This window comes from Eulemur rufifrons, chromosome 4 (genome assembly GCF_041146395.1).
Source record: "Eulemur rufifrons isolate Redbay chromosome 4, OSU_ERuf_1, whole genome shotgun sequence".
Taxonomy (NCBI): domain Eukaryota; kingdom Metazoa; phylum Chordata; class Mammalia; order Primates; family Lemuridae; genus Eulemur; species Eulemur rufifrons.
In genome coordinates, this window is record NC_090986.1 from 63,994,906 (window position 1) to 64,053,665 (window position 58,760).

The 58,760-nt window shown below is 47.9% G+C and overlaps 1 protein-coding gene across 1 annotated transcript; it reads left to right on the forward strand.

The window, feature by feature from the left end:
* Positions 1-14,308: 14,308 nt before the first annotated feature.
* TMEM272 (transmembrane protein 272) lies at positions 14,309-32,008 on the forward strand. The gene is made up of 4 exons (XM_069467254.1): positions 14,309-14,366; positions 22,795-22,854; positions 26,702-26,784; positions 31,646-32,008. The coding sequence occupies exons 1-4, from the start codon at positions 14,309-14,311 to the stop codon at positions 32,006-32,008; spliced, it is 564 nt and encodes a 187-aa protein (XP_069323355.1).
* The last annotated feature ends 26,752 nt before the right edge of the window (positions 32,009-58,760 follow it).

The window sequence follows — 58,760 nt, forward strand, 5'->3', positions numbered from 1 at the left end:
CAGTTTCTTCTTCCAGTGGCAGAAGAACTTTTTTTTTCCTCATCTTGCCTGTTTCTGGGGACGTTCTCTACATCACATTTGCCTGTGCGAATTCCTTTGGACCTTTGTTCTTGGTGGTTGTGGCAGATTGTATTTTCCAAAGATGGCCTTAATATCCCCCATCCATATTCTCTTCTTACACTGTGACTTCGCCAATGCCCCATCAAAAGGCAAAGTCATCCCTTCCCCTTGAACCTAGGTGGACCTTTGGTTGCTTCTGCCAACAGAGGACAGGAAAAGTGGTGGTGTGCTGAATAGCAGGGTGCTGGAGCCCTTTCAGCCAGCCAGAGTGTTTATCTGCTCCCAACTCCATGCTCACAGCCTGAAACAGGCATAGAGGAATTATTTATGTCATGAGATATAAATGCTACAAATATATGGCAAATGCTACAAATCACACACACACACAGAGCACTGGTTGATAAACATTTACCAGCAAACCACTGTTTCTGAGGCTAGATCATAAAAGGTGATAGTTTCCTCTGGTTCTCTCTTAGTACACTTGTTCTTAAATTCTAGCCCACATGCTGTAATAGAAGCCCAGCGTACATGAAAAGGTCCATGCAGTTCTGGCTCATGGTCCCAGCTGAGGTCCTAGCCACAGCTAGCACCAGCTGCCACTGTACATGTGAGTGAGGATACCTTCAGATGACTGAAACCCCAGTCATTGTCTGTCTGCATTCATGTGAGCGACCCAAGTGAAAACCTTCCAGCTGAGCCCTGACAACCCCTAGAACTGAGAGAGAGAGAGGAAATGATCATTGTTGTTTGTATTCCTTAGCTTGGAGACATTACACAGCAATAGATAATCAGAACCGTGGTACTTGCTCTTTTCTTTACTGTGGCATCATAAGTTAAAACAAAGTAAAATACATCTATTTAACATTTTTAAAAATGTTATATCCATTTTACGTGATAAATCTTCATGCTCAGTGTGAGATTCACTGATTTTTGCATTCATTCATTTATTCAACAAATGTTAGTTGAGTGCTAAATAAGCATCAAACCCTGTGCTCGCTGTTAAGGATAGAGGAGCTCACAGTCCACAAATAGAGAAAAAATGGAAACAACAAAATACAAACGTAGTGTGAAAAACACCATAGACGTGTGTCCAGGATACACTGGGGTACATGAAGGAGAAAGGGATCAACTCTTTCTTGACTGGAGGTGCACAGAAAGCAGGAGATAGTCTAGGAATATTTAGGAAGGGATGTCTGGGCTGAGACCCGAAAGCTGCGTGTATTTGCAGGTTCTTAGTGGGAAGGGTTTCCAAGACAGAGAGCAGCCCGTAAGAAAGGTGTGGGAGCTGCAGGGATCAGATCCTTAAGCCCCTGCTTTGCATGACTGGACCTTTTAATGCTAGAGAGTTGCAGAAGGATTTATGAGTGGGCAGGTGCATGTTGAACCATGTTGAGAATTACCAGGCTGGAAAGATAGGCTGAAACCAGGTTATAAAGACCTTTGATTCTATCCTGAGAAAAAATTCGTGGTAAAATATGAATTTATATTATTTTAAGTTTGTTACAAATCAGCAAACAACATCATGCTTAATGATAAAACATTCATGGCTATGTGTCCATAATTGCACATTGATTTAATGGTACCAACCAGCTACAGCTGCTAACTCTTCTGATTAATGCCTCCATTCTTTTTCTTTTTCTTTTTCTTTCTTTCTTTTTTTTTTTTTTTGAGACAGAGTCGCACTCTGTTGCCTGGGCTAGAGTGCTGTGACATCAGCCTAGCTCACAGCAACCTCAAACTCCTGGGCTCAAGGGATCCTCCTGCCTCAGCCTCCCAAGTAGCTGGGACTACAGGCATGCGCCACCATGCCTGGCTAATTTTTCTATATATATTTTTAGCTGTCCATATAATTTCTATTTTTAGTAGAGACGGGGTCTCACTCTTGCTCAGGCTGCTCTGGAACTCCTGAGCTCAAACGATCCGCCCGCCTTGGCCTCCCAGAGTGCTAGGATTACAGGCGTGAGCCACTGCGCCTGGCTGGTGCCTCCATTCTTACTGGTCAGGGCCCTTGTCCACTTTTTAAATGTTTTTAAAAAATCATCCCTGAAAATATTATTAAAATCAAAACCAAGACAAAGTGGATAGCACTCACAATTTTGTATACAATAGCCAATATATTAGACAAGGAAATTAAACGAGAGGTACAAATATTAGAAAGGAAGAAATCATCATTATTTATAGATGAGAGAATCACTTAAAATTTTAGAATTGATAACATTCAGGAAAAAATAAGAGTAGAATGCCAATTCTCCCCAAATTGATATATAAACTTAATGCAATCTCATACAAAATTACCAAAGTTTCCCTCCCATCCTCCAGGAGAAACTTGACTAAATAACCACCTTAAAAAAATGTAATCCGGAAAAATAAATATCTGAGAAAGATTAGGGAGAGCCAGCTGCTATAGTGTCTTCTGCCTTAGGACCCCAGGTAGGAGAGAGCCAGCTGCCAAGGCTGCAGCTAAGAAACAGCTGGGAAAGGCAACTGTTTCTCAATGAGACAGCCAGGGCACATCGAAAGGTGGACAGCCAGCAGCAGGCGGTGGGAGCGAGGGCAAAGAGCCCCCAGCAGGTGGCGCTGTACACCTCCCCAACCCTGACACCCGCCCACAAGTTAGGGACAAGAAGACAGGCATTGTTCCTTTCCTCAAGCCCGTGCTAAGGCGCCACTGTTGTGTAAGAGCCCTGAGTAAATGGGCTGAAGCTGGCAACCCGACAGCCTGTGCAGGGGCGTGCCCGCGCATCCTCCCAGGGGGCCTCGGGGACGCCGAACTTGGCCCTGAAGGAGACCCTGGGATTTTCCCGGAGCACCTTGTACAACTCCCGGTTCCTTAGAATGTTAGGGCTTGACTCCCTCCAAGCCCCCAGACCCAGGAGTCAATGTGTTTATAAAATTGTGGTAAAATACACATAACATCAAACTTACCATCTTAACCATTTTTAAGTGTACAGTTCAATAGTGTCAAGTGTATTCACACTGTTGTGCAATCAATCTCTTTTTTGTCTTGCAAAACTGAAACTCCATACTTAATAAACAATAACTCCTCATTCTCTCCTCCCCTCAGCCTCTGGCAACCATCACTCTACACCATCTCTAGGAAAGAAGACTATTCTATGTACTTCACGTGAGTGCAATCACACAGTATTTGCCTTTCTGTGACTGGCTTATTTCACTTAGCATGGTGACCTGAGTATTCATCTAGGTTGCAGCACTGGTCAGGGGTTGAATATTGTTTAATTCTTCTGGACTATGAACTAGTTTAGGACTCAGACATCCTGTTTCTCGTTTTCTTAAATTATCTTCAGGAAAATTATAACACTGACAAAAGTAAAAAAGGAAACGAAAGCTTCTATTGAAATGCTTTTTGACTCAGGTAGAAGTTCAAGCAAGGGACCGTGAAGCCTTTCTCCCAAATTAGTAAGCTGTCAGGTTTAGTAGATGGTAAATATAGAAAAAGTGACTGAAATAGAAGAGTAACAGAATGGAAAATTCTCCAAGGAAAGCATGAAGAGAATGAGAATGGTTATACAGCACGAATTTATTTGGGAATAAAACACTGGAAAAGACAAAAATAATAACAATGTTTTGCATAATCTTGGGGGAGAGAGCCCGAACACTTGCCAGTGTCCATTGGCTTTCTGATCGCTCCTGATGGGGTACACAGCTTGGTCTTTGGGCAACTTCAGTCTCTCCTTTCATTTCTACAGTTCTGTCAGAAAGTCAGGCATACTGTCAGTAACTCACAGACTCCTTTGTGATTAAATGCAGACATACACTTATTAACTCATCTGAATTAAAATTCCTTATGGGATACGTTGGATTTTTATGAAATAATCCTTTTATTCAGGGTCTGGCTTGGAGTAAGCAGTATTTGTTCAATGAATGAATGAACTCACTTTTACCAGCAGGGCCACCTCAACTAACAACATGCATAAAAAAATTTATACTCTGAATTCAACTTTCACTCAATTCTACTATCATTTCCCCCAAGGTGCCTTTTGTTCATATGGCAAAAGGGTAGTGGGCCGGAGTGTGGACTCTGTATCACAGTGCCTGAGTTTAAATTCATCACACACTTAGTAGCTATGCAACCTTAATCTCTCTGTGCCTCATGCTGTTCCTCTGTGAAATGGGGATGTCAACAGCACCTACCTTGCTTTGGGCAGCACTTCCAGCAGTGGTTTTCCATTCATCAACCCTAGGACAGCAGCTGCGTCCTCTGTCAGCTGCTAATCTCTGGGTTACCCCCATCACTCCCAGGAAGACTGTCCTATCACCTGAAATGCTGTCTGTTTTGACCCCTGGGCTGAAACACGCCAGCTCCAGGCCAGGCTGTTGGTCACCATGTGCTCCCTGATGCCGCCATTGGAGCAGGGAATTCTTAAGGCTCCGGCCTTGCTGCTCACAACCACTCTACTTCAACTTGCTCAGTGTGCGAAGAGATTCAAGAACAGTCACGTGTCGCTGAACAATGGGAACACATTCTGAGAAATGCACCGTTAGGCGATTTTGTCCTTGTGTGAACATCACAGAGTACACTCACCCAAACCTAAATGGTGTAAACTACTGCACACCTAGGCTAAATGGTGTATTTCTCCTAGGCTACACCCCCTGTAGGGCATGTGACTGTACTGAATACTGTAGGCAATTGTAACACAACGGGTAGTATTTGTGTATCTAAACATAGAAAATGTACAGTAAAAACACCGTATAAAAGATTTTTTAAGTGGTACATTTTTACTTACCATGAACAGAGCTTGCACAACTGCAAGTTGCTCTGGGTGAGTCGGTGAGTGGTGAGTGAATGTGAAGGCCGGGACATTACTGCACACTACTGTAGACTTTATAAACACTGTACACCTAGGCTACACTACATTTATAAAAAATATTTTTCTATCTTCAAGGATAAATTAACCTTAGCATACTCTAACTTTTTTTACTTTATAAACTTTTTAATTTTTTTTAAACTTTTTGACTCTTTTGTAATAACACTTAGCTTAAAACACATTGTGTAGCCATACAGAAATATTTTCTTTCTCTATATCCTTATTCTATAAACTTTTTTCTGTTTTTACCTTTTTCTTTTTTTACTCTTTAAACTTTTTTTGTTAAAAACTAAGAAGCAAACACACACATTTGTCTAGCCCTACACAGGGTCAAGATCATCACTATCACTGTCTTCCAGTTCCACATCTTGTCCCATTGGAAGCTCTTCTTTCTTTCTTTTCTTTTCTTTTTTCTATTTTTTATCCAACAAACTTTAGTTTTACCCCTTGGAAGGTCTTGAGGGGCAAAAACACGCATGGAGCTGTCATCTCCTGTGATAACAATCCCTTCTTTTGGAATACCTCCTGAAAGACCTGCCTGAGGCTGTTTTACAGTTAACTTTTTAAAAAACATGCAAAATAGCAGAAGCGCATTCTAAAATAATGATACAAAGTATGGTATAGTAAATACATAAACCAGCAGCAGGGTCGTTTACTATCATTACCAAGTATGATGTGCTGTACATACTTGCATGTGCTAGGCTTTTATGTGACTGGCAGCGTAGTAGGCTAGTTTACACCAGCATCACTACCGTGAGGAATGTGTTGCACTATGACATCACTAGGCAGTAGGAAATTTTTGCACTTCATTATAATCTTCTGGGACCATGGTCGTATATGTGGTTGGTCCATGAAAGAAATGTCCTTATGTGGCTACACATCCTTTCCTCCAACAGGGCCCCTCCCTTCCTGCTCCTCTGCCCCACCCACCACGGGCAGTGGTGTGGTCAGTGTGGATTCAGGGATGGGAGGGTGGCCTAGGGCACAGGATTTCAGGAGGCTCCACTCCCAGGCCGTGCAAGTGCAGGGGTGGCCTTGAATCCGAGCAGCTCCTTACGTTGTCTGTTAGTCGTCTCACCCAGTCCTGTCCCTATTGCCCTGCCTTTTCCACTAAAACAACAATAAAAAGCATAGAATGCCAGGGTTGGAGGATGCCTTTAATGTCACATGATGCCACTATTCCTCAAAGTCCGGTCCATGGAGCACCCACCCGAGACTTAGCAGAGTCTAAAATGCAGATTCCTGGAGCCAAGCCCAGACCTACGGTTCACAGGTTCACAATCTTCGGGAGGTGGGGAATCTGCATTTTTAGTAGTGTCTCGGCACTTATAAATCGACAGTGGAGAACTGCTGCTTCTTGCTGCTTGCTTACATCGACGACACAGCCCCACTGATAGCCTGTTTCGTATCTAAGAGGGCAGCCGTTAAAAAGTTTATGCCATGGGGCACCGTTCTGTGTCCTGTAATTTCACTATGTCTCCAATGTGGCATCTGGAATGGAGTGGGGGAAGGGTCCGTTTACTCCTCCTCCACGGGGCAGTCCTCAAGTACATAAGGCACCTGTCACGTCCCCAGCGCGCGTGGATGGCGCACCTCCACCCTAGGCTTTCCTAAGCAAGCCCTGTGCAGCGCACTCTTGCTCAAGCGCGCCGGCAGGCGGGTAGAGCGAGGGGCGAGAGGAGCGCAAAAGGTCCCCAAATCTGGAGACCCCTCCCCGGCTGCTGTGCTGCCCCCTCGCGGCCCGGGGACCGCTCCGGGGTGCGAGTGCTGGCGCGGGGGCGCTATCCCCACGCGGGGGAGTGGGCGATGTAGATTATCCGCCCCTGAGAGGAAAAGCCGCGAGGTGCTGTCGTGCTGCAGGAGAGAACTCCAAAGCGAGAAAGAGAGACAGCAAGCTGCGACAGGCAGGGGAGCCGCGAGGAAGAGGGGCCCCACGGAGCTGGCCCGGGACGCGGCCCCCGCTGAGCGCTGCCCGCCTCTGGATCCCGCTCGCGCTGGGCTCGGAAGGTGAGTCGGGGCGGCTCTGTGCAGCCCGCGAAGTTGGAGAGACACTCCTAGCAGATGGTTTCTCGGAATCATTCATAGGAGAGGACAATGTGCTGATTTATGCTTCCTGGAAAGGAAATGAGTGCATTGTGGAAGTGCTTTTCTTAACTGTGTGGAGAGAAAGGAAACAATCTTCCCTGAGTCTAAAGAAAATGGTTTTCCTAGCGGAGGGGATAACGGTAAAGGAGTGACGAACCGCAGGGCGGAGGCGTGCTATGCTGGGCTGCCAGGAACAACTTGCTGGCCACAGGGCAGCGAGTGGCGATCACAGATGTCACCTCCGTGTCTTACCTAGCGGGTCTCTGAGCAGGTGCCTTTGATTGGTCATTTTAACAGTGTGGTAGAGCTCAACAGAAGTACATTTTTCATTTCATAGGAGCCAAACAATGAAAGAATTCTAGAGAGGGGGTGGAACCCCTCTTGGACACAATGGGGACCCATGAATCCAGTCGCCTCCACTGGATTCATAAATGAGGGCATAGTTAGGAGAGGAAACAGCACAGGATACACAGAGAGCTACAGAGAAGAAAGGGTTGTGTCCTGAGCACCCCAAAGTTTGTTGGAACTATTCAGCAATATCAGTTAACACCTGTCTTTGAAGGAACGGATATGGGCACAGTTAATGTCTAACATTCAATGTTTATTCCAGACCAAGCAATGAGCTTTTCACATCTAATTTAGGAATGAACAGTTTCATTTACCAAGTAAATCACTAAAAACACAGTCACCACATCAAAGATGTGTTGCTGCTTCAGGTGGGAGCTTTGGGGTAAAAATAAGTAATGCTAAATGCTGACCCCGTGCTACGTGTTAAAAACTTACACACCTACATGTACAGGTTCACTGTTGATTTATGACACAAATCAGAGGTTTAACATAAAGTAGTGTTTTATAAATGTGAACACTAAAACTGAGAATGTTAGATATAAAAGAGTTTCTCAGACCTAGTACTGCTGACATTTTGGACCAGATAACGCTTTCTTGTGGGGGACTGCTTTGTTTCTTGAAGGATGTTTAGCATATTTCTAGTCTCTATTTTTCACAGCCCTCGTCCCAGTCATGACTATTAAAAATGTCTCCAGATATTGCCAAATGTCCCTTAAGGGGCAAATCACCTCTTGTTGGGAACCATTGAGATATACCATTTGGAATGAAAATGGAAAATGTGTTGAGAATGCCATTTCGCAATGGTTATTGACTAACTACCTTCATGCCTTTTATTATCACTCAAGTTCTAGGAGAGGAAGCAACAAGGGCTACAATCACACCCTTACTGGTGCAGAAGCAAGTGTGAGACACGAAATCCTATCATAGGAATACATAAGGGTGGGCTTCTAAGTCACTGTTCTCACTGGAGAGAAGGTACTGCCCAGCCTATGACCCTAGTCTCTTCCTGTTTCAAATTTCTACCAAATAAGAAAAATGTGCGTTTTCTTAGTAGAGAGAATTTTTAGAAATTGACTACAAGCTGTGTCATTACTGCCAACATTAGCACGGACCCACTCCATTGAGGTCTTCTGTATTCGTGAGACCCTTTCTCTCTCGTAGAAAAGCTGCTATTCGAAAAGGCTAGGGGGAGTGTGTGATTGTGTTTTGTGAGTTTTTCAAATTTCCACCATAATAGTGAATAGGTCTTTTGTAGCATTTTTGAATCTGTAAATTCACACAGTGACTTCAGTGAATTAAAAAGCAGATTCACTGCTAGTTTCTCAAATTGCAGCTTTCTTTGTGGGCTTTGAATTGAAACAAATCCATATTATAGGTTATGAAAACGAATTCGCAAAGGTAAACATACAACTGGAAATAAGCTTAGAAAGAATGTGCAATATTATTGGTAATGAAAAATGTAAGTTAAAAGTATTAATTTCTACTTTTGCCTATGAAAGGAGTAAAAAAATGCTTTAGTCTCTCGAACACCCAGTGCTGGCTAGGATGTGGTGCAACTAGCACTCTCATGTTGCTGTTGGCACTGGAAATGGATACAGCTTCTTCCGAAGTCAATTTTTTCTCAAAAGCCAAAAAATTGCTCATGCTTTTTAATTAAATAATGATTTATTCCAAGAGAGCTATCTAATGCATGAAAAAAAAAAACCAATTGTCATGGATAGGAATGTCTCTAAGGATTAGTTATAATAGTGAAAAGTAAATATCCAACAACAGGATATGGTTAAATATAGTTTGATAGAGCCCACTCTGTGGAATATGGTTCAGCTGTGAAAATGATAGTTATGAAGACCACAAAGAAACAGAAAGAATCCTTATATCCAAATGTAAAGTGTTTGTTTAACATGCCTGATGGCTACAACCGTCTAAAATGTGTGCGTGTGTGTATGTAACGTATGTGCATATACGTATGCATGTACTTAAAAGAAAAGCTCCAAAATACTAAGACTTGTTGGGCTAGAAGTTCTGCAGTTGTTTTTAATGACAGATAATTTTCTTTTCTCTATGATCTAATTTTTTTCTGCTAATTTACTTTCATAATTTTTACAGAAAATATTCCAAAAGAGAAAAATACTCCCCGCCACCCTCATATCATCTCTTCCCTTTTTGTTTCTGTTCCCAGGTAGACTTACCCCTTCCTGGTTATCTATGTCCCTACAAGCTACTTTCTAAAAAATTTCTGGACTTTTGAAAAACAATTAATCTACTTTTCCTTTCAAATAATGCTTCTTAAATGTTAAAAGGTTTTAAATAAAAAGTTTTAAATTATAAAGGTAAAACACAGAAGCCCGGGTTCCTAATGGATAAAACCCTGGCCTCCTAAAGGTAAAACATGCTCATGGGGAAAAAAGCAAGGCAATCTTGGGGTACAGAGTGGAAGTGAAAATAGTCCCCCCCTCCAGCACCATCTTCCCTACCCCAGCCCTGGTGGCCCCGTTTCCCTGTACCTCTCTCAATAGGCAACGGTTATTCACAGTGGCTTGGTGCATTTGCTTCTGGTCTTTTCCTGTGCATTTATGTAGATGTGCAGACATTGTCACATGAATGACATCATATTATATATATCACCCTGCATACTGCATACACAAATTGTGACAGGTTGTGCTGAATTCCCTTCCAAACAAGTGGCACCCATTTACATTCTCACCCACACTGTGTCTTTAACCCTGTTTCCCTCCCTCCTCACTAAAATCCTAAACTCTTTAATCTTTGCCAATTGGGTAGGTGAAAAATGACACCTCACGGTTGTTTTAACTAACATTGTATTCCGTATAAGTGAAGTTGAACACAATATGCCAAATGTCTGGGCCAGCATTTGGGACTCTACGTGGAATTCCGTCTTCCTTCCCCTTCTGGTGGGGTGCCAAAGCTGAGTTCTACTGTCACAGCTACCTGTCTCTTAGGGAACATTCTTTAAGGCGTGATAGAACTAACAGCACGTCATTCTTTTTTTAGTTCTCATCCATCTTGCCGGTTTATGAAAATAACAGACTTGAAGGAATAAGAATTGCCTCATTTATAAAATGGATCTAGTACCTATGCCTTGTGTTGCTTGATTCTGCTGGTTGCCGCCTCATTGGGTCTAATATTATTACCAATAAGGATATCATAGTTTTTTTAATTGATGTTTTTTACCATTATTTGCAGTTAGTGGCTAAGGAGATCAGCCAATTCGGGATACTTGAATTTTGAAAAGTCTATGTGCAGCCTGATACTGCTTTTTGTAGCAGAACGTCATTCTTCAAGATTCAGGGGAAACTACAGCATGTGCCTCTTACCCCGGTTATAAATTATCCCAGTGGCCCAGGGTACAAATGTGTTGTTATAAAGTGACACAGACAAATATAGATGGTGTCCACAAAGCTATTGTGGATTTAAAAACTGGAATGTCTTGGGTTGTGGGTGTGAAAGAAGCAATTGAACGTGTTTCAAAGGAAATTTATAAATCAGTGGCAATGTCACTGCACAAGTATAAGCAGTTTGCTCTTATTTCCCCTCCCTCTGTTATGTCCCTTCTGTAATGTAGGAGAAAAATGTTGTGATTCGTGGCTAGAAGATGTGAGGTCCACACCCACCCCTGAGAAGAAAAGTCCACTAGCTTCTAAATGACATTTCTGTACCGCGTCCCTGGTATAGGGGGCCTGGGTTGTTGCAGTTCGCGAGTCCTAAACGCCACAAGGGCTGTCAGAGCAGGGACGTAGCACACCTGGGGCTGAGACTCAGGAAGACAGGTGTGTAGGTGCTGGGGACTCCCTCTGTAGTGTTGCCAGGGACCCCAGACACCCCAGCAGAACCTGACTGAGCGGAGGGGCCGCCTCACATGACAAGAGCGAGCGCTGTGTCTCATGTGAGGTGCCCTCCTTGTCACCCAAGAAGAGTGAGGAAAGGAACCGACTTTCTGGGCCATTAGGAGTCCTGATGGGCCGTACTTCTGCTCCAGGTAACTGGGCTTGTCCTTGGTAGAGGAGGGTTTTGCAGATGGGGTTTTAAGTGGCTTAGCTTATAGAGCACTCCTATGATAATCGACCTCATTAAGTGTAGCCATCAACAATAAATCTGTAAATCGTACAGTAGCCTTTTGTCCATGACTCGGGGCCTACTTTCAGTTTCACAAAAAGGCGTGCACTTGGCAAACCCCATTAGGCCAGTGAATTGGTCTAATTTCACCTCGATCCTTAGAAAAGCCAAGTACAGGGATGCGGAAGGAAGCTCTTATTTACTCAGGACCGCAGGTTCCTGATTTTCTGTGTGTAAGGACACCCCAGCCACAATTTTTGCAGAGACATTGTGGAAAAAATGGAGCCTTGTGAAAGGACAGTTGAATAGTAGTTTGAGGAATTATTCATTAAACATATTGAAGACCTACTATGTGCCAGGGAGACAAAGACACACACACGTGTCCTCCACTGTTGCTTCCAGGAGAAGAGCGGGTAGGAAAGGTGGCATCAGGAGGTGGCACGGCAGAGGCACACCTGGGACTCGCCAGGCACTGCGTTCTGTAGGGGATTCAGGAGCCACGAAACCCTTGGTGCTCAGCTCTGTTGCTGTGTGTCCTGCCACCTCTCTGCAAGCAAAACTGTCCAAGTCAGTACTGACTGAGAGAGAGTAGGCACCTCCAGTTTAGCAACTCTTAGACACTTGAGTTCCAATCTAGCTGCGTGATCTCGGGTGAGTCCTTAACTTTCTGATCCTCAGTTTCCTCATCTGTAAAATGGGGATAATAATCCTTACCTGGTTAAATAAGATCGGGCATGGACAGGACTGATCAAGAAGGTACAATAGGCCGGGCGCGGTGGCTCACGCCTGTAATCCTAGCACTCTGGGAGGCCGAGGTGGGTGGATTGTTTGAGCTCAGGAGTTCGAGACCAGCCTGAGCAAGAGCGAGACCCCACCTCTACTAAAAAAATAGAAAGAAATTATATGGACAGCTAAAAATATATATAGAAAAAATTAGCCGGGCATGGTGGCTCATGCCTGTAGTCCCAGCTACTCGGGAGGCTGAGACAGGAGGATCGCTTGAGCTCAGGAGTTTGAGGTTGCTGTGAGCTAGGCTGACGCCACGGCACTCACTCTAGCCCGGGCAACAGAGTGAGACTCTGTCTCAAAAAAAAAAAAAAGAAGGTACAATAACCCCCTTGCGTAGCTCCTGCCTCACTTTAGGAAGCCTTTTCTTTCTAGGTTCCTTCCCCTTTGTTCTTGCTCTGGGATGAGGGGAAGAGATTGTGGGCTTTGAAGTCACAGAGACCTGGTTTCACATAGTCACAGAGGCCTCATTTTAAATCCCTGTTCTACCACTTACCAGCTGGGTGGCTTTGAGCAAGCGAATTAATCTGAATCTCAGTTTTCTCTGGAAAATGGGGGCATGCCTGCCCCTGAGAGAACTGGGGGTCTGAAATGAGGTAACAAGGGGAAGACCTTGGCAGGTGCTGGGGCTGCACCTTTGGTTGGGGACTGTCCTATCTCCTGTCATGCTGCCTCCCACACAGTAAACGTCATGCAGACACCAGAGCCAGGCTTCAGCCATGACATGACCTGGAAGCACAGTGATGGGAAATAAAACCCCATATCTCATTCTGATCCTGGGAGCCTACAGCTCTGGCCGAGTCACCCCGCCTGTGTGTCAGTCGGCTGGAGAGAGAAGCTGCCAGAGGAATAGCTGCCAGTGGTGTGGCCTCCTGCCCTCAGCCCACGCCCACTGGCCATGGAGGAAATTGCAGTGAGCCGCCGGCTCTGCCCAGAGCCAGCTGTCGTCCCTCCGTCATCATCCCCACCTCTGTCCCTACACCACATGTCCTCCCCATCCCTGCCTGTTCACCACCCCCACTAAGGCCTGGTTCGCTCAGGAGGACCCGAAGGCAGCGCTTCCAAGATGCTGGGTCCCCTGGCTTGCAGACCCCTGCAGGACGGTGGAAACTGTGCCTCCTCGGGACAGGTTCCGGGACAGGCTATGTGTACAGTCAGCATGTTTGCCCCAGATCCTGTCTGAACCCGCCAGCCCCCAGGGAGGCTCACTCCCCAGCAAGGAAATAGTAGGAAGCGGTAGACCTGCCCACACCCAGGCCTCAGGGACAAAGGGACAAAGGGATGCCCCTCCTCTCCTACTGTCTACAGGGCCACTCCATTCCACTGCGCAGGAAAATCTGCTGTCTTGATGGGTTGGATTTTTATTGTGAGTTTAAAATTTATGACTACTTCCTCCAAGGAAGGGAAACTCTTTCCCACGGTGTCAGCTACCTTGCTCAGACCACACAGTCCGCAGGGAAGGCCGAAAGCTAGCCAGGCCCCTCGGGTCTCAGCCCAGCCTGCTCCGGTCGAGTCCAGGCTGCCCCCGCCCCCACCTCGGGCCCTTGGAGAGCGGAGCTCTAGACCTGTGTCCGGAAGTGAGAAGGGCTCCAGCAGCTACACCCAGATCCATAACATACCTCGGTCAAATCTGGGCTCTGCCTGTTGCCAGCTCTGGCTTTAGGGTGAATCTTAACCTGAGTCTCCAAGGCTCCGTCTGTGAAATAGAGTCAGTAATACTTCCCAGAGAGGATCATTGTGGGATGGAACATGAGGCAATGTACATAAAGAGCCAGCACGATGCCCAGCGTGCTGCCATGCTCAGTGACTGATAGCTGCTTGTATCTCCCCTCCGGGTCTTGTGTCTTCCGGTCTGGGTGTCACGGGGTGAGCCCCTTAACCTCTCTGAGCTTGGTTCCCTCCTCTGTGAAATAAGGGGTGTTTGTTTCAGCCCCACTAACCACTGACAAGGCCACACCTGCAAGCAGACCAGGGCTGACACTGGCGCCCAGACTCCCAGGCTGACTGAGGCCACCCTGCAGGCCACAGCTGACACACACACAGGTATTTGTTGGTGCTGAGTAAATCCTTCTGCCAACCTTTCTAATGAATTGTTTTCGATTCCAGGACTTTGTCAGCAAGCAAGCACGATGCCAGGAGGTCTGGAGAAGGCGTGTCATCAGTGCATTTCTAGAATCGCCAGCAATGGTGAGTCACGGTGCTAAGAAATGCCCTAGTTTTGTAGGACTTTGGGATCACATGATGAGCTAAAGCCAGAGGGAGTCGTGTGGAAGGTCTGCGCTTGGCTCAGGGGGGGCCTGGCCTAGAGATGGGGTGGACAGTGCCCTGCCCTCTGTTGGCTGCCTTTTCCTTCTACTTGTTACTTACTGATCTTAGGGATGGCTCTGAGGGCCACCTCCCTTCACCCCTGAGCACACGCACCGCTGTGGGAGCCAGAGTGGGCGGCAGTGCTGAGCCTCTGCCTGGAGACTCTGATGCTCGGCTGGGTGGAGACACACAGGTCGGTTTACTGCCAGGGGGAAAGGAGACACCATTGGCTATACTGCTCCTCTGTATCCTCCTGAAAGTAACTCTCACACCCCATATACACATCCCACCTGTTCATGCAAGAGCCCCGACGGCAGCACCAGGTTGGCAAGAGAGGAAGTATTGCAATAGGGTTTCCCAGAAAGGGCAGGTTTCCTGGCTGCATCGTAAATCCACTGGTCTAGGTGATTAATTCCTCAAATGCCCTTGAAGGTGATACAAGACTGTTGTGGCCCTGCCCCAGCCACAGATCCCTGAAGGAGATCTCCCTGCTTTTGTGGACAGCTCCACCTTCCAGCTGGATGATGGCGAGGCCTCCTCACTGTTCTCCTGCCTCTTGCCCCGTCCCCTCGGCATCCTCCAGCAAGGTCTCTTGCTGCGTGACGACTCCTCATTCCTGCAGAACAGAATGGAAGCTTCAGATCTCCCTTTGTGATCTGGGTCCTGCTTATCTCTTATATCACTTCTTCTTTCCCTTCTCTCTGGAAAATCCAGCTGGACGAAACATTTTCGCTTCCCTAAAACCACCAGGTTCTCTTTGTCCCCTGGACCTTTGAAAACTCGTTTCTTTGCCCAGATTTTGCTTTCTCCCACCTGCCCCTCAGATAAAGGCTGGACCAGGCAAGGATCCTCAATAGATGCTAAGTCTAAGAGGAAACGTTAATGATAAGCAGGATGTTTGCATTGTCTTAAAGTTGAACTGCAGACTCTTTATTGCAAGGGAGAAAAAAATACTTACACAGTGGATAAACTGGGCCAAACTTTGACCGGAGTTTAAAATTAACATCACTAACGAGGGACAGATGGCCATCACCTATGCAGTAACTCAGCCAAGAACGCATAACCTTAATCTAGACACAAGGGACATCTGACAAACACAAGGCGAGGAATGTTCTGTTATGAAGAACAGAGAGGATTGTATTCTTTAAAAATGTCGACATCATAGGAAATAGAGAATGGCTGTGGAAATGTTCTACAGTCCAGAGGGCTGTCTTGCCAAAGACTGGGTAACTTATAACGAACAGAAAGGTACTGGCTCACGGTTATGGAGGGTGGAAGTCCAAGATCGAGGGTCAGCATCTGGCAAGGGCCTTCTTGCTGCATCATCACATGGGGGACACAGAGAGAGAGAGAGAGAGAGAGAGAGAGAGAAACGGGGTGGACTCCCCATTTTATAACAAACCCACTCCCGTGGTGACAGCAGCAATCGACTCACTCTGCCCCCGTGGCCCAGTCACCTTTCTTTAGCCCCCACCTCCCAGCGCTGCCGCTTCGGGGGGTCAAGTTTCCAACACATGAGCTTTAGGGGACACATTCCAACCATAGTAGGGGCAAAGGAGATGTGACACCAAAATGCAATGCCTCACCCTGCGTTGGATCCAGGGTCTTTATTAGGCCATCAACGTTGAAATATGGATGGTAGATTAAGGTATCGTATCAGTGTAGACTTGAGAAGCTGCCACTGTGCTGAGGTTATGTAAGACGGCACCTTTATACTTAGGAAATGCACGCTGGGATTATTTCCAACCACAAGGTTTAAAAACTCAAAACGAAAAGCCATGCAGACAAAAACCTGAGGGGCAGGTATCTGAATGTTTGTTCTACTACTCTCTATACTTCTGCGAGTATTTAAGAATTTTCACAGTTAGCGTTCCTTTTAGGATTTAGGCTGGGAAAAATTGGCCTCTTTGGCCTGATCCCAAACTTTATAAAATAGTGCACTAGATGCATGTGTTTATGTATCTAGTGCACATATACCATAGTGTTTTCCTTTCGAGTGACTTTTAAATTTTCTTCTGTATGATTTTCTGCATCTTCCACATTTCCTATAAATCTACATACTTACAGAATCAGGGGGAAAAATGTTATGTTTTAAGAACAATTTTCAGATATCCCCTTAGGTTGATTTGTGGCTGTCCCTGTCCACATGTGGAGTTAGCTAAGTGTTGGGGTCTCAGAGGAGTGGCCCGTCCATCTGGGTGTCCGTCAAGGGAGCAGGGTGGTCTCCGTGCCCTCAGACCCCAGCGAGCCACCTGGAGGAGCTTTCTGGAGCTCTCCTGGGCCACTGTGCAGCCCTGGCCCTCGGCCTCCCCATCTGGCACGTTCTCTCTGCCGAGCTGTCTCTGTGCTGCGGAACATTTGCTTCCCTGCGACCTGCCGCTGCCCTGGAGGGTGACTTCCATGCCTGGGCAGCAGTGAAATGTTGATGAATGCGTGTGCAGTGTGTGCAGCGGCCTGCGGCCCTCACAGGATAACTCAATTAAATGGACAAGTGTGGTGATCCCAGGTCATTGCGCCTGTCAGGGGGGTCCCAGGAAGCCCTCTTTAACCCCACGTGGAGACAGCAGCAGATTAGAGCCCGGTTGCAGGGGGACACAGGGAGAGAGGCCTTCCACCCAAGCCTGGAAGACAGGGCCGTGACCCTGGGTGGTGTTTGCAGCACCTCAGAGATGAGAGAGGCTCACGCAACTCAGCATACTGAATAGAGAGTGGCGGGTTTTAGTCTACAATTCTGGCAATGAGAAATAGTGCATTTAAAAAAATTTTTTAATGTACTTTTAAAACTTTAAAACTGCTCTAAATAAAATTATTCCGACTGCAAGCTCCCACTTGTCAGAGTAACTTGAGAGTCAAGCCTGGGCATTGCGGGTCCCAGAGGATTCAGGTGTGGGAGTTGGGGGGATCGAGTTCACCTCTGTTGTGGGTCTGGGGCACGGGATGCTCCTGCTCTGTGGCAAGGCCATTAGGAGCCTCTACAGACCCTTTGTGCGACTTTTAAAAAGGTGTCCTCCTAGTAGTGGTGGCCTCAAGGACACACAGTTTAGGAACAGACGGTGCTTTTGGTGGAAGAAAAGGTGCCCTTCTTCCAGGCGAGAGGGATTTCCCTCTCCCTTCAGTCACCCCCTTAACCTCGCGAAGGCCCCCCCTTCTCTGCTCTCACTGCACAGCAGCACACCCTGTCCTTGCTATTGGGCCAGCACCGGTGCCAAGCCTGGCATGTCAGGGTCTTTACAAGCCTGGGGGCTGGGCGTCCCCTCCCCAGGTGCGCCTTGTAGCAATTCCCTTTGGGCACTGCAAGGAAGGAGCCACGGCCACAGGTTTCGTCGGAGAACTCCGTTGGCATGGGCTCCCCTCCGCTGCTCCTCCCCCCGTCCCTTCTCCCTGGGACAGTCCCGCAGAGTCGCTCTCACTGGGCTCCAGGGAGCACAAGGTCTCCATCTCTTCTCAGGAATCAGGGAAAGAGTTGGCAACACCAGTGTTTGAGGAGAGGCTCAGTATTTCCTACTAATTCAGCCTGCTCAGGTGTAACCAAAAACCTTTAGAAAGTGAAGAAAGTGGGCAACGGAGGTGGTTTTAGAAACTCCTGGAGCCCTGGAATCCCAGGTTCTGGTGCGTTCACCGTGCACGTTACATGCAGTGAATTCTGAACCAAACAAGCCCTTTCCCCAAAGCCCTGCTGCTTTCCATCCCACACTTCTGTCGATGGCTCCACCATTCTTGTCGCCCGAGCACAGCACGTGAGTCATTTTTTACTCCTTTTTCTCTTCATTCCCACACCAGGTCAGCGCCTGGGACCCTGCCTGAGCCTCGAGACTGCTCTTGGGGCTAAATTGCGGATCTGCCTCCTCCATGGTCTCTGTGTCCCCAGCGCCACCCCCTTTGGCCCCAGCCTCTTCCCAAAGGTTCGACTTTGATCATGTCACTTCCCAACTCCACGCCCTGCAGCTCTCCTTATCTTCCCAATACAATCCAAACACCCTGCCACAGCACGGAAACGCCCTCTAGTCTCAACGTCTAGCTCCCACCTCATCTCTCATTTCTCTGTCGTGGGTCGCCTACACCCGGCTCAGGGTGATGACTCGCCACTCAGCTTCTCTTCCTCAAATCCTTTATCTCCTCTAGGTTTTTCCCTTTGACTGAAACACCATGTCCCTACAATTCAGCCTGTAGAAATCCCACCCATCCATCCAGACAGTGCCAACGTCGTTTCTCCTTCAGCCTCTCCTTGATTCCCTCAGGACTCCCCTCTCTGGCTCCCTCCCTGCCTCGTGCACCTCTGCTGGGCCCTTCCCCACACCGACCTGTGCTGCCCCTTGGGTACACATCTCATGCCCCTTATGGGATTGTGAAGTCTGTGTTGCTGAGGCTCATGCTCATTTTGCAGCTCCCCAACCTTTATTGAATGCAGGAATGAATAGATGACTATCTATAGAGAAGTTTGTTCCTAAAATCTATAAAGTAGATTAGGTGCTTAAAAAAAAAAATACCATCTCATACCAATTGCTGCTGACCAAGCTCCCTGCGGAGTGGCAGGAGGCTGTGGAACGGGGCGACGCAGGGTGCTGGGTCCAGGGGTTGGGAAGAGGGGTGGGTGGGCAACACGAGGCAGAGACAGAACTGCTGGATGTAGCAGGAGAGGACAGAGTGCCCTGTCGCCACCCAGACACAGGGAAGTGCAGAGAGGAGTTTAGCTCGAGTTTATCCTCACGTACTGTTTGCCAGTTGCCTCCTGGGCTTTTGGCAGCTCCATGGAAGCCCCGAAAGGTGAGGTTGCAGAGAAAAACTACAGAGTCCTGGTCTCAGTGTCTGCGCTTAACTATTTAAGCAAAGGATCAGGAACACACTTGCCATTGATAGGAAACAGATTCTGGAGAGCAAACTCACCCCAAAGCTCCTCACTCTTCCTACTGACATTACCCGTTTAAAATGCTTTTAATGCTGCTGGCTACCTATTAACACCTGCTAATATGCCTGTACCTCTGATAGGGCAGCTGCCACCAGCAATGGTGAGAGCCGCCCACCATTAAATCCACTTCCAGATGCAAGCGAGTCCTGAGCCGGTAATACACAAGCCGTCCTCAGGAGGGCGCCCTTCCCAACATTCTGTCTTTTTGCAACTTTCACGAAGTCCAGCATCAGTTAAACTGTGTTCTTGGCATAAAGAATGATTTGGCTCCAATGTTCTGATTCTAATATCCTCCCACGATTGCTGAAGTATTTTCTCCCTCGGGGCCCTCAGTTGATTTAGTTCTTTCACTCAGCTCTTTCAAACTGACTTTATAGGTAGAAACTTTCATTTTATCAGAAGCCAGAATGTGGCGCTCTGAGTTGCACTGGAATCAGTGCTTAATAAATTCGAAGGCAGAGCACTTTTAACTAGTGGTGGCCATGCTGTCAAACTGCCGTTGTGGAAACAGCAGCATCACCAGGAAACTCAGCGTCTGTTCCAGAGAGCTCCAGTGACCAAGGGCTGGACAATGCAACTAGATGCCCCAGCAGGCAGGGGCCAGGGAGAGGTGGGATCCCCGATCCCTGGCTGCGGCTTGGTGTCCTTATTAGGACTGAGTGGTAAAGAAGCTCTAGTGCTGTGAACTGCCCGTGACTTCCATCCAGGTGGGTCCCGCAGCGGAGCCCAGCCCCAGCGCCTCACTCTGTCCCGAGCAAACAGGCTCTAGGAGGACTCTGAAGAGTCTCCATCCCCGCTTACAAAAAGGTGGCTACTTCATGATCACCTGGGAGTTGCTTCAAATGCAGATTCCCAGGCCCTGGTTGTAGCTTCTCCAGTCTGTTAAGCATAGAGTGGCCACCAAGACTCTGAGAATCATGGCTCTGAGGTTTAGGGAGTGAGACTGAGCCGTATTAGACCTCGACTGTGACGACCCAGAGGGGCTGACGCTAATGAAGCCGGGGCTTAGCCTGAGGACAGGGATTTGATTTATTTAACACAAGTTTTACATGACATGTGAGTCTTCATAAGGAATGAAGACCCAAAGCAGTGGCAAAACCTGAATGCTTTTATACTAGGCTGAACAAAGACAGGAAACTGTGGGAAAGTAATCGCCAGCTCTGTGGGGAGGCTAAAGGGAGATAAGAGTGATTTCGACAAGATCCATTTGTACAGATTTCTCTTGGTCCCAATTTCCCATCCTTGATATAAGAATGTTACTTTCCTTTAGGGAGAACAGCTTCTATGTGGGGGTTTTATTTCCCACTTTCAAGAAGAAGAAAGGGAGGGTCAGGGTGCTCTTCTTGCACTGGCTATTTTTCTTAAGTGTCTTTAACTCAAAATAGTCTTTATGCCAAAGTGGCATAGTCCAGGGTGGCAGAATACTGTCACTCTTCAGCAGGAGGCTTGGGTGGCAGGTACCTCCGCAGGTGGCTGCTCCACGTCTCTGTGTCACTCAACACCTGAATTACACATGTGGCCAGGTGGCACCATCTGCCCCAAGCTTGCCACACAGTGAAGGCTTTTCCGGGATGCCAATCGCTTTTTCTCATGTTTGTAACAAGCTCCAAGGTCAGAAATAGGAAATGAAATTCAACAGCTCCTTGGTTTTCTATCCTTTACCAATAAGAAATTCCTTCCTTGACCCCTACTCTAAATTAAACAGATGTAGCTAAATTAACTGAAATTTTCTCTTTAATTCGCCACACCTGCCAGCAGCACTGTGTCACCCGCAACCAACAGGACCTGCCACATAATTTGCAGGTCCTGGAACAAACCAAAAATGCGGAGCACCTTGTTCAAAGAGCAAGAAACTAGCACGTGTTCAAGGTACTAAAGTATAAGCTTTTTCCTTTTTACTGCAATCTTTCTTTTGACCTGCTACAGTGTTTTTATGTGCTATTTAACATCACTTTTAAGTAAGAGGAAATTATAATTTTTAATTATTAGCATAAATTTTACCATTTATCTTAATGTTATATAATGCCATTTTTAAATGCAACCATAATAGCATTTAACTTGTATGTGGAGTCACGGAAATGGCACAATTTGTGTTTCATAGCTCTTATATGTGTATTTGTTTTTACCAAAACGGTGGAACCACTGCACAAAACTATCTCAATTGTCTTCATTTTGCTTCTTGATATGGGCACAGTCTCCCCACGCTCTCTACCTTCTGCTTACTGATGATTAGAAAGGTCTACAAAGAAAAGGAGGTATGGACTGCTCTATCTTTCCCTTCCTTCCACGTCACGAAATGCAGGGAAGTAACATGAGTCAGAAAGGAGATGATGGGGCTCCTTGGTTGTTCGTGTTTCTTGGCACGCCATCGCCTTCTGTCTGCACCTGCAGCGAGTGCTGGTTCACAGGCAAACGTGCCTCTCAGGGCTGTCAGCGCCCGCTTACTCAGTCGAAGACGCAGCAGCTTGCCTCGTGCTGGCTTTCAGCAGCGCCGAGTCCCCTCCCACGCGTCACAGGCCCACCGGCATCCACCGACGCAGTGTGCAAATGTGGCGGCGGGGAGCGGCAGACGCGAGCATCGTGCGGGTCCCTCTGCTGACACGCATGCTTCACTGCCGCAGCGGGCTGCACTCACGGAACTCAAGTTCAAAGATGAAATCACTTAGATTTGCAAGAGGGCACCAGAAGAGCATCACATCAGACGCTGGGTCCTCCTAAGGGCGGGGCCGAGTGCCTGCACAGGTTGCACGCCTGAATTCACACAAGGCTGGTTTGACGGGGGAGCGGGCATGGGGTCAAATCGCTCTATCTGCCTGCCCCCTGCGCATCTCCTGGAGGTGAAGGTCAAGATGGGCATGGAGGGTCTGTTCAGAGCTCTATTATACTGTGTGTCAGTAAGACGTTCAGGAGACCACCTAGTATCACATGCTGTGGAATGTACAACCAAATCAATGGAAAGGGAAGAAGATTTCATGAGGCAAATTCTTTGAGTGATAAAGTGAGTTGTGAGTGAAATTTATCTAGGGAACAGCCATCTGGCCTGGGTACAGGCTCCCAGGAAGCACAGGGTTGATCCTGCCTGGCTCGGTGATGCCGGAGGCTCCTGGCATCCTGGCACGGGCAGAGCACCGTTTATAAACTCCTTTTCTCAGAGCTGTCAGACTCAGAGAGGTCGTGCAGGAAATCTGGGCCTTAGCATGTTCTGCTCTCTGAGAAATGCAAGTGTTGGCTTGCACCCACCGTGAGGGAGCCCCGGGCAAGCAGTGACCTTCTCCTCCAGTCTGCTCGCTCACCACAGGAGAGAAGGTCAGGTTTCCCGGGATGCGTCAGTAAACTGCAAAGAAGAGGAAATGAAAGGGTCTGTGTTTCTAATCCAGCGCCTGCTCCTTCTTCTCCTTGCAGCCTGCTTCGTTTGTGCACTCTTCGCCTTCCTGGCCCTGCCGCTGTCCATGGCCTTCACAGGTGAGCTGGTTGCTGAGCTGCTGCACGCCACGGGTCAGCCGGGCCAGGTGTGGGTCCACGCACTTAAGTTTTAAACAGAAAGTGTGTGCTTAAGAACCGGCCAGAATGATCATCCCCAAACACCTACTTGCCATCTCAGAATGACTTGGCGAGCCTTTAAAAAATACAGATTCCTGTGCTCCACGTTGGGAAATACTGATACGGTATGTCTGGGTAAAGACAGACATCTGCTTTTTAAAATCTGTCCCCGGATGATTCCGATCCCTCTAGCCCAGGTTTGGGAGCCACTGGGCTAGAGGTTTCTCAGGATCCCTTCCCAGAGCCTGTGTTCCCACGTGGAAGCCTGTCGTGAGCAGTATGAAAGATGCATCTCGTGCTAGGGTGACGTGTGGGCACTCTATGCAGTTTTTTTTTTTTTTTTTGCTAAATGAATGAATAAATACTTCCCTAAATCACATAATTTAAACAACCTCATAATCCAGAAGTGTGAAGAAGAAGGGAGGTGTGGGGAGAGATGGGATGGGGGAAGCTCCCTGAATAGCTAAAAATCATCTTCACCTGTCAGTGGAATTAATCTCACACCCCTGAACATTGCTAATGGGGGCCCCTGAGCTCTGCGTGCAGAACCCAGCCACCCCTGTTTACTCAGAGGCCCAGCAGGCCGGGTGCTCTACGTCAAGCTCACAGCACATCGGAGCAGAAATTCGAAGAGCATAGAGTTGTTGCAAAACAATAACAGCAGCAATAACAACAAAACCAGTACCCTAATTGCTTAATGGATATGGGGTTTCCTTCTGGAGTGATGAAAATATTTTAGAGCTAGATAGAGGTAGGGGTTATACAACATTGTGAATATGATAACTACCACTGAATTCTTCACTTTAAAATGGTTAATTTTTTTTTTTAATTTAAGATAGAGTAATCCTCCCACTTCAGCCTCCGGAGTAACTGGGACTACAGGCACATGCCACCAGGGCCAGATAATTTTTTATTTTTTAATTTTTGTGTAGAGACAGGGATCTCGCTATATTGCCCAGGCTGGTCTTGAACTCCTGACCTCAAGTAGTCCTCCCACCTCAGCCTCCCAAAGTGCTAGGATTACAAGTGTGAGCCGCCATGCCTAAACTAAAATGGTTAATTTTATGTTATGTGAATCTCACCACCTTCCAAAAAAGCAACAATACTAAAAAACTAAAACAGTACCCTTACATCTGTAAGACATGGAAGCTGACAGCCTGACAGGAAATAAAAGGATAAGAAAAAAATTTTGAAGTCTGCAGAGAACTCAAACAGCAGAGTAGTCTGGGATTGGTTAGTGTAAGAGCAAACAACTGAACCACTTCAGCAGGTCCTGAAGCTGTCATTATTACAGTACAGTTCAAAAATTAACATTTATTAGATGGCTTTGCTCTTTCCAGAAGAGTTTACAAGATAGTGAGTATACCCTGCTTAGGAAGTCAGGAGTACCCTTCAGAGTGTGGTATGCAAAATCTGTAGAGTAAGGAGCTTAGGCTTTGGAGCCTGTGGTTTATAATCTGGCAAATGAACTTAACTGGAACGATTCACTCATCGACAAGGTTGCTTAAATGAGATGATCCCACAAGCCCAATTCCCACAGACATTTCACTAAAATCACTACACCCACTGCAGAAAGGGAGTATTGGGAAGTTATTGTTTATAGAGCAATATTGGTTATAGAGTTTGTGTTTTGGGGGATGAAATATTTTGGAAATCAATAGTGGTGATGGCTGTACAAGATGACGAATGTAATAAATGCCACCGAATTGTACATTTAAAATGGTTAAAATGACAATTTTTTTCTCTTAGCTATTTTATCACAATAATAAATGTAACAACAACAACAAAAAACCCCCTGCTACATCTGGTAGCTGTTATCAACTGCATTGGGGAGAGAGTTCTAAAGCCAAAAGGAATAATTGTGACACTACAGATCAGACAGAAAGAAAATCTAGAGCTCAGATAGGTCCTAAGCAATATGTGAAGAACACAGGGAAAAGACGGCTTTTATTAAATTTATTAGGATCTTTTAAAGCCATCTGTGCACTGATTGACTCTCCTGTGAACAGCAGCTGTTTTTATTCATTAGGAATGAGCAGCTATATAAGTCATTACTCAATGTTCATTTCACAGCTGGGTTTTGAATTGAAAGGCAGTTCCTACCCAAGAAATTTGGCATCGAGTTCTTAAAGGTCTTCGCGTGAAAAGGTTGTGCTGAGACTTGGGAAGCGTGTCCATCTAATAACGGATGCAGCTAAACATCAGAGACAGCTCGAAAGCAAGCCTCTAGCTAGGTTGACGATGGGATCAACGTGCGGATTTGACTTGTTATGGCTGTCTGCATGCCTACAAATTTTTGTTAATTTCAACAGAATATAGTGTAGTCATAAAAAAAATGGTTTATTTCCTCTGCTTAAGTATCAAGGCGCTTGTGGGGAATAAAATGTCAAATCAAAGCTAAGAGTTTAAATGCCATTTAAACAGGAGACTTCGGTTCTGCAGTGAGAATTCCCTTTTTGGGCCCTGTTGACCAGTGTGTTAGTATTAGTCAGAGTAACCTAACTGTGCTGCAGTCACAAGTTAACCCTGGAATCTCAGTGGCTTAGCTCTATAAAGGTTTGTTTCTTGCTTACACAAATGCCGTGCGGACCTGGGGCCTCTCCAAGATCCAGGGGCCTCCCCCAGGCAATGGGATGACTTAATACTCCAGGTTGACTCAATCTTGAGAACTAACCATCTCAACCCTTGGCTTCCAGGTGGCTAAAGCAGGGGAAGAAAACCAAGGATCTTAATGCTTTGGCCCCACAGTGTCCCACAGCCCATTGTTCAGAACTGTCACTCAGCCCTGCGTCCCACAAGGGGGCGGGGGATGTGGGGGCACAGGCTGAGCCGTCAGTGTCTCCGCACAGCACAGATGTGTGTGAGAAGCTATCGGGAGCCTGGCCGTTTGAGCATCATATCATTGGTTAATAATAGGCCTAGAAGATAAAGACCTGAGAAAAGTGGAGAAAGTATTGCTCTAGGAAGAAAACTTACCATTAAGAAAATGTAGGGAAAGCCAGGCATGGTGGTTCATGCCTGTAATCCCAGCTACTAGGGAAGCCGAGCAGGAGGATCGCCTCGAGCCCAGGAGTTCAAGGCCAGCCTGGGCAACATAGTGAGACCCTGTCTCTACAAAAAATAAACAAATAAATACAGGGTGGGGGTCTAAGCCGGCTCTGGTAGTATATCTGGTTGCTAAGGATACGTCAGCACACACAGGTTTCCCAGCCTGGGGTCTGGCAAGTGAAATGGCCGGTGGTGATGGTACAGTGACTATGAATAAAATAGCAGCGGTTCGCTGCACAAGGAGGAAGAGCTCTCTGCCGGCCCCTCCCTGCTACCTGGCCCCTGGAAGCAGGGTAAGTGAGAGCCTCACTTTACCCAGGGGATGCATTTTGGAAACAGGACCCACAAATAGAGTCTTCTTTTAAACATATCAAGGAAACTGTACATTTAAAGGGATTGTTTGAATCCTGAATCCTTGAAAACATGAACTGTCATACGTTGGCTTTTCATAAAAGCAGAGTACAGCCCATGGCCCGTTAATGCCCAGACAAAGGTGCAGTGACCCCTGGTCCCTGCCGTCTGATGGTGTACTTGCCACCCTTCTGCTGCCCGTGGGCTCTGCTGTGTCAGTCCTCTGAGCATCTGGGGAGCAGGTTGGCAGTGATGCACGTACTTGGCATGACTAAGATTTTGGCTTTTGTAGATGTTTCACCCATTTTCATAACCAGGCTCTGTGCACTTAAATGCATTGCTCTCAAGCCTCTCTGTTTGCCCTGTGTAGGAATGAAGTTTTTGGAGGACTGCCCTATACAGCCCCTCATTCCTTTATATTTGCTAGTGGGCGGGATCGTTGGAACCTTAAAGGTAAAGTATATTTATCTGTTGTTTATAGGCCTGTAACAGAGTAGTCACCCCTCCTCCCATACATATGGAAGCATAAAATTGAGAGGGGGGAATACTAACAGAGAGAATGGCCTGAAAAAAGGGCAAAAATATTTTCTGTGTCTTTAAAACATCCTGCACTCCTTTCTGAGAACTAAAACCTGCATCCCGGCCTCAGGCCATTGTCTTTTGTTCTTATCCCAGGCCGGTGCCAGCCCCCCAGGTGGGCAGAGATAGGGCTTTGTCTTTGGCAGAGAAGGGAAGATGAGAATACTTAACCACGATAGCCCAGAACCGAGGGCACTCCCTTTAAAAGCTCTGTGTTTCTGCTTATGGGCAGGAAATTTGGATTTTGAAAGGAGAAGGTCTACCATTTTTCCTACAGGTACTCAGCTTGCAGTAACAGTCCTTGTAGAAACTTAACTTGCAAGCACCGTGGAACGCATCTGTTAATTGTTTGCTACTCACATGGGAGCCAGAACAACTTCCCCCTAAGCATGGTTGTTAAAGTGACTGGCTTCAGAGACATGGATTTTTCCAGATGCAGGGCATTCACCCAGGGCTGTGCATCTTTGCAAGAGCTTCCTTCCTGCTGCAGAGTCCCACGGGTAAGGTTGTGGCTTTTAGTCTAACAGGAGTTGATGCACAGGAGTCCCTGGCTGCCAGTTATACCGTTGAATTCGCCCAGTGAATTCATGGCCTTTCTCTGTGCTTGTTTTAAGAAAAGTTTCCTGTGGGTGCAGGAGAGTTGACATTGATTAAAATGTGTTTGATTTAGCAGTTCATATTTTTACCGTACCTCCTAGTTCTCAGTTGACGACCATAGAATAATTGGCTGCAGTTATCAATCAACTGTGAAACCCTTATGTCTGGGGGTACGGGTGCTTCTCTGGGACTCTGAAGATGTACAGCTGATTTGCTCATGGGTTGTACTGACATCTTTTTAAACAGGAAAAGCAACTGAAGAAGAAATAGCAGGGTCAGGCTAGCCTGAAGTTGAGGTTCCAAAATCCCAGGCCCACGGAAATGCCACACCTACCAAAAGTACCTTAGGCCAAGCTCCACGTATCAATGACTCTTCCCACCATCCGAGCCCACCTCACAGCTGCCTGCATCAAAAGCTAGAAAACACAAGCATCTGTTTTTCAAAATGGTTTTCTAAAAACAAAGCAATCATGCAAGAGAAAACAGAAGCCAGAGCACCGCATATGAAATTTCACTGGGACCCACTGTCCCATTTCTTTGCCAGCTCCTTTCTGGTGCTGGGGTCCTTCAGAAGATGCTGGCCAGTGGCGTTGGTCATGCTATTGATCTAAGACATCAAAGGAACGTCTTAAAAACTGCCACTCTCTTATGCAATTGGTAGCCACAAGCTCACTTCTGTCTTGGGAAATGTCTGATTTGGGGCAAACCCTTGGAGCCTTTTGCCTGGGGTTACTTCCCTGTTACTTCCTCATCTCCTGACAGCAGCTGGTGAGCAATGTTCTGGAATGTACAAATACACACGGTCCCCATAACAACATCCCTGTGCAATCCACCAGGGACTCTGTTTAGCTCCAAGGAAACCCAAAGGCTCTTGGCTCAACAGGGCTGCATTTTCCCCCGCAGCTCCCACGGTGTCAGGGGAAGGCTCTGATGGTTTGAGCACCATAGAGATGCTCAAAACAAGGGCAGAGTCTTCGGCAGTAATTACCTCTGCCCCACCCTCTCTCACTAGACTTGACGGAGTGGAACTTTTCTTTAGAGATGTCACTGTCCACGGGGTCTCTCCTCTTAATAACAGCAAACTCTTCTTTTATGAAAGCCAGCCCAGAACCCAAAGGTAATTTATGTTAATGAATAAATGAGGGCCCTAATAAACAGCATTGATTTTTTTCCCCCCTGGCAATCTAAAACTGTTTGAAGCCAAATTAAATTTCTGTGCTCATCATAGCAATGTAATACACAGTGAGTCCAAAACCATTATAGAGCAGTGGCAGACAGGTTCAGGGAGTCCCCAGAGGCAGGAGTTTACTTGTGGTGATGACACTTTGCATTTAACCTCAGAACCTGCACATGGAGTCCCAGCATCCTTCGTGAAATGCATCACATGGCATCCCAGTGTTGCGTTTTACAAAGAAAACCGAAGGGAAGTGAGTAGATATTTCCTGGTGTTATCAAAAAGAACTGAGGGTCATGATCCATTAGAAGATCATGAAATGAATGTAGGAGGTTGTGATCTACTTTTTAAAAAATAATATAGAAAATTAGAGTGCCTAGTAAGTATTGTGTGATACTTGTATTTGTATACATGTAGTGTTGGGTGAGTTGACCGTATAATTTATCATGCACACTGGGACACTTTTCAGAGTACAAGGGGCTCTAATAATCATTGTGCCAGGACAGCAGCATAGAGCAGGGCTTCTCTGAGCCAACAAGGACACGAAGTCACCCAGTTACCGGGCCCTGATGTAGAATGTATCTGTTACTGGGAGCCATGTTAAAAGCAAGTTTCCGAAACACTGGTTTAGTGACCATTCTCTACTCCACACTCCCCCATCTCCCATCCCCCTCTCAGTGGTGACGGCTACACAGTCCTGTCACGGTGCCCGAAAACCAGTCCCGGGAGGGCAGCCAGACCTGCGGACACATGGTGGGTGGGGGATTCCCCCAGGAGTGGGCCCTGCAAGGAAGGGAGATGGGTCTGAGTGACAGAAACCTGAGCTGGACTCCGGGTTCCGGCTCGGATGAGGGAATGGCCGGGCTGGTGTTCAACCTGACCTCACAGTCCCCCTTGGAAGAGGCCCCACCCACCTCTCCCTGCGCACAGGGCTCCGGAGTATGCCCCCTCTGCCAGGAAGCCCTCCCTGGATGCGTCAGCTCTAGGAGTGTGGCGCTCTGAACTCCTCCAAGCTCTTACTTGCCTTTTCTCGTGGGAGTGTTCTGCTTCCCAGCCAGGCTGCAGGCCTTATTCCTGGAAAACCTGGGCAGTTAGACCACATTGGAGAGACACCTCCACTTTCATGTCCTCCAATTTAATTATCAGTGTAGTGTGGTGTAGACAGTGATCAGGGAGGTATGGACCAATGCCCATCTCATCCTCTTACTTACTGTGGACCTGGATGAAGCCACTTAACTTCTCTGAGCCTCAGTTTCCTCATTTGGGCAACACAGATGATAACACGCAGCTCAAGGTTCACATGAGCTAAAGCAGACCACACAGCCAAGTGCTGAACTAACCCTTTCCTCAGGTGTCGTTATCTTTTCAGAAGTAACAACTCGCCATTGTGGAAAATAAAAGAATACCGATTAGCACAAAGAGGAAAATCAAAATCACCTGTAAATTCCACCACTAGAGAAAATCGCTGTTGACATTTTGGCCTGATGGCTCCAGTTGTGGTCCTCCCATGCCTGTATTTGTTTAATACCTCTCGTCTCAGACTGCTTCGAGAATTAGTTGAGATAATGTATATTAAGCACTTCACCTGGCACCGGGGGTCCTTTTATACAGCATCTGTTCCCAGCGTCACTGTCACTGTGGCCTCTACGCAGTAAATCCTCCGTGTCTCCCTGGGGAGCCCTCACCTCTCTGTTGGCCTCCAGGCTCTGACTCCGCCCCCTGTGGGCCCCCAGCACTTGCATTTCCATCCAGAATTTCCATCTGGAACTAGTCCAAACCTGAAGTCATCACCACCACCTCCCACCCACCCCCACCACCACCTCCCATCCCCGCCAGGCACAGTTTGGCCTCCTCTGCCCCCAGCTCTCTCCATGTCGGCCTCACTGGGGTTGGGCAGTCAATCTGCTCCGCCTCTCCCTCCCACTGCACCCCAGCTCGGGCTCTCGCCCCTCGCCAACCCACCATGCTCTCCGTCGCCAAAGGGCTCTTTCTAAAGCCCTGCCATGAGGGTTAGGGGTGCCATGAGGCTGGCCGTAGGAGAGGTGGGTAGCCTGGAAGATACTCAGGCTGGGTTTGCAAAAGGAATCACAGGTCCAGTTGCTAGACAGAAGACAGGGAACTGCGGTGGGATGCCTTAGCAAGGACCACCCGCCTTCTCCCACGGCTGCTTTCTCGGAGGAAAACGTGTTCCCCTGCAGCAAAGGCATCTGAGGCCAGTCAGAGCTGGATGGGAACGGTGGTGTTTTGTGTAACCAAATGGGAGCAGAATTTCAAAGGAGTGTCAGGCTGGAGTCAGGGACCATCCACCAGAGGCCCAGATGGTCTTTGTCCCCCAGGAGTATGGCTCACAGGACGAGGGCCTGTGCTCTTGACTTGAAAGGCACATGAGAACAGGAGGGACAACATTTCCACTCCATGGCCCCACTAGGGAACCCCAGGTGCCTGAGATGGGGAGTGGTGGAAACGCCCAAGAGAAGAGAAAGCAGGCGGGGCAGAGGCAGGGCCGGGGACAGAGAGGAAAGAGCTGACAGTACCTGGAGTCAGGTATTGTGCCAGGCCTTTGAAGTGGCCTGGAAATATCGGGGGGAAGTCTGCTGGGGGTTCCTCACAAGATGGAGGAGCATATTTAGAGGTCTTCTGGTATCAAAACCAGGTATCATTTTTATAATACCATGTGGGGTGCAATGTGCCAGCACAATACACGGGAAAGGTGGTCTGAACCTCGCTGCAGAGATGAGTTGCATCAACTAAGCCCTTGTCCAAGCCAAGGCACACATCTAAAAGGAAAATGCCACCGAGGATGCTGACTATGGATTTATGCCTTCAGCCTTGCCAGTTCTAATTCTAATTCTTCAAATTTAATTTCGCTGCTTCGTGGCATTTCTAACTAACATCTCTCTCTCTCTTCCCACTGGCGCCCCCCGCGGCTCTGCCCTGTGACCCTCACCCCCTGCCACGACCCAGGTGTCTCTCCTTCTGTATGACTCCACCAGGATGAGGCGGCTTCTGTCCAAGGCCGTGGTGATCGACGATGATGATGACGATGAGTACCCCTGGAGGCGGAATGCGCACAAGTACTACATCCACCTCATCCTCAGTCTCTTCCTCTTCCTCTGGTTCATCCTGGGCAATTATTGGGTCTTTTCTGTGTACCTGCCTCATTTCATTCCCCCTTTCCAGCACCCTCAGGGTTACTGTGACAAAACCCTGTACCTCTTTGCGGTAGGGGTCCTGGTGTTCAGTCACACTGTGCTGGCCTTGCTCATCCTGGGCAGCGCCTGTGTCTACATGTGTTCCAGGGGGAGATTCGCTGCCGATGAAGACTGACAGCCACCCCCTCCAGCACACACGCTCACACAGTTTCAGGACAAGGGCACACTGTAGGGGTAATAAAACCTTCCCTCCAGGCATTCAGGAAACCACCAATAGGCACTGATTGGAGAGCAGGGGAAAGAAACGCTTGCCTCCCTGGCACATGGGGAAAGAGCTTTTGCTGGTCCAGAATGGGAACTTTGTACTCATAGGAGTTTTCAAAGGGTTTGCTTTTTGGAGGAGGGATGAAGTGAAGGAGGCAAAGAGTAGGAGACCCTTTCATGGTGCAGGTCCCCTGAGTGGTACAGGAGCAAGGTTGGTGGTAGTTCCTGCTGCTACTGCTGTTGTCCTTCAACCATGAGCACCGTGACGTCATAGAAAAAACACAGACTTTCAAACAAGACATACCCTAGCTTCACTCGCAATGATGGCTTTTGTTATTAAAAGGAGAGAGGTGCCGTTTTAATGACTCCAGCTGCCTTTTGGGAAAGTGAAGAAGTAGTCTCTCCCAACCCCGAATCACACGGGTTTGATCTGATGGGTGGGGATGTCACAGGGACAGCTGTCAAATCTGCCGAGGTCAAGGAAGCAGCTTCCACCTGGGGGTCTGGGCCGGCCCGCTAGCCCGGCATTTCCTGGTGTGCTCCGTGTGCTGTGACTGCCAACTCTTTGCTTGGCCTTGACTCTGTTTCTTTCCCTGGTTAGCTGGGTACCTCTTTGTGATTTGTGGCTGGCTATGTGGCATGAGCCAGTTTTGTATGTTTCCGGCCGTGTTGCAGGAGTTGAGGTGCCATCAGTGTAGGTGTTTCTTGGTTTCTGAGCTTAAAGATCCTACAGTAGCTCCTCTACTTAATGTCAGGTTAGGCTTGGGAGCCTTTTGTAAATCCAGATGTCTGGAAGTCTAGGATGACACCAAAGAGCGACCGCTAACCTGCTCTCTTGCTGCCGCAGTTGAGAGATGACGTTCGTGGCAGCTCTGGTGCTGGGTCGGTACCGACAAGCGGGGGAGCCTCTTGCCAAGGGACGTCCTCAGGCTTTAGAATTTTAGATAAAGACACTGTCGTGTGTCTCTCTAGGAGCAGTGTCCAGGGGGGGCACGACGCCTGCTTAATTGTGCTTCTTTCTCAGCCACAGGCACAGCCTGTCTGTGTATCTACACGGGCTGAGCTGCTTTTTATTTTTTTTGCTTTATAATCAAACCAACCCCTGAGTGGCCATCAATGTGAGGCACCCCCCTTTATCAGAAGGATCAGCTCAAACTGAGAGTCTCACACCTCTCTGTGGCTTTCAGAGACGAGGCCCCCTAAGCCCCGTGGAGACGTGCCACTTGAGTTTGGAAGCGCTCCCCAGGGTCTGTCACCTGGAGTCAGGTTTGTCCAGTTTTCCTCCCAGGTGAGAAGAAGGTGTTTGGTGCGCCCTCTGCTGGGCAAAAGAGGAACGGTCCTTTTTCTGCCCCGGTCTCTCTGGGCAGTTTCTGTCTTCATTTTCACTGAAGCCATGGAAGAAAACCCCTAGTGTGTGGTTGGTGGATCCTGCCTCACCTTTGATGCCCAATTCCCTCATCGTGCCCCATGTTGCCCTCTCTGTGCTGGGGCCAGGGAGAGGCTGCGGGCTGGGGGTGTGCCATGGGCTCCCCTCCCAGCCTCCTTTCCCCAGATGATGACTTGTCAGCCACTCCCAGTCATGTAGCCAACGTTTGGACATCTGTGAGCAGCAACGACCTGAGCCCAGGGACCCCTGCACATCTCTCACGTGGAGTCATCTCAGGCTCCCGTTGCTGGGTCCTCGGCAAAGGTGGAAAGAGCCAGTGAAAAACCACGAGTGTAAAAATGTCTGTTAGCAGATGGCAGATATCGGTGAGTGCTATGTCTCAAATGTTGGAGAGTCCCAGTTTCTGGTAGGCGTGGATATCCCTGGAGTGTGGCAGAAATCTGTATCTTTACCAGAGGGAGTGGTGGACGAAGTGTGCTCATTCTCATGGGTACCCCCCTCCACACCCCCTGCTGCAATGGAGAATGTCGGTCCTGAATGATTGCTAACCCAGGACCACATTTTTGGCTTTGCGTTTCCTTGCCACCCAAGCAGTAAGGAAGAGATGATGATCGGTTGTAGGCTGCACATTTTCCCTGGAGTGAAAAATTCTCCCCCTCTGGAAAAGCACAGGTTAAGTCTGAAAGATAGTGTTCATGGGCATTGATTCACAGAGGGGACATGGAGTGATTCAGTGGGTGCCATCTTTAGCATAGCAGCCTTTGAATGATCATTTATTGGGGCCTCCCTCAATGGATGGTGAGATGGCTATTAGGAGTCATGTTTCAAGAAAGAAGTTCTGGGGCCAGGGCAATGGCCTACAAAGGTCTGCTTAATCCAGAGATGACATCGGACTGTCTAGGAAGGGCTGGGGCTGCATGACCTTTAAGTCAGTGGTCCCCAACTTTTTTGGCACCAGGGACCAGTTTCATGGAAGACAATTTTTCCACGGACTGTGGTTGGGGGGTTGGAGGGTTGGGGGTGCAGAGCTCAGGCAGTGATGCACAGCTCATTTCCTAACAGGCCACGGACTGGTACTGGCCCGAGGCCCCGGGGGTTGGGGACCAAAGCTTTAGGTGATGCCCTGTTAGCATGATTTCTCTCAGCTGGGGGAAAAGTTGGGTAGGTGCGTGTAAGCAGCTCCTGGCTGTGATCGCTGGCGTGGCCTGAAGAGGGCCATGGTGAAACGGGCTGTGCGTAGCTGCAGACTGGAAGCGCCCACCCAAGACTGACGCAGGAGACGGCCATCCGTCCTCGGTGGGAACGTGGCGAGGCAGTGGCATTCCAGGGGAAATGGACATGGAAACATCTCAACTTTCTGGATGCTACGAAAGCTCAAGGGAACAAATCCAGAGATAATCAATCGTTCCCACCTGAAAAAAGGCTGCAGCAAAGATAAGCTATATGTTGAAGTCCTTCGACTATATTTGTTACATTGGGCATAATTCTAAAAATCATTCTTTCCCTGAATCTATAGAAATGACAGTTGAAAGTGGTAAAAGTGGGACCATTTCACTGGCGTCAGCCATACCAGGGGTTTCAAACCTCGGTGAGGAATTAGAACTACCCAGGGGTTTGTTTCAAATGCAGAATCATGGCCCCCAGGAATCCTGATTCGTGGGGCCTCACTGGTTCTGATTCGGTGGGCCAGAGAACCACACGCGAGCACTCAGGCCACGAATAAAGCGTGGACTGACCCACGTGAGGCCTATCGTGGTTGTCGCCATGAGGACAATGTGATGTCATTTCAGTACTTCATGTTATTTCCATTTATTTTAGTACGAGAAGAGGCACAGTGGTCAAAAGCTTTCATTTTTGTATGACTGGATCTTGTGCTTCATTGTTGATGGAATAAACTTCATACAATTTGTTCCCCAGTGTCTTCCTTGAATACCCCGGGGGAAGAGAAGCCTCCAGTCCTTGGGATGCTTTGTTTTTCTTTCTTCCAGTGGGTTCCTGAGGGCACAGACTCTGTACACAGAAGCTGACAACCACCAGCCTGCTCTGGGCAAATTTTACCCCATAAAACTCCAAATCCTCAGGTGCGCGGATGAGTCTGTAGTGGAGATTCTAGAAAAATGAATTAACAGGGAATCCTTCTGAGTGATTCTAGTGATAATTTTTCTTTTTATAAGTATAGAACTAACAAGAAAACAAATCTCTCTTTTATAGAGATAGAATTTCAATAGATTGCCTTTCTTAGCCTAGTATCATAGCAGCCAAGTTATCCTGGATATCTTGGGAGACAGCATTTTGCCATTGCAAGCAGAAGTGAAATAAGAGGGGGGTGTTTTCAAATGCATATGTTGTTTTCTCTAGAACATTTCCTTTGTGACATCACTTTTAAAGTTTAAAACTTACTGCAGCGTACGGAAGTAAAGCTCTGCTTCATAGGCAAAGGAAAGGTGTTAAGGGTTTGCACATACAGCATGTTCTAATTAGGCTCCTAAAGACCCTCGTGACTCAAAACGTGTCTGTGTTCTGATCACGTCCTATCACCCCATTGTTGAGAGAGGGGTCCCTGCCCTAAATAGTATAAGATGGCTGAACACATGCCCCTCACACTGGACACATGAGATTGGCAGCAGCTTATTAATCACATGGACTCACAGCCCAGGGGAGGGGGACACAGTACCAGCAGGGCCACGTGGGGCTGCACTCAGGAGCAGCGAGAACCAGTAGGAGCTGTGGGGGCCACGCTGTGTGTAGCAAGAGGGTGCGGTAACCCGGGGATCCCATGGGAGGATGTGATAGGCTTCAGTAATCTCACAGGCTGGCAGGGAGTGGAACCCGTTAGGTTGGTGACTGGGTGAGACGCAGCCAGTGTGACTGATAGGGGACTAGCTAGGAGGGAGCCTTGCCCCCTGGGTCAGGGGCATCTCTGGTGAGGGCAGGAGAAGTCACAGTTAGGCTTCTGGGCCCCTGTGAAGCTCAGAGATGTCAAGGCAGCCTGTGAAATGTTAGGCCTTACAATACACCATCCCCGAGCAACCCCTGCCCTTTGGCCTTATTCCCTGAATTCAAATCTGACTTTGAATTTTCTCAAATGCAAAGCAGAAAGGGAGATATAATCAATGATAAGATATACACTGTCCATGAAATTAAAAGAAAAAAAAAAGCCTTCTCTGCAACCATCAGTAGCCCGATGGGAACACACCGCCTCCTTCCGGAGCTGCCCCTCCCTGGCCCCAGCTCTGAGCTCCAGCCTTCCAGTGATTTCCCCACAGCTGCCAAACTCTTGCCGTCTGATTGGATTCTTCCAAACAGACTTTTTTTTACTCTTTATTTCCCTTTTGAGTATTCCAGCTTCTAAAATGTCCCGGTATAGTCTGTACTTTTCCATGGCCAAAAGAAAAAGAAATGAAAGAAAGAAAAAAGAAAAGAAAAACATTGCATAAATCAATTTACAGTTTATAAATTTGTTTACAAGGAAGCCAGTTTGAGTTCAATTCCCAAGCCACCGGGCAAAGGGACTGTGGCCCAGATTCCCCTGGGATCCCTCTTTGTCAGCTCAGTGCCCCCAGCAGCAGGTGTGGCCGCTGATGGCTCACACCTGCACCCCATCTTGGGGCCTGTCCTTGCTTGACTGGAGCCAGCTGCCGAGGGGTGCCTGGGAGTCACCACTCGCCTCGCCCCAGCCGGGTCCCCACAGCTAAGGACTGGTGGGCCAGAGGGAGGGAAGGCCCAACCCCCTTGTTGCAGGGGATCAAACCTGTGGTGTTATCTGTGCTCCAGCGCTCACCACAGGCATCAGGTGGAAGCTACCGTCTTCCCTTCTCCTGTCCTCTTTCCATTCGTTTTTGTTTTCCTGAGACCACGCCCTCCACACATCGCTTTCCATGGAGCCCCATCTCAGACTCTGCTTCCGGGGAACCCAGCCTAAGACCCAGTTATTTCTCCACAGCTAGAGGCATGAGAGAAATCCCTCATATATCACCTTTTATAATGCTTTTCATTTCCCCAAAATGACTATTTTAAAGATTTATTTTTATGGTAAAAGTGATCCCTGCCATGGCTAGAAATTCACACGGTATCAAAGGGTACGAAGTAAAACGTAAAAGATTTCGAGACCCACCTCAACCCCCAGTCCCAGTCTCCAAAAAGGTTCCCAGTGTTTGTTTTTACTATGCTTCCAGAATACGCCATGCACATTTAAGCATAAATATATGCATTTTACATAAATTATGTCAGACTGTAGAACAATATTCATATTCTTCTACAACCTGCTTTTTCCCACTCCTGTATCATGGATGTCTTTTCATTATCAACGCAGAAATCTGCCTCGAGCATGACCAGTATTCAAAGACTCGTTTGAAGAGGCACATTCCCTGTAGCTGGCATGGTCCGTCATTTCCTGGAATCCAAGTGGGAAAACCAGTAATGTGAAATTTCATTTTGCCACAGGAACAACTGAGAGCTCAGTTTGAGAAAATATTTGCCGTCCTCCTGTTGTGTACGTAAGTAAACCTCTGACTGAGCCAGAAGTCCTGAGGAAGCCGGGTGCAGGACCTTTTAGATTAAGGCATGTGACTCATCTGAGGACACACCTGTCACCAACAATGGATTAAGCTCCTGAGAGGAGAGAGGTGGATTAGGTTATATGTTCTTCTTATAGTCCCAGGAATGTGAGTATCAATAACAAAACCACATACCTAAGGATCAAACTGTCCTTTCAATATGATGTGGGTGTGTGAGTGTGTACGTGTAACTATATATGTTAGTCAATGAACACAAGATGGAGGTGGCACTCGGATAGCGCAGAAATTATTACATTATTTTAAGACACATAAAAAATAACGTACCACCACAAGATGCCATCTCACACCCATTAAAATGGCTACTAAAATAGTAGCCATATTTTCCAGGTGAAAATATGGAAAATAACAAGTGTTGGTGAGGCTATGGAGAACTGCAACCCTTGTGCAATGTGGGTGGGAATGTAAAATGATACAGCCGCTATGGAAAACAGTATCGAGGTTCCTCAAAAAATTAAAAATAGAATTGCCATATAATCTAGCAATTCCACTTCTGGGTATGTACACAAAAGAATTGAAAGCAGGGTCTCGAGATATTTGCGCACCCATGTTTACAGCAGCATTATTCACAATGGCCAAGAGGGGGAAGCAATCTACATGTCTATCAACAGATGGACGGATGAACAAAATGTTGTATATTCAAGCAATGAAACACTATGTAGCCCTAAAAAGGAAAGAAATGCTGCAATGTGCTACAACATGGGTGAACCTGGAGCACATTATGCTAACGGAAATAAGCTAGTCACAAAAGGACAAATACTATGATTCCACTTAAATGAGGTATGAATACTTAGAGTAATCAGACTGATAGAGACAGGAGAATGGTGGTTACCAGGGACTGGGGGAGAGGAATGGGGAGTTAGTGTTTCATGGGGACACAGTTTCAGTTTGGTAAGATGAGAAGTTCTGGAGACGGATGGTGGTGATAGTTGCACCATCACCTTGTGCTTAATACTGAACTGTACAGTTAAAAATGATAAATTTCGTGTTATGTGTATTTTACTACAATTTAAATATATATATATATATGTATTCCTTATCCTCCCAAGCCTCTGAAGCATGACAGCATTGACCAATATTAAATAGCTGAAGCACTGGGTCGTTGGTCACCGGTGGATATGCAGGGACACACACTCCCAGGCTGCGACGCAGGTCCCAATGCCCACCCTCTGTCTCTGAGTGCCTCTGGCTTGGGCTCGGGGGCGGGAGGACTGCTGGCAGAGGGGGCTGTGGGACTAAGAGCTACCCAGTCACACCCAGGAACAAATCAGCCCACCACAAAAGGGGAGGAGATTGTGGTGGAAGTTCCTGGCCCCACAGAAGTTACTAAAAGAAGAAACTGAGAAGCAGCTGCCAAGAGACATCCCCCATCCTTACAGAAAGGGACTTCAGCGCGTGGCTCTGCTCCTTTCCAGATGTGTGACTGTGACTGTGACACGCCGCTTAAATTCTCTGTGCCTGGTTTTCCTCATTTGTAAAGAGGTTAGGACAGGGCTTGGCCCATAGTGTGTGGAGTGTGAGTGTTTGTTAAATAAGAGAAACTTTCCTTTACTTCATCCTCACCACTGTGCTGTGAGGCCTGTACAGTTACACTCCCAGTGGAGGGGAAACTGAGGCTCAGAGAGGTGAAGTGTCTTTTCCAAAGAGGTGACAGCACTGATGTGGGTCTTCCGACTGGATCCCATTCTCGGCAGGGCGCCACCTGGTGTGGGCACCCCCCTCCTGCCCGCGATGGTGCCCTCGACCCGGGGTCAGTGGTGGCACCAGGCGGTGCAGGAAGTTGCGGCAACATCCCGGGCAGCACCACGCCCCCAGCGCCTCCTGCCGAGAGCCACCAGGGAAAACCTGTTGCCTTTGCCTTCAGAACAGGACCGGCTTGCTATACGAGAGCCCGAGAAACAGGCTTCATGAGAGTTTAAGACCAACACGGGCCACGTTTATGGGAAATCATTTTCTTCATCAATGCAGTTGGGGACTGATCTACCCGGGTCACACTGGCCCCACTTTTGGCCCCTCTCACAGCCAATGCGTCCAGTCCTTGGAGGGTAGACAAGGCTGGGGAAGGAAGGGCGATCCTCGCATGTTTGTAGTCTGAAGAAGTGAGTCTCGCACACGGTACAACATCAAAGGGCACGCGGGGCGTGCAGTGTACACGACTGTCCCACCTCAACTCCGCACTATGATTAGCTCCTTGTGGAAGGAAGGAAGCCCTTAACTCAACTTGCTTTCTTCTTCAGGAAGTTGGCTCAGATGGGCAACAGACAACCCTGGGGCAAGTGAGTCTGTACAAGGTGATGTCATCAAGAGAGGCAGGGAGGCCACCAGAAAGGCGTCACCCCATGGTGACTTTATCAGCCACTGAGCGGGTTGTCCTCTACCGTCTTCCCTGGGCTGCTTCTTTCCCCTGTGAGTGTGAACACCAGGAAGCTGTCGCCTTGGGTTTCTTATAAGCCTGTGTGATTGAGGCTGGGAGACTGTGACACCCCTCCCTCCTTGTCATTAGGAAGAGCCCAGTTCCTTAATCCATGCACAGGCAGGGTCAGCACCTGTGCATGATCTACACTGAGAAATAACACGGATCGGCAGCAGAGACCTTCCCCACCCCCTGCCTCATGCTCTCTTCCTTTTTGTTCCTTTCCCTCTGCTTTCATCTCTATTCCCCACCCCCAGTTGCACACTAAACATGGACGGTGAATGGTGCCTAGCTTCCTATGGATTTATGATTTACGGTTATTCATCTTATTAACTAAGTGGCTTTGCCAGGTAAAATATTAAGGCATCATTGCCATTATGACCTTGTCTTCCATGATCTCATTGGCAGCTGGTGTTGCCATGACAACTTGGCTAGAGAAACTGGTACTGAGCGTCAGTGGAAGGCGATATGAACACTGGTGTGTGTGTGTGTGTGTGTGTGTGTGTGTGTGTGTTAGAGGATGCAGACTTCCCATGATGTATATCTGTTGTGCAGGAAGCCATAGATTTCTTAGTCTACACCTTCTGCTTCTCCTTCTACTTTGGTCAAAATTAGCCTCAGGGATCTAAATCAATGGGAAGGAAGCTTTGAAGGATGATTTCTTTGTTTGGCTTTTTGAGTGGCAAATTAGAACCAGGGACACATAAAAAATATGTTAGAGGCTTTCCACCCCTGGGAAATGAAGGAAGCAACCATACCCCCTTTGATGTTGCTCTTAAAAGCGCCTTGGGCCTAATAAACATCTTTATGTACTTTTCTTATTAGACTTACAGAAAGTTGGAGCTGGAAGGGGCCCCAAATATCATCTAGTCTGACCTCCTTTTTTTTTCAGATGAGAAAACAGAGGCCTTAAGAGGCTAAGTGACTTGCCCCCAACTAGTGTGATACAGTGGGGAAGGTAGGGGCTCTGGACTCTTACTACCTGGCCTCAAATCCTGGCTGTGCCATGTATTTACTGTGACCTCAGTCAAGTTACTTAACCCCTCTAAGTCTCAGTTTGCTCATCTGTAAAATGGGGATAATAGCAAGAGTAACCTCACAGGTCACCGTGAGGATTAAGTGCTATAATCCACAATACTTGGCACATATTAAGCCTTCAATACACTGTTACCCCAGGTCACGGGGAATCAATGGCAGAAATTGGAGTAGAATCCAGCTCAGCTGCTCCTTGACCCTTCACCCCTCCCCATATTAACTCTATGCTGCCCTTTGTTTTTGCATATGTGTTACTTGTCATCCAAGCAAGAATGGAAGCTCATTTTGAGACGGGCGATGGCTTTTCTTAAAACCTCCTATGGAAGTGTGTATAGCACAGACATTAACTACTTCGTGGATATTTGTTTGTTTGAGGCTAAACATTAGACACTTCATGCATTCATGGAACATTTATTGAATGTACACTGTATGGCTGTAAGTGTAGGGGGAGAAAGGAATGAGAAGAAAGTGTAAGGAGGGAAATGAACACTTCTGATCACTTCATATGATACTAAGCTCTTTGTAATGAATGTTTCTAATCGTCACAACCACCTCATGAGGTAAGCGTATTCATACTCATTTTACAAATAAAAAAACTAAGACTTAGTGCTTATGCTGCATGCTCAGGCTCAATGGCTAACTGAGAGAGCTGGGTTTCCATCCAACCTTTTACTTCAAGAGCTGCTGACACCCTCAATAGACTTTGTGGTTCAAAACAATCCTCACCCCCTCTGTGTGAACCAAAAGCATGTTTCCTGAGGTGGTCAGAGAGATTCAGAGCAGACTGGCACCTTTTCCATCGCTGACACAAAGCAGAGTGTACAAAGCACAGTGTGTAACCCTAGGGATCTAAAATATTCTCCCAGCCTAACCGGACAGGCATTGAAAGTCACACCAGGCTGGGTGGTTTTGCAAAATGCCACTTGTTAAAACTTCCTTTCATCACTCTGCCAGGAATAAGAGCAATGCAGTGGAACTTCAGAGTCCTGTTCCGAGGAGCAAGCTGTTCTGGGGAGATTTATTTCAAAAGTTATTCTGAAGTAGAAACAGGACCACTGGGGGATGGGGGTGGGCAGTGATCCTATGTCCTAAGTAATGAGGCCATTAAAGCAGCTGGCCTCCGCACATCTTATGTAAGAGTGGCTCAGTCTCTGGGTGACTTGGGTAAGCCAGCACAGAATTTAACCAAGTGCCTGGGATTGAGGACAGCAGTAAGACCCATCTCAAATGTGGCTTTAGGGATGGAGGTCAGATGTGGCCAGGGGTGTGAGTCCTACATAACAGGACTTGGTATGGGGCCAGATGACTAGTCTTGAGATCTGGGTTCACGCAGCAACCATTCTCTTTTTTGCTTACACTGCTTGTTTATTTGGGCTTGGGTGGAGGGAGGCTGATGAAGATTTAGGAGAGATCAGGGGACCCTCCTTGGCACTGCCTGAAGTCGCAGAACTAGTGGCAAAAGTCTATAGACTTTGGAGGCAGAATTAGCTCTCGGGTGGGAGCCTCAGCCCTGACACGTGCCACCTGTGTCACTGCCTGCACTTCAACCTGACCGCACCTGCTGGCGAGGGGAGATGTCCTAGGACACTGTGTGAACTAATATATGTAGGAACTTGAAGATGCTGGTTATTACCATGACCCTTATGATGAAACCCATTAGATGGAGAAATCTTTTTAACATCATAAGGTTCATCTTTTTATTCCGCATTCTTTTCTAGGTAACCAAATCCTGCGAGGTGCGCTACGGGCCATCTTCGCATCGTGGCCATACGCTGCACGGGCCAGCACGCGGGCATTCCCACACGCGCGCGGACACCCGGCTTCCAACCCGCGGTGACTCCGCACCCTCGAGCGCGGCCACGGCTGGACCCCTCCTTCCCCCGCGCCTCTGAGGCTGGGACGGCGCGGATGGGCCGGCTCCGAGACCCCCCGCCTTCCCGGGGAAGCAAAGCCCCGGAAGCCGCGGCTCTTACATAACCGGGATGATGTAACGGCGGGCGGCGCCGGGGGCGGAACGGGGGCGAAGGCCGCGCCGGGGAGGGGGTCAGCGTGCCAGCACCGCAGCGCCGCGCGGCCCGCCGAGGGGCTACGCGAACCCGCCGAGGGAGGCGGGCGGCGCCGGGGCCGCGGGAGAGGCGGAGCGGGGCGGGCCGTCACGTGGCAAGCCAAGGCGCGGGCGCGCAGGGCCGGCGGGGACGCGCCCGCGGCTCCTTCGCCATCTCGCTGCGCGGACTAAACGAGCCTTGAGCGACAGCGGCGCCCGCGGTCTGGCAGCCCTTGGGTGGGCGTGGGGCGGGGCCCGAGACCGGGGGCGGGGCCGGGGCCGAGGGGCGGGGCTTGGCCGAGCCCGCCCCGCTGCCGTCAGGGGGCGCCCCTGGGCGTCAGCTCCGGGAGCTGTTTTCGGGCTGCCTGCGCGGTCGGCAGGGCAAGCGCTAAATCGCTAGCCAAGAGACTGTGTTAGTACTTCCCTAGGTGTGTTTTCTCATGCCTAGGAGATGCAGCACGTGGACTGCGACTTCCTTCTCCGGCGGAAACTTTCCGAGCCCGGGTTGCAGGGCGAGGGTGGGCTGTGCACCCGGCGTGTGCGCTTGGGGAAGGGTGCGTGACGCTGGCTCCGGCCGCGGGCCGTCCAACGTGCCGGGTCTCCACCTCATTGTGGGCTTAAGGGGCGACACATTCCGGCGGAAGAGAGATTGAGATTTTTAATCTTAAAATGAATTAGGCTAACCAGTGGGTCTCAACTGTGTCTGCACATTAGAATCATGAAGGAGAGAACTTAAGTACCAGTTTTCGGGCCCCACCCATGGAGAATTTGAGTCAGTGGGGCTGTCTTGGGGCGTGGACCGGCATTTGTAAAAATACCCCTGGTCATTCTCATCTGAGACTTCCTCTCCTCCCTGCACTAGAGTTTTATCAGCTCCTAAGGCAGCCTGGGCAGATTTCCATCATCCCAGGGCACAAGGCAGAACTCCTAGGAGAGGCAGGAGTTGCTGCTCCCTTCTCTTCACCCCACATCTTTCCTGGAAAAAGTTCAGACCCGCCTTAAGGCTGCCTGCTGCAGAGAACGGTGGACTGGATGCGGGCCAATACAGTGGCAGCCTCTTTCTTTGAAAGGGGTATCCTCTGGCAGTGGCCACTAATTGCTGGATCTTTCCACGTTACACAGAAAGCAGCATGAAGCTTGAGTCAGCTTCCAACCCAGGGGCCGGCCCCAGGGAAAGCAGGCTTATAAAAATCTCTCCTGGGACTCTTTTCATCCTGATTTCCCCACCTTGAGGGAAGGTAGAAGTCAGGCCAAGGGGCTCAGGCCACAGCAAATTGTGTGGGGGAGGGTAGGAGAAGGGAATTGGCAAACTTAGGCTGGTTTCCCTGCTGTTGCAGAGTTAGTGAATGGGAGAGAAAGACAACAACCCCATTTTGATTTCAGGGTGAGAGCCCGTAGTTACGGTTTACAGTGTTTCCCTTGGCACAGCAGGGTTTTTATAAAGCCTCCCTATATTGGGCCCCTAGGCAGCAAGATCCAGTCTGTTTCCTAAACTTGCCCCTAACCTAATAATTCCCTGGGGCAGTTTTAAACAGACTCTTAAGCCCCTGGCAGGAATGGATGGGACCTAAGCAAATTCCATATTTGGGTAAGATGGGGAGGGGGGACACTAGGCCTGTGAGCTTGCTCCCTGGCAATTCCTAGCATCTGGGGTTTAGGAAACTGCTAAGCACCAAGGTCCTCTCAGCTTCAATCCAAACCCCGTGGAAGGCCTGTGAAACTGCACATCGCCAGGCCATGCTCCCACGTGTCTGACTCAGGGGCAGAAAAGGCGTTTCTAACAGGTTTCCAGGTGACGCTGATGCTGCCTGGCTGGGGACTGCCCGTCAGTCAGCCTGTGTGTTGAAGAATGGAAAGCCCCTTTGGCTTTATCACCTCCCGTCTGGTGACCTTAGGCAAGTCATTTATGTCTCTGCATTTGAAAAATAGACTGATGTCAAGAGTTTGGGAAGGTAAAATGCTTCTCCCAGAAGGGGCAGGGAAATACAAAAAAGCCAAGTCTCATTATTAACAACAGATCGGACCAGGATGGAACGCTTGCGTAGAAGGCACAGAGCCAAGGCAGAGGACAGCAGGAGGGCAGGGCGAGTCCTGCAGGCCAGGCTGGCACTGCCCGCTTGGCAGCGCTCCCAGCACGGAGTCTGAGGAAGAGGTTTAATCCACAGGAGCCGCCCTCAGCAAACATTCGCCTCTAATACGGATAAACGTGGTAGCCCAGCGGCTAATGTCTCCTCTAGCTGGATGTCACGGAGAAAAGCCTCTCAGCTTCCTGCCACTAAAGAGGGGATCTTCAGACATGTGTTCTGGTGGCCTGCTCTTCTCCTGGCTCTGCTGTGGTTTGGGAAGCTCTCGCTCGTTCCCCATGGTCCTTCTCCTGGCGAGGCTCCTAGTCGTGGCTCTTTCTGGGGAACCTCTTTCTCTACCAGAAAAGCCTATCACCGTGATTCCAGGACTCACCTGCACTCACGGGGGAAAAATCTTCTAGCTTCCTCTCTGTAGTTTAAAATGCTCTCAAAGTGACTACTGATTTGAAGGGTTGGGGGCCAAGTGAGCCCAATTTTGAACATGGAAGGTATTGTTTTTATTAATGATAACAATGGTGGCAACTACAATTTTTTGAGCTCCTAATATGTTCCAGGTGCTGAGATAAATGCCTTATGCACACCAGCTCATTCAGGCTGCCTGAGAGGCAGCTCTTCTTACCCCTTTGTGCAGACAAGGAGATAAGAGCTCAGAAAGGTTAAGTCAACACACAAGAACACACAGCTATTAGGAGGCTGAGCTGACTTACCCCAGGTTGTTCAAACCCTTGTTAACTGATATTATTTTTAGTTTTAAGTCAACCTTTCAGGAAGGCTTTGGAATAAGAGGTCTTGCTTGTCGCACTAACTTGGGCCACTCACAGTGGAAGCCATGGGTAGGGTGTTCTCTGAGCTGCCCTGGATGTTACAGACAGTGGGAACAGGAACATTCTTATTCTCTTAAGAACACCTGACTTGACTGTGACAAGAGGGGATGCCTGCCATGTGGCAGTGACTTCCAAACCAAACCCAAGCCCATAAACATCCTTTGGCCTCTTCCCCGAGTGTCCAGGGCGTGTCACTGGCAGATGCGTCATACCAGGATGTGGGACGGGAGAGCAGTCTGTGTGTGAACAGGGTGTCTGCGTGGCAGGGGAGAAAACTCTTGGCTCTGTGAGTGAGAGGTAAAAGCTCAGAGGACCCAGCCTGCCTGAGTGTGGGGACAGTCTGCTCTCAGGGCCACCTCTTGCCAACCTCACCATTCGGCCACCACTGCCCTCAGCCAATTCATAACCAGGAAATACTAGGAAAGTAAAGATAGAAGAGGTATCTCAAAAGGAAGGGGAGAGAGAAACAGTTAAAGAACTCAGGATTGCATCTGTCTGGTGTGATGCCTTTGTGGAAATTAGCAAAAGCACCTCTTCTGCAGTATGCTTTGCTGTCATCTGCCAGAAAATTGTCGCAATGCAGATACAAATCTCTCATCACTATGATCTGAGTGGCACCCCCTAGAGTTGTGCAGCACATACCGTGTAGCCCTGAAGGAGCCCCGGCTTCCTCTGATGGGGTGCAAAGCCCAAATAACTCTACCTTTTTTTTCCTTCATTCCCTACTTGCAAATCTCCCCCACTTCTCCAATTAGGTAGTGATACCTGTCCTGCCATGCAGTAAGCATGATGCTAATGGTCTCTTAAGCTTCTCCCTTGACCCAAAATGGGAGAAAACAATCCATCTGTCAAGGGATTTGTGTGTGTGCGCCACTTCCCAGTATCAGGGGCAGTCAGAGAGAGTTTGGATGCCAAAATGTTGGAATCTCCAAATATTTTTAAAAGTTCAGAAGACAATGGTCCAGGAAGTGTAGGCCTTGAGCTGATGTTGTTCTTGAGACCAGGGAGGGAAGGGAGGGGGGCGAGGGAGGAAGGAGCTATGTGATGCATTGGAAGAGGCAGAGGGCAACCCTGGAATTAGGCTTTCTCCCTGCAGGGGGCTTGTGTTCCCAGCTCCTTACGGCTGTCCTTTCTATGGGTCTCCTGTTTCTAGGAGTGGCTATGAATCTGCATCTAAGGACTTTGTCCCTGATAACTGAAAGTCCAAGTTCCTAGAATAGTCTTCTTGGTCACTGGAGGGAACAGTGGCATTGGAAAAGCAGCTGCCCTTGGAATAGCCAAGTGAGGTGAGCAGCCTGCTAACCCATATGTCCACAGAGCCCTATGGCCAGGCTGCGGCTGGTCCACACTGAGGAGGGTGCCCTGCTTCACAGGCAGGTCAGGAAGTCCTGGCCAGCGATCCTGTGGTCATGGGCACAGCTGCCAGCTTTCTGAGCTGTGCATTGAGCTTCGAGCTAGGTGTGGATAGAGCAAGCGACTGGACTGGAGCCCTTCCGTCAGCACTTAATTAATTCACAGGAGTGCGTGGATCCCACCCACATGTCACAGGGTTTTCTGATTAAGAGCAGGGAGGGGCTCAAGTGAACTCTGGTGATCAGAATCCTCAGGGGAATTTAACGACAACAAAGAAAAAAACCCTATGGACACCTGATTTCTGGCTCATGTCTTCTAATGAGAATTTCTTGAGGGGGCTGGGGCAGAGCCTGGAGTCCACCGCAGTTGGGACGTGGACTGTGGTTAAGACCCGATGCTCCCAAAATAACTGGAGAGGGGAGTGCATTGAACTAGCTTCCTCCTTGCTGGTGTTGGCCCGGACGGCAGGGTTAGAGCAGCCTCCTGCTGCCCTGCCCTTCCGAGTGCCCCGTGGATTATTCAGTCAGCTGAAGGCTTCCACAGGGTAAATGCCAGAGCCTCCTGCATGACCTCGACTGCCCTGGGTCGCCACAGGGCTCTGTGATGGCCAGAAACACTTTGCCATGTCTCTCTGGAGCCTCTTCTCCAGGAAAAATTGATGTTCCAGCTCAAGTTGGGGAAATAGGTTGGGGATTTATCACTTTTCAAGATGCTGAAGATGTTTCCTTTTTTTTTCCCCCCTCTAAAACCAAGTTAGACATTTTCCAGGGGAATATGATATCATTTGGAGCTTTATTTAATTATCTGCCAAGTCAGAGAGAGGATTAGCTGCGTCTTAGCAACGGGGAGCACTCAGAAGTGCTGTGGGGAGGAGGAGGGGGAGGGCCGGCCCTGAGGTCCGCGGCAGCCTCCCGTGAAACAGCCCCTTCAATAAAGCGGGTGATTTTTAGTGAAGAAAGCAGGCTCCATAATGATTACTTCTTAACTGCCGCAGCCAATGCATTCTCCTTTAAATGGACCTTGATTGAAGATGGTACGGCATTTGCTGGAATAATATGAGGGCCATTTATGGATTCAACATTCAGGGAATATTTATGGAGTCCCTACTACATGCTAGGCCAGTGATTGTCTACTCTGGCTGAATGTTAGATCTCCTGGGGAGCTTGTAAAACATACCCAGGCCCGGGCCTGTCATCTGGAGCGTTAGAGGCTGCCCAGGTAAGTCCAAAGTGCAGCCAGGCTTGAGACCTCTGGGTCAGGTACTGTGCTAGGGACGGAGCTGTGACCAGGATCGACATCTCTTATTCTCGATGTATTCAGATCCTTAACAAAATCAGGACATTATCCCAGCTGTGCTGTCAATCAGCCCAGATAGGCAAGAGAAGGTTCTAGTATCACCCTCACTATTGCCCTTTCTCGTCTAACAGTGGGGACCAACCATCTGGATTTAACAGAATAGTTTCAATTTCAGGTATTCTTTTTGTGAGCCCACATGCCTTAATTTTTCATTTGCAAAAGCTGGTTTCTGTAGCCCTAGCTGTAACTCACCGATGGTTTCGTTGAATTCCAGCAGGTGGCACAGTTCACCTGGTTTGTCATGATCCAAAGGAAGGTGCCAAAGGTGATATCATCCATTGGGGGGGTGAGGAGAGCAGTAACCAGGTGAGCTGCTCTTCACCCTCCTGCTGGGGTTTCTTGCCTCCGTGGTCAACTGTGAGCAGGCTGGACCCCTGCCCATGTCCCTTCCTGGCATTGGCAGTGGCCTGTGGTTGTGCTTCTGTTTCAGAAACAGCCTCAGCCAACGGAGAGCTGGAGTCCTGCTTTTGAATGGCTAGGTTTGACCCGGGGTAAGTGGGGGCCCTGGCTGCCCACAAAGCCAGCGGAGGCCAGCAGGCAGGGGCCCATCCGTGCTGCAGGGACTTTACACTGGACAATGGCACTGCCGGGTTTTCCACCCCAGAGGGACCTCACATCAGTGAGATGCATCAAGGGTCACTCAGGTGCCACCGAACCATGCGTTGACCCAGTGGTCTTCCAGGATGGTGGTCTTGATGAGAGCTACTTTTTTTTTTTGAGACAGGGTCTTACTCTGTCACCTAGGCTGGAGTGCAGTGGTGCCATCAGAGCTCACTGAAGCCTTGAACTCCTGGGCTCAAGCAATGCTCCTGCCTGGGCCTCCAGAGTAGCTGGGACTACAGGTGCCTACCACCATGCCTGGCTAATTTTTCTTGTTCAGCTGGCTGGTCTCGAACTCCTGGCCTCAAGTGATCCTCCTGCCTTGTCCTCCCAAAGTGCTAGGATTACAGGCATGAGCCACTGCACCCAGCCAAGAGAACTACTTTCTAACAGGGCTTTCAGACCTGCCTCTTCTGATAGAGTTGGAACCAGGATCAGCCACATAATTTGTCAGGCTCAGTGCAAAATGACAATGCAGGACCCTCATGTAAAAGTTATTAAGAGTTTCGAGGTGGCAAAGGCCGAGCAGTAAACCCCCTGAGCCCCCCAAACCCCCCACTCCCGAACGTGGGGCTGTGCTGCTGTACAGATTGTTCTCCCGTGATTCCACCAGCAACCGTGAGGCTGGCCCTGGTGGAAAACCCTGACCCCTGCTGTCAAGTGGAGAGGAAGGACCTCGGGGAGGCCCCTCTGTCACTACTGACTGCTATCTCTCATTGTCACTAAAGAATGTCCTCTTTCTATTCTGACTTCTCTCCTCTGAGCCTCCTTCTCCAGGAGACCCCGCAACTGGGCGGGGGGGATGGGAGGGGGGCTGGGGAGGGGCCACCCACCCCTAGGCATGGATCGTGGCCAAAGAGAAAAATGCCCCAATCTAGAATGAAACATTTTGCATCGGCTTTGCAATAACATTTTCAAAGCAAGTGGCTGTTCCTTTCCCCTTCTCACAGAAATCCCCGTCTCACGCCATCAGCGGCCTTATGGAGGCTTAGTGTGAGGCGAGTGTGAGGGTCTCTAAATCTTCCTCTAATGTGTGCGAGCGCTGCTGAGATCTGTGGGCTGCAGCTCTCGAGATTGAACGCTGGCTGTCTGCCTGCTGATCACTTGCAGTTGTGCCGCTACAAGATGCACCAAGAATACTAATCTCAGGCCACGGGCAGGAGGAGCGTTGCCTGGATGCCAGCCTGCTGCGGTGCGGGCCACACGGTTTCAAAGGGGGATTTACATGGAAAAAGGTGATGATGTGGTTCTGTCTGTAATATCAAGCCATCCTGATATCCAGTCTCACCGTCCTTAGGAGGGGGATAGAGCAAAAACGGGGAGCAAGCGCGTGCCCTGGGGTGGGGAGACCATGAGCGTGGGCCTGCTGCCCCCTCACTCCACACACGCAGGGGGAGTTACAGGGGTCTGAGCGCACACAGGAAGTCTGCTCCTCCTCTGTGTTTGTAAGTCCCATCAGCTGGAGCATCCAGGGCTGAGGAGACCTGTCAGCTGATACCGGTGCCTGGGGTTCCCCTGACTCAGTGTCTCCTCCGGGCCCTGCCAGGGATCAGCTGCTCTCCCTGTTTATGAAGCAGCCCTGCTCCAGGCTTCACCTGGCCCCCCACTGGTAGGCAGCCCCCAGGCAAACATCATGGCATCCAGGAGGGAGCAGTGTTCTGATTTGAGTCCTGGTTCTGCATTCGCCTTGTGAGCTTGGGCAACATTCTCAGCTGCCCTGAACCTCTGTTTCCTCATTGAAAAATAGGGCGAAATTACTTTTTGAGTATGTGTTTGAGTGTGAGCCGTATGTTAGTGTGCTGGGAGCTGGGGACACAGAGGTGATCGAGGCGGACGCAGCGCTCTCCAGTCTGGCGCAGGATACGGGTGGTTAACAGGCGATTTCTCTGGAGCGTGTGTGCCTGCCCTGGGCCTGCCTGCTCTGCTCTGCAGCATGGCAGGGGTGGGCTGGGGAGCTGATGGTATGGAGGTATGTGTTCCTCCAGCTCCTACACGAGGCAGCTTCTGCCTGGGTTTGGCCAGTGGTGGATATTAGGGGAGAATGCCAGGTGGGAGAAGGGGGAAGCCAGGATGCTGTCTTCCCTGGTGGTAGCTGAGTCTTGTCTCTGGTTCTCCTTTCTGGTTCCTGGGCTCAAGTCACTCTGTGTTCTCCCTTTTTTCCTTGATCCTAGAGCTGGTAGTAGCTTCCTGTTGTTACTAATCTCTGGGTTACTTCACCAATCCCTGTTGAGTTCTCATCTTCCTTCATTGCCTGGGAAACCAATCCCTGCATTCAATCCCCTCTGTTGAAAGAGGTTTCTGTTAGGCCCTGGCTCAAACAACGTGTTAAGGACTACAACTTGGGACACTCAGGGTGACATAAGCACATATAGTTCTCAATCAATAGGAGTAGCTATTATTATTATTGGTTTTATTATTATTGTTTATGCTAATACTATCACCACTCGCAACCTGACAGTCTCTGCTACAAGTTCCCTAGTTCTCTTTAATCAGTGCTTAGGCCCTGCTCAGTGGGAGGTGGAAGCCTGCAGGCTCCCAGAAGCAGCAGAGGTGTGTGGTCGAGCTGTGCGGGCACTGGAGAGGCCGGTCCTGGCTGCACAGTTAAGTGGACATCAAAGAGCAGAAGTCCCTGGACGAGAGGGTCTGAGACAGGTGAGCACAGGCAGGCTGGACCCCAGGTAAGACTTACAGGCACATGGGAGTCTGCACTTCTTGCACACACTGGCTTGGTAAGATCAGGTGTGTGGCTGTATGGAGGGGTAAACATCTGCCAAGGTGACCTTTCTAGAGAGGTTGTGCATGGCCCAAGCTTGGGCAAGCAATGCTCGTTATCGTAAAGCAAACTCCCTGCTCAGCCGTCCGCTGGGCACAAGGCTCCAAGGGGTGGACCCTCCTTCATAAACCTCTGGTTGTAGTTTGTCCCCATCTTGCGTTCCTCCATGGGCAACATTTAAGAAAAATAACCTTTTTGTTTTAGAATAGTTTTAGATGCACAGAAAAGTTGTAAAAATAATAGTGTTTCCATTTGCCTCCAGCCAGCATCCCCATGGTTACCATCCTACCTGAGTGTGGTCCACTGGTCACAACTAATAAACGAATATTGGTGCAGTTTTATTAACTAAACCTCATACTTTATTCACATTTCCTTCATTTTTTTCCTAGTTCCTGGATCCCACATTGCGTTTAGTCATTGTGTCTCCTCGGCATCTCTTGGCCGTGACAGTTTCTCAGACTCCTGAGTTTTTGGTGAGTCTTGACAGTTTTGAGGAGTATTGCTCAGGCATTTTGTAGGATGTCTCTCATCTGGGGTTTGTCTGATGTCTTTCTCATGATTAAACTGGAGTTATGGCTCCTAGAGGGAAAGATCCCAGCAGTACAGGTGTCTGGGCAGCATGTTCACTCACTCCGGCCACCCTCCTGCTGTGGCTGAGGTTGCTGCAGAAGTGCCTCGTGTTTTGTGGGGGAACAGTTCCACCCTCATCACACACCAAGATCAAAAACAGGGGTTTCTACTCTGCAGTGCTTCCAGGCCAACATGGATCTCCAGCTTCTCGAGAATGATTGGTTTCCTGAGTACTCAACATGAGCATGAAATACTGCCTCATCCCTCCATAGTAGTTTCTACTTGTGGGAGCATGTTCCCATGCTGTTTACCATTTGTTCATCATGAGAACTGCTCTGACATAAGGAGATCAGTTTCCATAATGTCACCTCCTGACTTCTGGGCCACACAGCTGCTAGATGGTGGCTGGCCTGCAGAAAGGATCCCAGTTGAGTTTGGCTCAATGTCAATAACCACACTGCATGCCAGGGTTTAAAGAGTTAGTCCAGTGGGGTGCAGTGGCTCCTAGGGTGAGCCTTCCATCGTGTGGACCTGCAGGTTGGCATTTTTACACACATGCACCCGTTCCCAGTTTCTTCTCCTGGCCATAGCTGGCCTCTCCTTCTGGGAGCTTTCTGGCTTCCTATTTTGCCCCAGAGGGAGACAGATGATTTCCTGGGTGTTTTCCTGTTGCTTTATTTCAGCAGGTTCCACAGCCGATTTGTGTCGACAGGGATTCTCTCTTCCCTGCTGCTACTTCTTTTCATCCTGAGACACTTACAGGTGCTTCCAGAAAGCTCAAGGAGCTTGTGGAATGTTCAAAACAGAATTGGTTTTAGTTCACTTGAATTTCATTGTTGATGTTTTGAACCTGGATTTTGTATACGTGCTTCTCAGTGCTGTCGGGTAGGAGAGAGTTTTAGGTGATTACGGAGAAGGTCTCAGAACGAAAGGATTAGGTGTCTAGACTTGGTTTGCAGTCACTGATACAGCTCGTGGCTGATGCAGGCATGAGTCAGCAGCCTGCGTCGGCTCTGGCTGGGTGAGGGCCTCCACACACATTTTAAAGATCATAGTCCTGTACAGACAATACCTTTCCTGTCCTCTGAAGGCAGAGGAATATTCAGTCGTGCCAGGCTGAAGCTGATTATGGTGTTCGAGCTGACTATAGACTTTCTGAATCATGAAAATGTGGACTTGCTTCTGTGTTCTTATTCCCTGAGCCTTTGTCTCAGTGTGAGAAAATATGTTTTAAGATCAGCAGAAAGAAATTTTCACTCACTACAGCTTTGGGTTCTATGGCTCCGTTAATGGGGAAACTGAGGCAGGGCACAGGCCTCCTCTGCTTTATCAAGGGAATTGTGGCTATTGCTCAAATCCTCATCTGTATGTTTAGCACCCAGATCTCTGCATCAGCAAGAATCTCTGCCTTGGGTTGGTGATAAGTCACATACGTCCACTGACTCTCAGAGGGGCTGCCCTTGCATTTGCTGGATGTTAAGAACACAAGTTTGGATTCCTGTACTGTGTACACAGAAAAAGGTCAAAACAACCAACATCCAATAATCATGCAGCATGCATGTGACTGTGTGTATTACCCTAAGAGAAGAGGGGGCCTTAGACATGGTTCCTCCATCACAGAGTTCTGTGTCTCTGAGGAAGGTGGCTGTGTCCAGCAATGACCACAACACAAGGCAGAGGCTGATTCGCACCATAAGCAAAGACTGAGGGCTGCAGAGGAAGTTGTCATCTTATATTTATGATGTGCCTAAAGTATTATCTTAAGAGCAAAGTATTGACAAAAACCCATAAATTATTGGAAGCAGGAAACTATGACATATCCATGCAATGGTATATTATGTGGCCATGAAAAAGCATAGGGTAGGTTTATATATTATAAAAACATCTCCAAGACCTATTAATCCTATTGTTAATGCTACTGTGAATCAATAGCAAAAAAAATAATAACCTGATTTAAATATGGGCTAAGAACTTGAATAGACGTTTCTCCAAAGAAGACATGGAAATAGGCAACAAGAATATGAAAAAATACTCAACCTCACTAGTGATCAGGGAAATGCAAATCAAAACTATAATGAGATATCACCTCACACCTCTCAGTATGGCTACTATAAAGAAACAGTGTTGGTGAGGCTGTGGAGAAACTGGAATCTTTGCACAACATTTCTAGGAATACAAAATGGTGCTGCTAGTATGCAAAACAGTATGGAGGTCTTAAAAATTTCAAAATAAAACTGTATGATCTAGCAATCGAACTTCTGGGTATTTATCCAAAACAATTGAAATCAGGATCCCAAAGAACTATTCACACTCCCATGTTCATTGCAGTGTCATTCACCAACAGCCAAGATGTAGAAACATCTCTAAATTTCCATTGACTGATGAGTGGATAAGGAAAATGTGGTATATATACACAATGGAATATTACTCAGCCGGAAAATAGGAGATCCATCCTGCCATCTGCAACAACATGGATGAACCTAGAGGACATTAAGTAAAATAAGCCAGTCCCAGAAAGACAAAAATATTGCATGATTCCACTTACATGAGATCTCTAAAGTATGCGAAATTCAGAGTCAAAGAGAACAGTGGTTGCCAGGAGCTGGGGGAGTTACTAATCAATGGGCATAAAATGCCAGTTAGCACAATGGATCATACACTGAAAATTTTGTTATGAAGGTAGATCTCACATTAAATATTCTTATCACAATAAAATAAAAAATTTTAGAAAGTTTTGTTAGCGCAATGAAAGACACTGTTAAGTGAAAAAGAAGGATGTAAAACAATGCATAGTCTTATCCTATTGTGTGGAAGAGGGATACGTGTATGTGTGTGTGTGTGTGTGTGTATATATATATATATAGCTTAAACTGTGTGTATATATAGTATAGCTTAAAATATTTCTGGATGATTCACAAGAAACTGTGAACTATGGTTTACTTCTGAAGAGTGGGACTGTTATTTTTCATTTTATGTCATTTCAAAGTATTTGATTTTTTAAAACCATGTTTTTAAATTAAAAAATACCAATTTATATCTTTTTTTAAAAAGCTTTATAACATTTTTTGCTTTCTGACTGAGAACATCTTTCTACACATTGTAAACTTGTCTGATCTCAAGAAAATCTGGATATTTGTTGAAAATTTCAAGCAGGAACATAAACTCGGTGTTCTGGTGAGCTTTGTAAGCATAAGTAGAGGAAAAACCTCCTGTTTGCACATTTTCCATCTTTATGGATGTGGGCGGATATGTTTTTGTGTGTCTTTATGTAAGAATCTTACTAAGAATCTCTGACGGTTGGGCCTATTTGTGTAATTAAGTTTACTCAGGATTGAAGAGGAAATCTAGCGTGTTGGTCAGATTTGTGGGGAAAGGAAGGGACGATCTACCAGGTAAGTATTGTGGGAAGATGAGTATGTTCCATTATTTCATAAAATGATTTGTATATTGATATTCCTGAGTTCTGTAGATTTGGGGATTGATGCATTGAAATTAGAGGCTCAGAGAAGAATAAAAATTTAGTCCCAAAGAGCACCTGCTGCAGACCAGCGAATCTTTTAGTAACAACATCAGCGTGCAACCCCGCAGAGGGCCTGGGAACGCTCAGGTGGAAACTGCCCTGTCTGCTCTTCCCACGTGTTCCCCTTTGAGCTAAGCTGCTTTTCTCTCCAGGTAGTTTCTAACGTGCTCTCAACCGTCACTTGGGCCAGAGAGCCTGAAATTGCACTGCCCGCTACAGCGATGGAGCATTTCAAATGTAGCCCGTCCAAATCGAGATGTGCTTTAAGTGTAAAAGTTAGCAGATTCCGAAAACTTAGTGTGAAAAAAAATTATGCGTGTTATCTCATTAATATTTTTTTATCCTGATTACATGTGGAAATGATACTATTTTGGATATCTTTAGTTGAATAGAATATATTATTAAAGTTAAATCCACCTGTTTCTTTTTACCTTTTAAATGTAGCTACTAGAAAACTTAAAAGTAGATGTTTCTGTTGGACATTGCTGGTCTAGAGGAATTTACAGAGCACTCTCTTGTGAATTAAGTTGCCCGGCTGAGCCCTTTAATTGGAGAGCTTTACACAGTTCTATGGCTGAGTATGATGTTTTGCACAAGTGGCATTTTCCTGGAAAGGGTTTGGAACAAAACGTCAGTTGAGCAGAATTGTCCCACTTGAGCGGTGGGAAGAGCTGGGTGGTGGGGTAAGTAGAGGTGTGGAGTTTAGAAACAGATTCTTTGGCCCTATTTTTTTTTATTTTGAAATGGGAACTGTAATTTCTACATCCATGATGCAGCTCGCATGATCAGTAAAAGAGCTCACAGAAGATGGACTTGCAAAGAAAAAAAACTTTGCTACCAATACTCTGGGTAAGTACAAGTAGTTTTCTTGTTTGTTTTTAGCAACATAAACAGACAAAAATGAACCACAGAAGGATAAAAAAAAAATACATTGATTAACTTTTTGGGTTCCTGGTGTTGGCCTGATTACATTTGCTCTAGGTTTGTCTTTAATTGTATTTATTTTTCTCCTAAAATATTACTTTTTAAAAAAAGTTAGTGGTCTTGTATTAGAAAAAAAAACAAAGCTGGCATCTACAACTTGGAGTGGACAACATTGTAGCTTCTTGAGCAGCAATGTTGATGGCTGTGCTCACGCCCACAGACACAGCCCCCTCTGCCGGCTCCAAGTCATGGTTCAGAAGGTTTAAAGACAGAGAGTCCAAAGATGCTCCCTTGGTAAAGGTTTCTTATTAAAATTTGTGTGAACGGTGACAGCCTAACACCCATTTCACTCTCGTACCATGCAGACAACACTAAACCAACATACTCGGGCATGCCACCAAGATATGTCATTGTCACCGTGGGTCGGAGCACACGGAAATACAAGACCATCCTACCAGCGGGGCTACATCTCCACAGTTCATCCTTCGCTCATTTTTCTGCACGTCATCCTGAGGTAAACCAATTTTAAATGTGTCTGTTTTCAGTAAACCAGCTATGATAATTTATACTAAATAAATTGAACTCGAATCCATTTGAATAGGCTTTGAATTTACTTTTTCATTTTTCATTTTTAATATAAATATGCCTGACTCTGCTCAATCATCAAGCTACATGCACGAGAAACTGGCCCAGCCCAAACTGTGTATTAATCATTAGCAAATGGAGCTTTAAGGAGTCCTTATCATTAAGGTAGTGCAAGTATCAATATTTATATTGTAAAACTGATGTGTAATTTGATCTTTAGGGGACAGGAACCACCAAACAATACATGCAGATTTGTGTGTGTGGACAGAAAGTACTTTTGACATTCAGTTTTGCTATATAGAAAAAGAATGAATAAATGAACTTTTTTTTTTTTTTTTTGCAAGAGATAAGTAAAAGATTCAATTTGATTCTTTTAGAGGGGGGAAGGAGTTGAACGTAGGTCTTCATTTTGCAGTCACCATCTGCACGAACTCTTCATAGTTGACTTGTCTGTCTCCTCAATACCCAGACCACTTGCTTGTGGTAAACTAAGCTTTGAGGGATGTGTTTTAATTAAGTATTATCCTAAGTCACAAGATGGTGGCAGGGGCTTGGGTGGTTGTCAGGGTCGTTGAGGGTGTCCATTGCATAGCAACCCTGTGCCCAGCCAAGAACGGAACA

Excerpts from the sequence above, each read along its gene's own strand:
- TMEM272 (XM_069467254.1), top strand. The coding sequence starts at position 14,309 with ATGCCAGGAGGTCTGGAGAAGGCGTGTCATCAGTGCATTTCTAGAATC. Across the intron at positions 14,367-22,794 it reads TTCTAGAATCGCCAGCAATG|CCTGCTTCGTTTGTGCACTC; the intron begins GTGAGTCACGGT and ends TTCTCCTTGCAG. Across the intron at positions 26,785-31,645 it reads GGATCGTTGGAACCTTAAAG|GTGTCTCTCCTTCTGTATGA; the intron begins GTAAAGTATATT and ends GCCACGACCCAG.